This window comes from Macaca nemestrina, chromosome 14 (genome assembly GCF_043159975.1).
Source record: "Macaca nemestrina isolate mMacNem1 chromosome 14, mMacNem.hap1, whole genome shotgun sequence".
NCBI lineage: Eukaryota > Metazoa > Chordata > Mammalia > Primates > Cercopithecidae > Macaca > Macaca nemestrina.
Window position 1 is genome coordinate 75,130,093 of NC_092138.1, and position 72,089 is coordinate 75,202,181.

At 35.9% G+C, this 72,089-nt stretch overlaps 4 protein-coding genes across 4 annotated transcripts; 2 read left to right on the top strand and 2 right to left on the bottom strand.

The window, feature by feature from the left end:
* Positions 1 to 164: 164 nt before the first annotated feature.
* LOC105481008 (olfactory receptor 13C3) lies at positions 165 to 1,272 on the bottom strand. Its single transcript, XM_011740252.2, has one exon. The coding sequence runs from the start codon at positions 1,137 to 1,139 to the stop codon at positions 186 to 188; it is 954 nt and encodes a 317-aa protein (XP_011738554.2). The 5' UTR covers positions 1,140 to 1,272; the 3' UTR covers positions 165 to 185.
* Positions 1,273 to 36,550: 35,278 nt separating this feature from the next.
* Positions 36,551 to 37,513, top strand: LOC105481009 (olfactory receptor 13C8). Its single transcript, XM_011740253.3, has one exon. The coding sequence runs from the start codon at positions 36,551 to 36,553 to the stop codon at positions 37,511 to 37,513; it is 963 nt and encodes a 320-aa protein (XP_011738555.1).
* Positions 37,514 to 57,998: 20,485 nt separating this feature from the next.
* LOC105481101 (olfactory receptor 13C9-like) lies at positions 57,999 to 60,495 on the top strand. Its single transcript, XM_011740398.2, has 2 exons — positions 57,999 to 58,880; positions 60,367 to 60,495. Exons 1-2 carry the CDS (start codon positions 57,999 to 58,001, stop codon positions 60,493 to 60,495), a joined length of 1,011 nt encoding a protein of 336 aa, XP_011738700.2.
* Positions 60,496 to 70,404: 9,909 nt separating this feature from the next.
* On the bottom strand, positions 70,405 to 71,360 carry LOC105481010 (olfactory receptor 13C2-like). Its single transcript, XM_011740254.2, is given in 2 exon segments — positions 70,405 to 71,321; positions 71,324 to 71,360. Coding segments are annotated over 2 exon segments (954 nt in total).
* Between the last annotated feature and the right edge of the window lie 729 nt (positions 71,361 to 72,089).

The window sequence follows — 72,089 nt, forward strand, 5'->3', positions numbered from 1 at the left end:
ATCAGGGCATGTTGGAGTTTGTAGCAAACTGTAGCTCTCGGTGATTCTAGCTGAGCAGGGCTAGGAAAGGCAAAGGATAAAAATCTCTCTCTCTCACCATGGTTTCTCCAAAAAAGGTTGACGCTGATTTACCTATGAGTCCATCTTTGTGACTGTTAAACAAAGACCTACATGTCCCGGTTTCCTTAGTGAACTGGTTTTTTGTTCAGCAGATATTTTACAGCAGCTTTTACATCCTTATTTCTCAAGCTATAGATTATAGGATTCAGCATGGGGGTCACTACCCCATAAAACAGAGAAATGAGCTTGTCTGATGCTTGCAATTTTTCTTCCCCAGTCAGGTCCTGAGACTTCGGTTTTGCATACAGAAATAAGATGGTACCATAAAATATGATCACCACAGTCAGGTGAGCTGAGCACGTAGAAAATGCCTTGCGTCTTCCTATGGCTGAATTCATTTGCAAGATGGTGTACAGGATGAACATATAGGAGAAAAAAATGACCATCAGTGGAAGAACCAGGAAGGCCATATTTGATATCACCATGGTGATAATATTGAGGGATATATCAGCACAAGCTAGCTTGAGGATAGCTAATATTTCACATGTGAAATGATTGATAATATTATTCCCACAGAAAGGCAGCCTTATGGCAAGTAATGTTTGTACAACTGAATTGATTCCACCGGAGAGCCAGGACACAGAAGCCATCAGGACATATGCCACCTTGCTCATGATGATGGGGTATCTCAGCGGGTTACAGATGGCCACGTAACGATCAAATGCCATCATGCCAAGAAGTAAACATTCTGTTGACCCCATCGCAAACCCAAAGAACATCTGCACTGCACATCCAGAGAAAGAAATGTTTCTTTTCTTTGAGATTAAGCTCACCAATGTTGAGGGAACAGAGGAGGATGTATAGCAGATATCCAGGAAAGAGAGGTTGCCCAGGAAGAAGTACATGGGTGTATGAAGACGAGAATCCAAGATGCTTGCTATGATTAGAACACCATTGCCAATTAGAATCACTAGGTACATAACTAGAATGAGAGCAAAGTAAATGATCTCAATCTTTGGGTATCCAGAAAGACCCAGAAAAAGAAATTCTGACACAAGTGTCTGGTTAATCTCACCCATGTCATCTGCTTTCAGGAAATCAAAAGAAGATCTAACATAAAATGTATTTACTGCCAAGAAACAAACAGTACAAATTACCTGAACAATTATTCTTTTGGCACATATTAGAAGGAGTGCTTGCTTGAAGTTCTGACATCCAGTTATCTTCAGTAATGTGTGTGACTAGAACACAATGAATCTGGGAATGATGGAAGTACCTATACCTCATTGCCAATATGTGAAGATCTACCTACGATCAGACACACATGCAGACAGAACCTTTCCTGCTCTTGAGGACGTGTTCCTGAGTTGAGGACACTCTCCCGAGCTGAGGTTTCTGAAACCCCTGGCCAATCAACAACTCTAAGCCTAACATCTTCATTTCATCAACCCCAGCAAACAAGCAGTAAAGAGGGCAAAAGACTACTCAACAAGACTGGAATTTTAATTCAGCAATTTACAAAGTGGTTAAAATTTCACAGAAATTTTTGTGTGTTTATATTTTTTATAGGTCTGATGCTAACACCTTATAGTTAGTTTAATTGTGTATTGTATAGACATTTAATAACAATACATTGAATCACATACCCTGAAATTTGACAACTGTTTAAAGGCATACTTAGTTGTTGATCTCATAGTATCTTGTATGACTGTTCCTATGACAAGACCATTGCACAGAACAGCTCCACATAAACATGATAGTCTTTGGAGAACGTTACGTGGTCTCTTTACATATTTTACTCTGTAGTTTAAGAGTCTGTCTTGATAATTTACTTATTTAAGTCAACTGATAAAAATAGTAATAGTGTCTTAATATTTCATATAAATGTGTATATATGTGTATGTATACCACTTTACAATTTACAAATTATAATATTCTTTATATTAACCCCATTTTTCAACTATAAAATATGGAACTTGGCCAAGGTTAACTAGGCAGTAAATAATAAAATGGAATGTAAAGCTAATATTTTTGACACCAAGTCTAGTTCTGGCTTCACTAATTTTCATATACATGTAAAGCATCTAGAAATTTTATTTATTTATTTATTTATTTTTTGAGACAGAGTCTCACTCCATCACCAGGCTGGAGTGCAGTGGCGCAACCTGGGCTGACTGCAACCTCCACCTACAGGTGTGTGCCCACCATGCCCAGCTAACTTTTGTATTTTTAGTAGAGACAGGGTTTCACTGTGTTGGCCAGGATGGTCTCCATCTCTTGACCTTGTGATCTGCCCACCTCAGCCTCCCAAAGTGCTGGGATTACAGGCATGAGCCACTGCACCTGGTGAGCATCTGGGAAACCTAAAAACCTTCAGATTGTCTTTTAGTGTTCAGGGCAGGTCCTGAGATTCTGCATTTCTTGCAGGTGCCCAGGTGACGCTTACACCACTGGTCCCAAAAGCACTTGAGTAGCAAGGCTTAGTCTATACTGAGTTGGCCAATTATCTAGATGTTTCTAATTCAAGCCAATTTTCTTCTGCCTTATTATATAGATTGGCAATAAGAACATGGAAAATTTCAAGAGCATAATTCTTTGATGTATTACAGAAACTCCAGATTGACACCATATTTTTAAATACTCTTTTAAAATATTATTGAAACACATATTTTTAAAAAGCAGCATTTTTAAAGTGCCTGTCATTACAATGTTCGCAATTTAGGTAGGGATATAAGAAAAGAACATATCGAAATAATTTATAGTCACTTTCTATAGCTTATGTGAAAATTACAGTTTTTCCCAGAAGGAAGAATTTTATGAGAACTAAATTAGGCAAAGGAGAAGTCCGGAGTTTCAGTCTTCAGCTGACCCTGGGAGTATGGAAAAGAATGAGACAGGGTTAAAAGAGAAAAGGGATATCTCAAAAGTGAGAATTTAGACCCAAGTTAGGAGTAAGCCAACTGGCAGAACAAGGGAGTTTCTGGGAAAGAGTGGTGGGAAACACATCTGAGAAAGAAAGTCTGACAGGTGCATATAGAAAGTCTCTAAAATTGGGCAGAAAAATTGGCATTTCTTTCAGTGGAAAAGAGGTCCCTCACTAGAAAGCACAGAGCGTGGGGTAAGCACCTACCCCATTAGACTTCAGCAGTTCTCTAAATTTGATCTCATAGAAGATGGTGTTACAAGATTTTTTAGTAGAAATGTAATTCAGAGAATTAAAGCACTTAGGTTAGTGGAGTTGTCACTAATTACAGACTAGGCCTGAAAATTGATCTTTACATAATCACTACTAGATGTAATTTTGGTGAAAATCACAAGTGTAGGTTTTGCATGGGCTAACAGTTTTGAGAATGGTAGCACACCCACTCTTCCCCACACTGTGACTGTTGGTCACATGATAGTCACTGGGAAGTTTTGTGTAGAGCAGATATTATCGGGAGTCAGAAATCCAACTCACAGAATCTTTACTACAGGAAAAACTTAGTTAAGGATACACAATAGAAATATTTAAACTTTGAAGAGAAAGACAAGGAAGAGAATATACAATCTCAATCTTTAAGCCAAAAAAACTGAGCCCACAATAGATTGTTGATTTTTATTATTCAGCTTTAAGGAGAGAGAGAAGGAGGGAAAGGAGGCAGGGAGGAAAGAAAGCAGGGAAGATGGGAGGAAGAGAGGAAGGGTGGAAGGGAAGGGATGGAGGGAGGAAGGGAGATAAGAAAAGGAAGAAAGGGTAAAGGAGGGAGGGAGGGAGGAAGAGAGGGAGGGAGGGAGGGAGGAAGAGAGGGAGGGAGGGAGGGAGGGAGGGAGGGAGGAAGGAAGGAAGGAAGGAAGGAAAGAAGGAAAGAAGGAAAGAAGGAAAGAAGGAAAGAAGGAAAGAAGGAAGGAAGGAAGGAAGGAAGGAAAGAAGGAAGGAAGGAAGGAAAATCTCTGCATTTATTCAGACAACTTTTATTGTAGCTTCCTATGTGCCATGTTTTGTGCCAAGGTCACATGTCTAATAACAGGCAGAGATCCAAAGTCTACTGTCTTCATATTACTATGCTGCCTGAAAAGTGGCATTAAAATCTGTATAGAAATCAAATGTCAAAAGCAGTAAATGGTCAGTGAGAACTACAGAAAAATTGAGGTCACAAAAACAAATTGAATATACTTTCAACAGTACCCAGAGAAAGGGGCAATTATTTATATTACTTCAGACGCCTCAAGCGGGGTACAGAAATAGCCATAGGAAACACTGGGTAAAGGACAGTCACAAATACAAAAGGAAATGAACAGCAAAACATTAATTCAAATCCACTGTCTTCTGCTCCTGACAATTTAAATTAGTTATCTTGTATATTGTGAGATAAAGGAGACTTAGGGAAAGAGCTTGTCTGTTTTGCTCATTCTTCCACACCTAAGTCTAACACAGGGACTGCACATAATACATGGGTTTTGAAACAGGTGAAAGGTTACTTTCTGGACTCATGCAATTTCCCTCCCTGTGCAGTATTTGTGGATTCACGAGCAGGACAACATTGGTATGCCACATTTATTTTTTCATAGCAGGCTTTAATTATAAAATATATACCTTTCATTCAGTACTGATAATCTGCTCTCTTATACAAATAACGAGCAGTTTATGTACTGTAAGCATAGAGGGATCACCTAATACTTATTTCAATATATATGACATTGGCGGCATAGTGGAAAAGTGCCTAACACTAGAATCAAAGCCTTTGGGTTGAAGTTCTTTGCCTGCAATTTACAGCCTCAGTTTTCTTATTTGCATACCTGCATTACTTTACTTGTAGAATATTCTAAAAAATATATAGAGTATCAAAATTGCTTTAAGGATTAATTAACATAATACAAGTAATAATTAAATAATACTAATAATTCATGGCTGTATTTTGGTGATAATGAATTGGTACCTATATTGCTTCATATTATTCAAATTAAAATGCATATTGAATAGCACTTTTACTTATAGAGTTTAATTATAAGTTTCATATGATTCAGGACTTACTTTATAGTGATAAATTATGTCCACCTCCTAGAAGAACCAAGTACTTTTTCTTAGTGTTTATGTCAGCATTCTGAATTAAGGTCAGGCTCAGCAAGAGAGGTCGCATTCTACAGATGTAGAAGAGTAAATATTTGTTATGCAGCAGTTATTGGAATTGTTCCCCAATTCCCAGAGCAATTAAAAGTTGGAGTGAGAGATCTGCGGAATGGGGAAACTTCTGATGCATTAGGGACAGTGTCCCACAGACCCAATTAAGAGGGGTGCTGGGAACAGATTGTGGGTGAACTAAAGCTCACAACTGGAGTAGCACTCTCCTGCCCACATACCTTTTAGAAACAGGGGCCGAGGTTCATGAAACACACTTTATGAAATGTGGGAGCTCCGTGGTTTAAAATATATCTACCAGAGCCAAGTTCGTTCAAAGTAAGAGATTAGTAATTCAAATCATGATTACTAAAATGTAACGCTAGAAGTAAAAAAGATGTAGATATTATGAATGAAATAAAATGGATATTAGCTATGAATTAAGTGCATTATGATTCAACTTTTTTGCTTATTTTACCTTAATTCTTTTTGATAAGTTAAATTCATATAGGATGTCTTCACTAAATTTTTTTGAAATGAAAAGTAATACAGATAAGCAATAAGTAAATCCATAGGACAAAAGCAAATTCATAAGTTTTAAGCCACAAAAGTAAAAAGTCCGAAATGAATAGTTTGGGGTATGAATTCAGATAGACGTATTATTGAATTAACATGCTTTAGCAAAGCCTATTAAGCTACATTGTAGATATTAACACTGAGGTTCACTGTAAAATATTTGGGTTCTGAAAAATAACAGTTGGCTTAATAAAGCAGGCGAATAATTTATTCATGCACATACACACCCCACAAAACATCGTATAAGGTGCATTAAAATACAAATGGAAACATGTGAGGGATGTATATTTAAAATCATAAAATCTTAGAGCTTAAAACTTCTGCAGAAGTCACACAGTAAGATTTACCTTTTTATAGATTAGTAAACTGAGGTATGAAGTAAATAAATAATGTTTCAAAGTCACACAGTAGTATTTACAAAAGTCACAATTACAAGTCTAATAATCAAGAAAATAAGCACAGGAACTCTCTGTACTATGTTTGCAATTTGTCTATAAATCTAAAATTATTCCAAAATAACATTTAAATAAATAGAAGTTAAAATATACCCAGGATTCTTATGTTTTTTCATTACAGTATCATAGAAGTTTTGAGATCATAGAAGTCATAGAAGTCAGCTAAGATTCCACTTTCTATAAGTGAGTAAGTTGAAATATAGTGATAAAATAATGTTCAAAGTCAGAAAATCACTATTAATATTTCAATTAGTAACAACTACAAAGTCTAACATTCTAGGTGACAAATTTCCAAAATAAAGAAATGATAAATGTTTGAGATAAGTAATATGCTAAATACCCTGATCTGGTCACTATACATTCTGTGTAATGAAACATCATTATTACCCTACAAATACATACAATTATTATTCGTCAATTTAATTTTTTTGTTTGTTTGAGATGAAGTCTCACTCTGTCGCCCAAGCTGAAGTATAGTGGCGAGATCTCAGCCCACTGCAACCTCTGCTTCCCAGGTTCAAGCAATTCTCTTGCCTCAGCTTCCATACTAGCTGGGAATACAGGTGCCTACCACCATGTCTGGCTAATATTTGTATTTTTAGTAAAGATGGGGGTCTCGCCATGTTGGCCAGGCTGGTCTCAAACTCTCGACCTCAAGCCACCATGCCCAGCCAAAAAATAAAAAAATAAAAAAATTATTTTTAAAAAAGAAAACAAACTTTATTGCCATGACACTCTGCTATTTTACCACATCTGATTACACACTAAAAAGAGGCTTGGCCTGGCACGGTGGTTCACGCCTGTAATCCCAGTACTTTGGGAGACCGAGGCAGGTGGATCACCTGAGGTCAGGAGTTCAAGACCAGCCTGGCCCATACGGTGAAACCACATCTCTACTAAAAATACAAAAATAGCCATGCGTGGTGGCGGGCACCTGTAATCACAGCTATTCAGGAAGCTGAGGTGGGAGAATCACTTGAACCTAAGAGGTGGAGGTTGTAGTGAGCCGAGATCAGCTGTTGCACTCCAGCCTGGGCAACAAGAGCAAAACTCCCTCTCAAAAAATAAAATAAAATAAAATAAAATAGGGTGACAATCACAAAAAGATACCCTTCAAAGATACCCTTCAAAAAAATTTACTTTCATGTTTAATAATTATGAAAATTTGAAATATATTTATAATGCTTTCATAGATTATATACAACTAGTAATTAAAACAATCCTTTAGCAGGAATTTTCTAACACTTAACCATATGGTCATGGTAAATACATTTTTCTTTAAGCTAATTTATCTCAATTTTTTGTTGTCAAGAAATATGATGATAAATAAAAGACTTTTAATATTTTAAAAAGTATTTTAAAACTTTTTTGTATTTAAAAACCTGTGTTTATTTATTATATTTGAAATTTTAAGAAGTTTTTTCTAGTGTCCTACTTTTTATATTAGTTTTGTCAAAAAATACGTACTGGAAACTAATATGTGCCAGGCGTTTTTTAAGTACTAGAGATCCAGTGTCTGATTTAGCATTTTGTAAAGAACTGAGGGCTAGAAAAAGAGCTGTATTAAGTACACATGACATATAATGGTCACATTATCTATATGAGAAAATAACCAATACTTCTTACAAAACTATTAAAGTAACAACTTTTTTTCCAATAAAAATATTTGGGTTCTGAAAAATAACAGCTGGCTTAATAAATTAAGAAAATTTTTTACTTTAGATAATTTATTAATTAAGTTAGAAAATTCCATTACTTTAATGAGGAATAATATATTTACATCAACATTTTGGAGTAAAAACTGACACATGAAATATAAACCTAAACATCTCTATCAATAAAATAATAAAAATAAAATAAAAGTGGGTTGTATAGTTTTTCTTTTTCCTCCCCAGAGAATAGAGTGCTTTCTTTTTAGAAATATCCATGCTATTTTATTGAGTTATATTTTGACAAATTTATATAAGCCCCAAGAGATAATTTTAGTGAAACATTACTTTTATCTTCATTTCTTATGCTTCGCTTCTTAATAGTAATACCTAGCAGCATCTTGAAGTTCATAAAATATGTTCATATCCATTATGGCATATAAGAAACATTTTTGAGTATCTATTATCTTCAAGAGAATGAAATTGCTACAGTCGCTCTCAAGGAAATCTGAACATAGTAAGATAAACAGATCTATAAAGTAGTGAATATAATATAATTTGATGACTAGTAGAAAATGATGTATAAGTACAATGTTTTTATGTTTCTATAGTAATTTCCTCTCCCCTATTTTAATGTGCCTAGTAATTCTAAAAGGTCACAAAAAAGTTAATTAGAATGTAATGCTTTATAAGCCACACCAATAAACAGCTTAAGAGCAAAACTGCATATACTTATACCAGAGTATGGTAGCTGAAGACCCACTGTATTGCTATCTATATCTCTTCAGTTCATCTCCTGATTAATTTCCTAAAACATTACTAGCTTAATTTCCTCCAGAATGCTCCACTATCTCAATTCAGACACTGGAATAATTTTGGTGTTCTCATCTCAATTTGAGTCTTTTTCTGCCTTATTTCTTAGTCAAAGATAGATTAACTGGAGGGGAGGTTAAAAAGCTATCTGACTGATGTTTTAATTTGAAGTAAATAATCTAGGCAATGTGTTTCTCTGATGGTACCAGCTAAATTGAGTATTATTAAGGAGCTAGATTATTCCTTTCACATCTTGATCACCAACTCAAACACTACCAGTAGTGGTGAGTTATTTTTAAAAAGAGGAAGATATAGCATGGCTGGGCGTGGTGGCTCAGGCCTATAATCCCAGCACTTTGGCAGGCCGAGGTAAGTAGATCGTCTGAGCTCAGGAATTCAAGACAAGCAACAAGGTGAAACCCCATCTCTACCAAAAATACAAAAAAAAATTAACCAGGTGTGGTGGCAGGCACCTATAGTCCCAGCTACTCGGGAGGCTGAGGCACAAGAATCGCTTGAGCCTGGGAGATGGAAGTTGCAGTGAGCTGAGACGGTGCTACTGCACTCCAGCCTGGGTGACAGAGCGAGACCCTGTGTCAAAAAATAAATAAAAAATTTTAAACGGAGGAAGATATAGAATAAAACATGCGGTGTGTGGGCAGGGAGTGGGTAAAGAGAGGAGTAGAGAATACAAAAAGAAAGAAAGTAAAAGTAGTACTCAAAAATCATTTAAATGGTTTCAAAGACAAAGTTGTACTACTACATGGAAGTTCACCAAACCAATTTGTTGTTATTTCTACTCTCCATTGGTAAAATAATCAATCAAGCATGGCAAAAAAATTTGAACTTCCAGCCTAGTTCAATTTATCATATAGAAAACTAATGAAAATATGCAGTTGCTTAGATTATATTATCTTAGTTGTAGAGTAGCTATTGGAGCCTGGTAAAGAAATCCAACTTTGACTGTATAAAGATGAACTAAATAAGTGTGCTAGCTGTACATTTATCTCCATGATCGCCTGGAAATTGAGGACTGGCACTTGGTCAAGGGAAGGATGAAATGTCCTGGCTTGTCATTAATAATGTGCTATTTGAAGTCCAAAACTCCCCTAGAGGCATCCTGTACTAATTTGTTTACAACAATGCTTTGTATGTGGCTTAATTTTTTACATGCTAGATTTTAGTTTCTGGTCAGTGGGGTATAAAAGACCTCTAAAAAAAAAGACCTCTATAAAAAGACCTCAAACTTGAGCATTGGCTCTACTGAGACCAAAGTATTTTGATACATATATCTCGGTGTTTCATAATTGAAAGATAAAGTATGGCTTCACAAAATCAGTTTTCTCTTCAATTTTTTGGAAAATTTCCAAAATGATTGGCAATAATTTGTCTTTAAATATTTGATAGAATTGACCAGGGAAGCCATCAAGACATGGGTTTTCTTTAGGGTGAGATTTTTATTACTGATTCATTCTCCTTACTTGGTATTGGTCTATTCTGATTTTTTATTTCTTCATAATTGTCTTTTTTTAATTATTATTATTATACTTTAAGTTCTAGGGTACATGTGCATAATGTGCAGGTTTGTTACATATATATACTTGTGCCATGTTGCTGTGCTACACCCATCAACTCGTCAGCACCCATCAACTCATCATTTACATCAGGTATAACTCCCAGTGCAATCCCTCCCCCCTCCCCCCTCCCCATGATAGGCCCCGGTGTATGATGTTCCCCTTCCCGAGTCCAAGTGATCTCATTGTTCAGTTCCCACCTATGAGTGAGAACATGCGGTGTTTGGTTTTCTGTTCTTGTGATAGTTTGCTGAGAATAATGGTTTCCAGCTGCATCCATGTCCCTACAAAGGACACAAACTCATCCTTTTTTATGGCTGCATAGTATTCCATGGTGTATATGTGCCACATTTTCTTAATCCAGTCTGTCACTGATGGACATTTGGGTTGATTCCAAGTCTTTGCTATTGTGAATAGTGCCGCAATAAACATAAAAGTGCATGTGTCTTTATAGCAGCATGATTTATAATCCTTTGGGTATATACCCAGTAATGGGATGGCTGGGTCATATGGTACTTCTAGTTCTAGATCCTTGAGGAATCGCCATACTGTTTTCCATAATGGTTGAACTAGTTTACAGTCCCACCAACAGTGTAAAAGTGTTCCTATTTCTCCACATCCTCTCCAGCACCTGTTGTTTCCTGACTTTTTAATGATTGCCATTCTAACTGGTGTGAGATAGTATCTCATTGTGGTTTTGATTTGCACTTCATAATTGTCTTAATAGGTTGAATGTTTCCAGAAACTTATCCACTTCTTTTAGGTTATTCAATTTGTGGTATATCATTGTTCACAGTAGCCTCATATAATCCTTTGTATTTCTGTGGTATCAGTTGTACTTTCTTCTTTTTAATTCATAATTTTATTTATTTACTCTCTCCCTTTTTTTAATCTAGTGAAAGGTTAATTTCTAGTTTTATTAATTCATTCTATTATTTTATAATTTCTATTTCATATATTTCTGCTCTGATTTTTATTGTTACAAGAAAACTACAAACCAATATCACTGATGAACACAGATACAAAAGTCCTCAATAAAATACTATCAAACTAAGTTTAACAATAAATTAAAAGAATCATACATCATGACCAAGTGCATTTATCCTTGGGATGCAAGTATGGTTCAACATATGCAAATCAATAAATAGGATGCATCATATTAACAGGATAAGCAATACAAATAATAAGAAGCATCTCAACAAGTACAAAAAGGCATTTAACAAAATTCAATATATGATTTAAAAATAACTCAACAAATTAGGTGTAGAAGGAATGTACTTCAACATAATAAAGATCATATATGACAAGCCTCTAGCTAATATTATACTCAATGGTATAAAGTGGAAAGCTTTTTCTCTAAAATGAGGAACAAGACAAGTATGCTTACTCTCATCACTTCTTTCTAATATCATCCTGGAAGTCCTAGCCAGGGCATTTAGGCAAAAAAGGAGAGAGAGAAACAAAAGGTATAGGCATCCAAATGAGGAAGAAAAAAGTAAAATAATCTTTGCTTGCAGATGACATATTCTTATATACAGAAAACTCTGAAGGCTCTACCAAATTATTGTTAGGACTAATAAACGAATTTAGTAAAGTGGCAAGATACAAAATAACATGTAAAATTTATTTGTGTTGTTATACACTAATAATAAACTATGAGAAAAAGAAATTAAGAAAACAATCCCATTTACAATAACATAAAAAATACATAGGATATATTTAGCCAAGAAGGTGAAAGATCTATACACTGAAACTATTGGTGCACAAGTAATTGCAGTTGTTGCCATTAAAAGTAATAGCAAAACACACAATTACGTTTGCATCAACCTAATATACAACACTGAAGAAAGATTTTTGGAGAAGACACAAATAAATGAAAAGATTCAAAGAAATTCACAGAAATCAAAAAACAATTCTAAATTCTTATGGAATCACAAATGGTCTCAAAAATAACCAAAGCAATCTACAGCAAGAAGAAGAAAACTGGGTATATTACACAATCTGATTTCAAAATATGCTACAAAGCAATAGTAATCAAAAGAGCATGGTACTGGCATAAAAAAATCTGAAATATATATCAGTGGAATACAATAGAGAGCCCAGAAATAAATCTATGCACTTATAGTCAATTGATCTTTGACAAAAGTGCCAAGAACACACAATAGGGAAAGGACCATCTCTTAAATAAATTGTGCTGGGAAGGCTTTATAGCTACAAGCAGAAGAATAAAATTGGAGCCTTATCTCAAACAATATACAAAAATTAATTCAAAATGCATTAAAGATTTAAATGTAAGACTTGAAACTATAAAACTACTGGAAGAAAACATAAGGGAAAAGCTTCTTGACATTGGTTTGGGCAACGATTTTTTTTAATGAACCCAAAAGCACATGGAACAAAAGCAAAAATAGACTAATGGGATTGCAACAAACGTAAAAGCTCTGTATAGAGAAGGAAACAATCAACAGTGAACAGACAATTTATGGAATGGGAGAAACTTCACAAACCACAGGTCTTAATTCAGTTTTTAGAATACTTGAAACTGATAAATTTCTAAAGGAAAGAAATTTATGTTTTACTGTTATGGAGACTGAGAAGTCCAGCAACAATGTGCCACAACTGGTGAAAACCTTCTTACTAGTGGGGACACTGCGGAGTCCCAAGATGGTATAGGGCATTACATGGTGAGGGGACTGAGCACGCCAGCTCAGTTCTCTCTTCCTCTTCTTATAAAGCCACCAGTGTCATCCCATGATAAGTCCATTAATTCATTAACCCATTAATCTATTAATTCATTAATCCATGAATGGATTACTTTAATGCCCAAGCATCTCTTAAAGGCCCCACTTCTCATTACTGCCACATTGAAGTTTAAGTTTCAATGTAAGTTACAGAGGGAACAAATATTCAAACCAAAGCACCATACATCAGATAAGGGGTTGATATTTTAAATATATTAGGAACTCAAACAATCCAAAACAAATAAGAATAATAACCCTCACTTTAAAAATTTGCAAAGGACCAGAATACATACTTCCAAAATAAGTCATACAAATGGCTAATAGGTACATACAAAATGCTCGTCATCACTAATCATCAGAAGAATACAAATTAAAACAACAATAAAATATCACCTCACACCTGTTATAATGTCTATTATAAAGATAAAATAGACAAAAGATAATAAGCATTGGTGAGAATGTGGAGAAAAAGAAGCTCTTGTATACTGTTGGTGAGAATGTAAATTGGTACACCCATTATGGTATGAAGTTTTCTCAAAAATTGAAAATAGAACTACTATATGATCCAGCAATCCCACTTCTGAGTAATATCCAAAGGAAATGAAATCAGTATCTCAAAGAGCTATCAGCATTCTCATGTTCACTGCAGCATTGTTTACAATAGCCAAGATATAAAATCAATGTAAATTTTCACTGAAAGATGAATGTAAGAGCATTAATATTGATATTGATACACATATATATAAAATAAAATTTTATTAAGCTTTATAAAAAAGAAAATCTTTTCATTTGCAACAACATGGATAATTCTGGAGAACATTATGCTAAGTGAAATAAGCCAGGTGAAAAAAAGACAAATACTGCATGATCTCACTTATACATAAAATCCTAAAAAGTTGAACTCACAGAAACAGAGTAGAATGGTGGTGACCAGGGGTTGTGGGGAGGGGAAAATGAGGTGTTTGTCAATGTGTAAAAAGTTTCAATTATGCAGGATGAATAGGTTCCAAAGATCTAATCTACATCATAGTAACTATAGTTTGTAATGCTGTATTGTATGCTTAAAATTTGCTGAGATTTTGTCTAAATGTTGACACACAAAAAAAGACAACTTTGCGAGGTTATAAATATGTTAATTATCTTGATTGTTTTAATCATTTGATAATCTATCTATATATATGTATATCAAAAAGTTGCATTGTTTGGCTCTGTGTCCCCACCCAAATCTCATCTCGAATTTAATTCCCACATATCAAAGGAGGGGACTAGTGGGAGGTGACTGGATTATGGGGGCTGACATCGCCCTTGTTGTTCTCATGATAGTGAGTGAGTTCTCATGAGATCTGATGGTATAAAACTGTGTGGCACTACCCCTCGCTCTCTCTTTCTCTCATTCTCTCTCTCTCTTTCTCTCTCTCCTGCCACCATATAAGACATGCCTTGTTTCCCCTTCACCTTCTGCCATGATTGTAAGTTTCCTGAGGCCTCCCCCCAGCCATGTGAAACTGTGAGTTAATTAAATAACTCACAGTTTAATTAACTCTTTTCTCTATAAATTACGCAGTTTCAGGTAGTTCTTTACAGCAGTGTGAAAACAGGCTAATACACACTGTATACATTTAACATATATAATTTTTACTTGTCAATTATACCTCAATAAAGCTGTGAAAATGCAATAAAAATGAGCAGATAGATGGTACTCTGGTTTGAATATGTCTTCCAAAACTCATGCTGAAATTTGATTGCCAGTGAGATGATATTCGGAAGTGGAGCCTTTGAAATGTGATTACGTCATGAGGTCACTGCCCTCATGAATGGCTTAATGTTATTATTATTTCAGGAGTGAGTTGATTAATGCAGAAACAGGTTTCTGATAAAATGGATGAGCTTAGCCCTATTCTCTGTCTGTCTTGCAAGCTCACTTGCCCTTCTGCTCTTCCGCCTTTCTGCCCTTCTTCCCCTCCGCCATGGAGTGACCCTCATCAGATGCCAGCACCATGTTGTTGGACTTCTCAGCCTCCAGAATGCTCAGCCAAATAGAGTTCTGTCCTTTATAAATTACTTAGTCTGTGAGTCTGTGATACTCTGTGAGAGCAGTAGAAATTGAATTAAAACAGAGAGTAAATCTACTAAAATTTTAATAGGTCAATATGAGAGAAACAGATGATCCAGCTGCCACATCATCTCCTCAGTCTGTAATGACTGCAAAAGATTGCCTCATTTTATTTCAGGCCTGATGAATTTAAAACATATGATAATGATTCATAGAAAAATCTAAATTCCTCCAGAACCAGTGCCAATTAAAATGGTATGAGGTAAAGCATGAAATTATTATTCTGAGTCAGGGTATGGCCAGGTTTATTTGTTGCAACCCCATCAAGGGACCTAAAGCATTTTGAATTGGCGCATAAAATTGCCTGGAGGTAGTGTGCAAACTTTAATGGAATTCTTGGACACTAGTGCACAATGTGCTAAAATGAAACATGCTGACAAAGTGTAATATAATTAGGGGGATAAAGTGGTGCAATTGTAGAAAGATTAAAATTTTAAATTATGCTTAAGGTAAACATTTTAGAATGAAAGTTACATATGTTTGTTGTATCACCTCTACCAGAAAGTATTTCTGAAATGTATCTTATGTCTGAATGGAAGATATTTCACTTATGCAAATAATCAGATTATGCAAATCTTCATTCTGTTTTAATAGCATATACTACATGGGAGCCTTTAGAATTATCTGAACATACTCAAGTGGCTAATGTATGATACTAGGGTTCATCAAGAAATTTTGGCTTTAATTAAGCATATGTGTATTAGTACAATTGTCTCATATAATCATCCAGAATGGCCTGCAGTCAATGGATCCTGGAGGTTAACTGTTAACTATTGGGACTAAATAAGGTGATCATTACAATAACCTCAGCCATACCTAAAGTTGTGTTAACAATTCAAAATGTGCATCAAGCTAGGGAGATCGGTATGTTGTGATCTATTTAACTAATATATTATCTTCTTCTATTTCTATTTCAGAACAAATTCAAAGCCAGTAAAGATGGATACCAATGCATAATTACTATGTTCCCAGAGGACTTTTAAATTGTCTTGTTTATTGCCACATTATAGTGAGGAGACATTATATTCAATTGAAAATTACTGTTATTAATTATTTTGATGATGTAATTCTGTTTCAATCTGAATGTCAAGCTGAATTACAAATGATGGTAAATAATATAACCACCAGAGAATGATTGATTAAACTTTCTAAAATATAGGGTCCAACACATGCAGTATTTTTTCTGAGGAGTTTTAGAAATTATTTGGGCTGAAATCACTAGGAAACATTCCTCAAACAATCAAAAATAACATTATTCTGTGAGCTCTAAAATCAAAACAAGAGACTAAAAAAATTGATTGAGTGATTGATTTATGAATAAATCATATATCATATCTGGAAATGGGGTTATTATTCTCCATTCACAAAACTGGCAGGGGATAAGGAAATGCTGAATTTGAATGGAGCTCTGAACTGTTAACAGCAGGGACTCTGAACAACAGCAGATGCTCTTGGAGCTTCTAAGAGCCATTGACCTGTCAAAACCTTTGGAATCCTAAAACCACAATTCTCATATATTACTAGAAGTGTCAACATGCAATCATAATGATGGGAGCTTTTGGCCAAATTCCATTACTACTACTATGCTGTGGCAACCATGGGGATTTTAGCATAGACAATTACTGTAGGAGGCCTCCAGTTTCATGCCTTTTGAAAGTCAATCATTGGCATGTCAAGCATTAATTTAGGCTTCTTCTGTTAGGAAAGTATGTAAAATTATTTTGACAACTGAAATATGCATAATATTAAGGGTCATATGGGAAGAGCATTCCAACAGAAAGATAAATGCACATAAGTGTCCCCAGTTAAATGGAAATGGGATATTTAAGAATATGAGAAAGGGGGACTGGAGGTATCCATCGCATACATGAAAAGGCCTGCTATGTCTTTGGCCACATATTAATCCCCTTGAGGAGTTTTTTACCCCATTGACAAATGGACCCCTCCCTGTTACCAGTTATCAGAGGATGCCAAACAAGCAGCACCATGTCTACTCTCCACCATGTCAAGCACAGAAAACTGACACTCAACTTCAAAGGTAGCAACATTGTGACTGGTCTATAACTGCACTTTAAAAAAGAAAAAGATAAATCTGCCCAGTGGCAGAATTAACACTGTATCTCATCATCAGAGAAACTATAGAATAAAAACAATAATACAGTATATACAATTCTTAGGCAGCTAAGAGTATGAATTGGCAATTTGGTCTGCAAAATGAGCCTTATAAAAACTGAAAGATAACAAGGGAATCCATGTATGAGATGGTAAGTTACAGAACATTTTATGGACCTGAAGAGGGATAATTAAAGTGGGATAGGTCTATGCCTGTCATAAAATTTCATTCTGAATTCAGAAAAGGATTAGAATAAACAAATGGAAGCCTTCATTAGCTCTTTGAAAGTGGTCTCTTGGGGACATGAAACGAAAAGGCATGGAGGCATTCAAGCAATGCAACAATGTGTGTAAAAAATATGCATCCCACTGTCTCGAAGCTGAAGATGTACCAATAATTGTTATGCTTATCAACATAAAGAAATTAGAAACAAAAAATCAGTTATGGACTATGCATTAATTTCCTAGGGCTGCCATGACAAAGTACCACAAACTCGATTGCTTAAAACACCAGCAATGTATTATCTACAGTTCTGGAAGCTCAAGTCTGAACTCAAGGTGTCAGCAGGGTCAAGCTTCCCTGAAATTGGTAGGGGGAAATCTTCCCTTGCCTCTTCTTAACTTTGGGTGATTTGTCAGGAATCCTTGGCATTCCTCAGCTTGCAACGTGCTTCAGTCTCTGCCTCCATTGTCACATGGCATTTTCCCCTCAGGTGTCTTGTGTCTCTTTGTCTCTGCTGTTCTTACAAGGACTCTAGTCATCTTGAATCAAGAATTCACCATGCTCCAGTATGATCTCATCTTAACCAATTACAACTGCAATGACCCTATTTCCAAATAAGGTCACCTTCTGAGGATTCTGAGGTTAGGACTTCAACATATCTTTTGGAAGCACACAGTTCAACCCAAAATACAATATTTACTGAAAGAATCCAGGAAGACTTAAAGCTAGCAAGTGGATTATGTTGGCCATTACCCTTAGTTCCAGGTGGATAAAAACGACTCTTGAATAAGAGAGACACTCATTTGGGATTTGGATTTGCATCCTTAGAAAACAAAGCAAATACCACTACCACTATTAAAGGCTTATAACAAGCTTAGTACACTAATTTGAATGTTCATTATCTCATTAAGGAATCCATTTTACTCCAAGTGAAATATAACAAGTTATGAAGCATCATATACAATAGATTTATCATATACATGGATGTACAAAGTGGACTGAAGTCTGCTTATTAAATGTGGGGAGGGTGACAGGAGACTAGTAGGATAACTTTCACAACTGAATGCATTTGTGTCAAAATATATGTATGCTAAAGAAAAGAGGGATTGATGAATACATTATTGAGATATTTTTGCAAAGATATGGAAAAGTGACAGGAAAGATATAAGCACTTATAGAAACTCCCCTGTTTCCAATTTTGTTATTTGCTTGATAATATTGGTGAAACACAGACTGCATTTTTGAGTTTTGGAGGAAGGATCAGTTGCTGAATATGATGCTGTGACAGTATCTCTAAATATAACTGTCTACCATTCCTTCAGAATAAGTCATTCCTTCTTGTCATTTTTTAAAATGTGGGATTCATGGGCTTTGTCTCTTCCCTCCTCAGTGGATGAGGCAGGCCTATCTGTTTGTGTTTGTCTAACCCTACTCCATATAATAATGAACTGATGAAGGGGAAAATCATTGGCTAGACTTTTGCTGCTGCCAGTTTTTTGGATCAGTCATCTTAATGCACTTAACAATCTAACCTCAAGGAGGATAATCTGGGTAAAAATTATAAAAATAAAAGAAGGGTAAGTATTTACTGATATAGAGGAAAGCAACAACAACAACAAAAAAAAAACAATTACACAAAAAGGCTAATATGAACTGGTTATCTCAGGAGATGTTGATAGCAAGAGACTATTACCTCTTGGATGTATTTTAAAATGCCATCCACAAAGACAAAGCTATTTTCCTGCAGAAACCTTCTTTCTTTAAAACCTTTGTTTAAAACATATTCAAAGTATCATGTGCTCTAATGGTGGAGGACAGTAAGCAAAGTAACAAATATTTGACAAATTGAAACCATTGTTAGGTCAGGGTAACTTGTTGGGCTTACACACCCACCACTGACAAGCCCAATGTTTGCTGAGGAAGCCTATGGGAATCTCTTTAGCTTCCTCAAACTAAGGTGTATTTGTAGGTTACTAACAAGGTTATGATACTGTCCTTGGCAAATCAACATTTGGGGTTCAAAATGTGTACTCAGACTATTAGCAAATTGAAACCATTGTTAGATCAGGGTAACAAGCAATAAGTCATTAATGCAAATAACATGTTTGATGTAATTACAAAAAGATAAATTTAGCAAGAGAATAGAATAATTATTAATATATATATATCCCAAACTGGGAGTACCCAATACAAATAAAATTAGGTTGGTGCAAAAGTCATTGTGGTTTTGATAAAATTCAACATCCCTTCATGATAAAAACTCTCAACAAACTAGGCATAGAAGGAACATATCTCAGCATAACAAAGGCCACATATGACAAACCCACAGAAAACATAATACAGAACGGGGAAAATCTGAAAGCCTTTCCTCTAAGAATTGGAACTAGATAAGAATACGTACTTTCACCACTCCTATTCAACATAGTACTGGATGTCCAACCCAGAGCAATTAGGCAAATATATAAATAAATGAGAAAATAAGTAAATTAGAAAAGAGGAAGTCAAATTGTCCTTATTTGCAGATGACATGTTCTTTTATTTAGAAAAATCAAAAGACTCCACCAAAAACTCTTAGATCCAACAAACAAATTCAGTAAAGTTATAGGATACAAAATCATTATACAAAAATCAATAACACTTCTAGAAACCGTAAACAAAGTAGCTGAAAAGGAAATCAGTAAGTAAATCCCATTTATAATAGCTAAAAGAAAATACTTAGAAATAAATGTAACCAAGGAGGTAAAAGATTTCCATAAGGAAAACCTCAAAACAGTGGTGAAAGAAATTGAGGAGGACAGAAATGGAAAGACTTTATCCACACTCATGAATTAAAAGAATTAATACCGTTAAAATGACCACACAACCCACAGCACCTACAGATTCAATGCAATCCCTATTGAAATGCCAAAGTCATTTTTCACAGAAACAGAAAAAGAAATTCCAAAATTCATATGGAACCAAAAAAGGGCCCAAATAGCCAAAGTAATCCTGAATGGAAAGAACAAAACTGGAGACATCACACTATCTGACTTCAAAATATATTCCAAGGCTATAGCCAACAAAATATCAGGGTGCTGGTATTAAAATAGACACATAGACTGACAGAATAGAGAATCAGAAATAAATCCATGTTATTTACAGCCAACTGATTTTTAACAAAGGTATCAAAAATATATTGGGAAAGAGAAAATATATATTGGGAAAGAGACCCTCTTTAATAAATAGTGCTGGTAAAACTGAATATCCATATCCCGAAAAATAAAACTAGATCCCTAAGTCTCACCGCATAAAAAAAAAATCAACTCAAAGTGGATTAAATACTTAAATGTAAAACCCAAAACTATAAAATTATTAGAACTAAACATAGGGGAAACACTCTATGACATTGATCTAAGCAATGCCTTCATGGTTAAATCCCAAAAGCACAAATAACAAAAGTAAGAAATAGACAAATGGGGCTGTGTTAAAGTAAAAAGTTTCTGCACAGCAAAGGAAACAATCAAGAGTGAAGAGACAGGCCACAGAATGAGAGAAAATATTTGCAAACTATTTATCCAACAAAGGACTAACATCCAGAATACACGAGGAACTCAATAGCAAAAGTAAACAGTCCCATTAAAAAGTAGGCAAAGAATCTGAATAGATGTTTTTCAAAAGAAGACGTACAAATGGCCAACAGGTATGTAAAATATGCTCAACATCACTAATCATCAGGGAATGCAAATCAAAACCACAATGAGATATTAGCTTACCCAGCTAGAATGGTTGAATGGTTGTTGTCAAAAAGACCCTCTGCCAAAAAAAAAAAAAAAAAAAAGCAGATGCTGATGAGGATGCAGAGAAAAGAGAACTCTTACATACTTTTGGTGGGAATGTAAATTAGTATAGCCATTATGGAAAACAGTATAAAGTTTTCTCAGTAAAACTAAAAATAGAACTACCATGTGATCCAGCAATCTTACAACTAGGTATTTATCCAAAGGAAAGGAAATCAGTATATTAAAAGAATACATGTACCCCCGTGTTATTGCAGCACTATTTGCAATAGCAATGATATGAAATCAACCTAAGTGTCCATCAATGGATGAATGAACAAAAAAGATTTGCTAAATATACACAATGCCATACTACTTGGCCATAGGGAAAAAAATAAAATTAAGTCACTTGCAGCAACATGATAGAACTGAAAGTCATTATGTTAAGTAAATTAAGCCAGACACAGAGAGACAACTGTTGCATGTTCTTACTCATATATGGGAGTCAAAATAAAAAGTTTTACTTACAGATAAAGAGAATAGAATGATGGATGGGGTGGGGGAAAATGGCAGATTGGAGGCAGGACAAACTTGCAGCTCCCACTCCAGTGGACAGGGCAGTGTGTGGAGACTCACATTGTGAACGTGTGCTCCAGGAACTATCACAGGAACATACCAGGAAAGCCGAGAGAATCCACACACCCTTTGAAGGAAGCAGATTGCTGCTGTAGGCCCCTGGAAATAGCCGAAAAAAACTGAGTGTCCAAAGTGTGAAAGTGTCAAAGGGGGATCATCCACCCCCAAACACACACCCTCACTAGGGAACCTGAAGGTCCATATCACAGAAGGATTTGGCCTTACCTGGAGCTGAGACAAATTTAGAGAGCTGAGCAAAATACAAGGGTAAAAGAAACAGTGGGAAGAGCCTTGTGGGCACTCTTGGTCCCCTGGAAAGCCATTTCTGACTTTGTCTCACAGAGGTTCTTGAGGAGGGCTGCAGAGGAACTAGGAAAATAACAGAGGGAGAAGGAAACTTCCAGCTGATCTTTGTAACAATTTCAACAAGACGCTAAGTTTCCTGGTCAGAACTTGAGGGAGGAGGTGAATTGAAGTGCAGACATAGCACAGAAGCTGCAGCAGGCAGGGAGGTGCAAAATCTGAAAGCCTTTCTTACTTTCTCCCCCGGGAGGCTGGTAGCCTGGGGCAAGTTCTCAGTCCTTCTCACCCACTGCCTGGAAATTAATTCAGTGCTGTTGGTGGGGGCACTGTGGAAGTGAGAGCAGACTTATGGGCTGCAAGGGGGCTAGGTGAGGCCTGTAAACTGCTGGCTTTCCCCTACATCCCTGGTAACCTGCATGATACAGCAGAAGCAGCCATAATCCACTGGGAACATAACTCCATTAGCCTGGTAACTGCACCCCTAACACCTACAGCAGCCACAGCAAACCCCGCCCAATGAGAGTTTGAGCTCAAAAATGCCTAACCCTGCCTCTACCTGATGGTCTTTCTCTACCTGCTCTGGTAGCTGAAGCCAAAGGACAAAATCTCTTGGGAGCTCTAGGGTCCCGCCCACCACCTGATCCTCTCTATACTACTGCAGCAGATGCTCTCTTAAAGTGCCACCTCCTGGCTGGAGGCCAACTAACAAAAAACTAGTGCAATAAACAAAACCACAACCAAGGACTCTCCCAGAGCCCACTTCACTCCCCTGCCATCTCCACCGGAGCAGGTGCTGGTGTGGCAGGCCAAGTTTCACTAACACAGGCCTCCACAATGGTTTCAGTACCGACTGAGTGGTTAAGTTCAATATTAAAAGCTAAAAAAGCCAATCCAAAGGCTGGAGTGTAATTAAAGCCCATCAAGAGTTTTGCCTAGGCTTTCCTGGGCCTTAAGGCATGACAAAATCATAAAGGAGTTCTTATCAGGACCCGTTTAGGAATAAACAAGTTTTATTGGAGATTTGAAGAAACTCCCAGGACTCCACAAACAAGTTTATTAGAGGTCTGAAGGAACTCCCCAAACCTCCATGATCTAGCAGGAGACAAGATAAGGTAATCATCTCAGCACCTGGACCTATTTAGATTAAGTAAACTTACTAAGGCTCCAAAAGAAGGTCTTCAGGACTCATACCTTAGTTATAAATTAAAAGAAGTTAATCACTCATGTCTTTAGATGAATGCACACATACACATAGACATACACCTTAAAAGATATATAAGCTCTGGAAAACTCTGTAATTTTGAATTGGTCAGGCAATAATTTCCAGGCCTTCTCCCTGTAGCTGGTTACAGAAATAAAAACTCTCTTTCTCCCCAGTTCATCTTCATCTTGTTATTGGGCAAAAAGAAACAGCAGTCTGGCCCCAGTTTGGTTCGAAAACGCTGGCATCCTTGGCTGAGAGACCTGAAGACGGTTCACATCACAGGACTCTGTGCAGACACCCCTCAGTACCAGCCCAGAGCCCAGTGGCTCCACTGGGTGGCTAGATTCAGAAAAAAAATAACAATCACTGCGGTTTGGCTCTCAGGAAGCAACATCCCTAGAAGAAGGCGGAGAGCACTACATCAAAGGGGCACCTCATGGGACAAAAGAATCTGAACTACAGCCCTCGAGCAACAAATTTCCCCCTGATTTAGTCTACCCAAATGAGAAAGAACCAGAAGAACAATTCTGGTAATATGACAAAACAAAGCTCTTTAACACCCCCAAAAGATCACACTAGTTCACCAGCAATGGATCCAAACAAGATGAAATCTCTGAATTGCCAGAAAAAGAATTCAGAAGGTCGATTATTAAGCCAATAAATGAGGCACCAGAGAAAGATGAAATCCAACTTAATGAAATTAAATAATAATAATAATAATAAGATATGAAGGGAATTATCTTCACCAAAACAGCATAAATAAAAAACAACCACAACTTCTGGCCATGAGGAATAGACTTAGAGAAATGCAAAATATACTGGAAAGTCTCAGCAATAAAATTGAACAAGTAGAAGAAAGAACTTCAAAGCTCAAAGACAAGGCTTTCAAATTAACTCAATCCAACAAAGACAAACTAAAAAGAATTTTTAAAAATGAAAAAAGACTCCAAGAAGTTTGGGATTATGTTAAATGACCAAACCTAAGAATAATTGGTGCTCCTGAGGAAGAAGAGAAATCTAAAAGTTTGGAAAACAGGCCAGGCACCGTGGCTCACACCTGTAATGCCAGCACTTCAGGAGGCTGAGGTGGGCGGATCACGAGGTGAGGAGTTCGAGACCAGCCTGACCAACATGGTGAAACCCCATCTCTACTAAAAATACAAAAATTAGCTGGGCATGGTGGTACATGCTTGTAATCCCAGCTACTCAGGAGACTGAGGCAGGAGAATCGCTTGAACCCACGAGGCAGAGGTTACAGTGAGCCAAGATCATGCCACTGCACTCCAGCCTGGGTGACAGAGTAAGACTCTGTCTCAAAAAAAAAAAAAAAATGGAAAACATATTTGAGGGAATAATCAAGGAAAATTTCCATGGCCTTGCTAGAGATCTAGACATCTAAATACAACAAGCTCAAAGAACACCTGGGAAATTTGTCACAAAAAGATCATCACCTAGGCACATAATCATCAGGTTATCCAAAGTCAAGATGAAGACAAAAATCTTAAGTACTGTGAAGCAAAAGCATCAGCTAACCTATAAAGAAAAACCTATCAGATCAATGGCAGATTTTTCATCAGAAACCCTACAAGTTAGAAGGGATCGGGGCCGTATGTTTAGCCTCCTTAAACAAAATAATTATCAGCCAAGAATTTTGCATCTAGTGAAAATAAACTTCATAAATGAAGGAAAGATACATGCTTTTTCAGATGAACAAATGCTGAGAGAATTTACCACTACCAAGCCAGCACCACAAGAACTGCTAAAGGAGCTCTAATTCTTGGAATTCTTGAAATACACCAAAGGAGAACCTCATTAAAGCATGAATCTCACAGGACCTATATAGCAAGAACAAAATGAAAAAAGACAAGGTATTCAGGCAACAAATAGCACAATGAATAAATAGTACCTCACATCTCAATATTAATGTTGAATGTAAATGACCTAATTGCTCTACTTAAAGGATACAGAAAAACAGAGTTCACTAACCAAGTATCTGCTGTCTTCAAGAGACTCGCCTAACACATAAACCTTTTTGGAGTACACATTTAAGGCTATGAACTTTCCTCTTAGCACTGCCTTTGCTGTATCACAGGGATGCAGGGAAGGTTTAATACATGCAAGTCAACAAATGTGATACACCACATAAAAAGAATTAAAAACAAAAATTACATGATCACCTCAAAAAAGCATTTGACAAAGTTTGACAAAGCATTTGACAAAGTCCAGCATCCCTTTATGATTAAAATCCTCAGCAAAATCAAGGACATACCTTAAGATAATAAAAGCCATCTGTGACAAACTCACAGCCAACATAATACTAAACGGGGAAAAGTTGAAAGCATTCCCGCTGAGAACTGGAGCAAGACAAGGATGACCATTCTCACTACTTCTATTCAAAATAGTACTGGAAATCCTGGCTAGAGTGATCAGGCAAGAGAAAGAAATAAAGGGCATCCCATCAATGAGAGATTGGATAAAGAAAATGTGGCACATATACACCATGGAATACAATGCACCCATAAAAAGGAATGAGTTCGTGTCCTTTACAGGGACATGAATGAAGCTGGAAACCATCATTCTCAGCAAACTAACACAGGAACAGAAAACCAAACACCACATGTTCTCACTTATAAATGGGAATTAAACAATGAGAACACATGGACACAGGAAGGGGAACATCCCACACTGGTGCCTGTTGGTGGGTGGGGTCAAGGGGAGGGAGAGCATTAGGACAAATACCTAATATATGCAGGGTTTAAAACCTAGATGATGGGTTGATAGGTGCAGCAAACTACTGTGGCACATGTATGCCTATGTAGCAAACCTATGCATTCTGCACAAATATCGCAGAACTTAAAGTAAAATTTTAAAAAAAGAAACAAAGAAAGAAAGGGCATCCAAATCGGTAAAGAGGAAGTGACAGTCAGGCACAGTGGTTCATGCCTGTAATCCCAGTATTGTGGGAGGCCGAGGTGGGTGGATCACCTGAGGTCAGGAGTTCAAGACCAGCCTGGCCAACATGGTGAAACCCCACCTCTACCAAAAATACAAAAAATTAGCCAGTCGTGGTGGTGGGCACCCATAATCCCAGCTACTGGGAAGGCTGAGTCAGAAGAATCACTTGAACCCGGGAGGAGGAGATTGCAGTGAGGCGATATTGCACCATTGCACTCCAGCCTAGGTGACAAGAGTGAGACTCCATCTCAAAAAAAAAAAAAAGAAAGAAAAAGAGGAAGTCACACTGTCACTCTTTGCTGATGATATGACTGTACGCCTAGAAAACCCTAAAGATTCTTCCAAAAAGCTCCTAGATCTAATGAATGAATTCAGCAAAGTTTCAGGATACAAATTAATGTATATAAATCAGTAGCTCTCCTACACACCAACAGTGGCCAAGCTAAGAATCATATCAAGAACTCAACCCTTTTGACAATAGCTGCAAAAAAATTAAAATACTTAGGAATATACCTAACCAAGGAGGTGAAAGACCTCTACAAGGAAAACACTGTTGAAAGAAGTCATAGACAACATAAACAAAAGGAAACACATCCCATGTTCATGCATGAGTAGAATCAATGTTGTGAAAATTGCCATACTGCCAAAAGCAATCTACAAAATTCAATCTACAAATCCCATGAAAATACTACCATCATTCTTAAAAGGATGAGAAAAGACAATTCTAAAATTCATGTGGAACGACAAAAGAGCCCGTACAGTCAAAGCAAGACTAAGCAAAAAGAACAAATCTGGAGTCACCATATTACCTGACCTCAAACTATACTCTAAGGCCATAGTCACCAAAACAGCATGATACTGGTATAAAAATAGGTACTTAAATCAATGGAACGGAACAGAGAACCAAGAAATAAAGCCAAACACTTATAGCCAACTGATCTTTAACAAAGCAAACAAAAACATAAAGTGGGGAAAAGGCAACCTATTCAACAAATGATGCTGGGATAATTAATTGGCAAGCCACTTGTAGAAGAATGAAACTTGATCTTCATCTCTCAACTTACATAAAAATCAACTCAAGATGGATCAATGATTTAAATCTAGACATTGACTTAGGCAAAAACTTCATGAATAAGAACCCAAAAGCAAATGCAACAAAAACAAAGATAAATAGATAGGACTTAATTAAACTAAAATGCTTCTTCACAGCAAAAGAAACAATCAGCAGAGTAAACAGAAAACCCACAGAGTGGGAGAAAATCTTCACAATCTATACCTCTGACAAACAACTAATATCCAGAATCTACAAGGAATTCAGATGAATTAGCAAGAAAAAAACAAGCAATCCCATCAAAAATTGGGCAAAGGACATGACTAGACAATTCTCAAAAAAATATAAGAAAATGAACTGGTTGTAGTGGCTCACGCATGTAATCTCAGCACTTTGGGAGGCCTAGGCGGGCAGATCACTTGAGGTCAGGAGTTTGACACCAGCCTGATGAACATAGTGGAACCCTGTCTCTACTAAAAATACAAAAATTAGCTGGGCATACTGGTGCACGTCTGTAATCCCAGCCACTCAGAGGCTGAGGCAAGAAATTCACTTGAACCTGGAAGGCGGAGATTGCAGTGAGCTGAGATCATGCCACTGCATGCCAGCCTGGAAGACACAGCAAGACTCCATCTCAAAAAATAATAATAATAAAAATAAAAGTAAAAGAATATATACAAATGGCAAAAAAAAACATGAAAAAGTGCTCAACATCCCTAATGATCAGGAAAATGCAAAACACAATCACAATGAGATAACACCTCACTCCTGCAAGAATGGCCATAATTTTAAAATAAAAAAATAATAAATGTTGGCATGGATGTAGTGAAAAGGGAACACTTCTACATTGCTGATGGGAATGTAAACTAGTACAACCACTATGGAAAACAGTGTAGAGATTTCTTAAAGAACTAAAAGTAGAACTACCATTTGATCCAGCAGTCCCACTACTGGGTATCTACTCAGAGGAAAAGAAGTCATTATACGAAAAACATACCTGCACCCGCATGTTTACAGCAGCACAATTCGCAATTGCAAAAATATGGAACCAGCCTAAATGCCCTTCAATCAACAAGTAGATAAAGAAACTGTGGTGTATATATACATCATAGAATACTACTCAACCATAAAAAGGAATGAAATAATGGCATTCACAGCGACCTGGATAGAATTAGAGAGCAATATTCACATTATATTCTGTGAAGTAACTCAGGAATGGAAAATCAAACGTACATTCTCACTTATAAGTGGGAGCTAAGCTGTGAGGATGCAAAGGCATAAAAATGATACAATGGACTTTAAGGATTTGGGAACAGTTTGGGAGGGGGTGAGAGATAAAAGACTACACATTGGGTATAGTGTAAACTACTCAGGTGACAAGTGAACTAAAACTTCAGAAATCCCCACTAAAGAACTTACTCATGTAGCCAAACACTTCCTGTTCCCCAAAAATCTATTGAAATTAAAAAAAAATTACAGGAAATACATCACAGAGAATTTGGGGGTAAAAAGAATAGAATGATAGTTATCAGAGGTTGAGAAGGGTATTTGGGGGTGGGAGGGCAATGTTAAAGAGAGGTTGGCTAGGCCGGGCACAGTGGCTCACACCTGTAATCCCAGCACTTTGAGAGGCCAAAGCAGGTGGATCACAAGGTCAGAAGTTCAAGACCAGCCTGGCCAAGATGATGAAATCCTGTCTTTACTAAAAATACAAAAATTAGCTAGGCATGGTGGCGGGCACCTGTAATCCCAGCTACTCGGGAGGCTGAGGCAGACAACTGCTTGAACCCAGGAAGCGGAAGTTTCAGTGAGCCGAGATCGCACCAGTGTACTCCAGCCTGGGCAACAGAGTGAGACTTTGTCTCAAAAAAAAAAAAAAAAAAAAAGGACAGGTTGGTTAATGAGTAATGAGTACAGATGCACAGTTAGATAGAAGGAATAAGTTCTAATGTTCAATAGCAGAGAGTACAATGATTATAGTTAACAACAATAGTATATATTTCAAAATAGCTAGAAGAGAGGATTTGAAATGTTCCCGATACATAGAAGTAATAAATGTTCAAGGTGATGGATATCTTAACTTAAATACTCTGACTTCATTGTTGCACATTCTACGCAAATAATAAAATATTACATATACCCCATAAATATATGCAAATATTATATATCACTAAAAAGTGAAATAAAATTTAAAAATTAATAAAATCAAAGAGGAATTGTTTTTAATCAGAGGTTATATTCTGTTCCACATGCTTCAATTCTGACATGGGTCTAGAGAAAAAGTAAAGCTCATTTAAACAATTTTGATGATATCTGTCAGCTTAAATTGTTTACCTATTTCTAGCCTAGCTTTTCTGTACTCATTGCAGAATGTAGATGCAATATTCTAAAAGCTCATTCTGGGTTCTTATGAGTGAGAGACAGGGCAGTGTCACAGATTGATTACAGGAGCTAGAGTCACAAATGGTAGATTTAAGATATTTTTTATTCTCTTATATGCTGGCTGGACAACCTTCAGCAAAACAGGTGAACTTCTTATCTCAGGCTTAGATCTGTCTAATAGGAATAATTATATTAACTCATGGTAGTATTCTAAGAACTCCATCAGACATTTGAAAGCATTAGGCAAATGAGAGTGATTTATTCATTCGATTATGGAAAGTTTTCAGATAATTCTTAAAAATAAAAAACAATACTTATTAAAGACTTTTTCTGTTTATTGGGGTCTCAAAATCTTCACATACTGTGATAATGCAGACAGCAATATATTTACTATTTGAATTGCATTAGAACAAGAATATACCAATTATATGATATAATTGGGTCTGATGACATTATCCCTGGAGTTTTAGAAAGTTTTTAATGCTCCATGTTTACCTTCTTACCTCTAATTTGTTGTAAATATTGGACCCCTCCCTGAGTCACCCCGAAAAGAATTTAAATTGCCTTGTTGTTGTAATGGCTGGTCCTTTGGAGGATGTTTCTGATGCTCAAAACGTAGCAAAACACGTAAGTCACCATAAAAGCCCCTAGAACCCATGGACCTGTATCTTTTTTCTCCAAGATTAAACTGGAAACTCTACACCTGAGTTTCAGAATTTTATATAGCTTCATCTATGAGTTTTACCTGAGAAATAAACTACAGGTAAGTGGAAACTTAAAGAAAATAATTACAGCATGCTGCTTGCCATCTAATTCTCACTTATATCCCCTCACTTTATCATGAAAATTATTACATAAAATGGAGAATATTTTTTGAGGTGGTCAAGTAAGACAGCTGTTGAGAAGACTGATCTCAAACCAAGGAAAGGAAACCATTCCTCAGGCTCAGAGGTACATAAATGATGGCATATTCCATCTTCTTGTTTTGTAAATATTGTTTTTCAATTATAGATTTTAATTTTATATGCGTTAACTGGACATATCTAATTTTTCATCTGTCATGTTTTCATCATTGAGCATCCCAGAGATTTGCATGTTATCCTTGCAATATGTTATCCTTGTCTGGGTAACATTCACAACAGAACTCTTAGGTAGGAATCGGCCCCATTTAAAGAAGAGAAATAAAGGAGTTTCCAAGTCTTTGAGTGTCAAATCTAGACACTCTAAAATGAAGTTCAGTGTTCTTTTCCAGTGTCACCTGCCTCTTCAAAAACATTTATTCTGCCTATTCTCTGCTTTCCCCCCAGAAGACAGAATGAGAACATTAGATTCTGCTGTCTGGTGCTCTAACCTAGAAACATCATTGCAAGACAGATGTATTCTCTCCCATTTTCTTCAAGAGCCAAGCAATTTGAACACTATTATTGGACCTATAATCTGCTAAAAAATTTAATTCTCTGTTCCAAATGTGTAGAACTGCAATACTATAATTGGACCATTTTCAGCAGCTGCTGTGCCCACTATGTTTGAAAGTATTTTTAAAATAGCTGAGACATCATATCACCTGTGTGGTTATATTCAAAAGCATTGTTGGGTTCAAATTATGTAAGACAAAAAATACATTTTCTATAACTGAATATGAATGCAATTCAAATTGCATATAATTTTCTGTAAATATGAAGGAATGTAAATTACCTCTTCCACTAACCTTTTCTGGAAGCTCTTTGGACCAGAATTACCAGTGACCAGTGTCTGTTTATTCTTTGCCTTAGAATGTAGCTTTTGTTCACATACACTTTTAATTGTAACTAATTATGACCCAAAAAAGAATCTAATGTGTTTTAAGTTCCTACTCTCTACCATAAACTTATATAGTGGGGCTAACAGAGGCTCGTTAGCTTGACCTGAGTTTAACTGTTATCATATATGCTAAGTTTATTGTACTGAGCTGAGAGAAGCTAGAAATGCAGCACGATGCTACAAAGCTCATAAGAGGTGCAGCCAAGATTCTTTACAGCTCATGTGCATTTGACTACTATTGCTAATAATGTTCAATACACCCTAGGGCCTCTATGCGAAAACTGAAGAAAAAAGGAATGTGTGGTTTTTCACATAATGAACAATGCCTTAATGTACTTACTACTTCTAGAAGAAAAACTGGGGGGGAGATGGAAGAGACAAAAGCTTTCTTTAAAAAGGGGGGCTGGGGGCATGAATAGAAGAAGGGTTTGGTTCCTATAACCTCCAGGGCGTAAGTCCTTTATCTTATTAACTGAGATGTTTTTCTTTTTCTCTGGGTTTCAATGAAGTCACTTTCACAGAAGTGAAACAAACTGGAAAACCAAGGCAGAATGGGGCAGTTAGCCTGATGAGTTTCATTAGTTTAATAGCTAAAGCAATCAGTTAAGATCTAGCTGTGAAGGACCCAACAAAACTTTGGCCTTTCCTTCAAACTGAAACTACAAACACTTTAGTTTCCACTGATTATTCTAAAACTTGGCTAAAAGCTCAGAGGAAACAGGATTATCTCTTTTTAGAAAATAAAATAAATTAGGTAAATGACAAGTTAATGGGTACAGCACACCATCATGGCACATGTATACATATGTAACAAACCTGCACATTGTGCACATGTACCCTAGAACTTAAAGTATAATTTAAAAAAATAAAATAAAATAAAATAACAGAAAAGAATGTTAAAAAAAGAATTCTTAAAGCATGTAAAATAAAAAAGCCAAAAAATTAAAAAATAAAATAAATTATTAAAGTAAAATGTTTTATTATCGATTTAACCTAAAAAGAACTACTATGTATCCATTTCCAAAGAAGATGAATTTTGAGTCAGCTTCTCTACAAGCCAAAGAAGGTGTCAACAATTGTCGTGAAAAACACTTACAGAACTACAAAGCATAGGTCACAGTCAAATACTGGGGAGAAAAGTACATGACCCTGAAGAATATTCCCATAACAATCTTGCGTGTTTGTGTGTGTTTCAGCTTTAATATCCCCTGATCAAAACTCCAGTGGCTCCCAAATTGCCTAGATAATAAATTATAATTCCTTAACTCTACATTTGATATTCATCACAAACTGGCAAAGCAGCTCTCCTCTTTTTTTTTTTTTTTTCTTTTCCTGCTATCCTCCTGTAATTGTTTTTTTCTTCAGAATTCCCACTGATGCCTTTTAGCCTCAGTCTATTACCTGAGCCTTTTCCCCCTCAGCTCATGAGGACCAAATTCAATTAATGTGATGAAATCTTGTGCTACCCCTCTCTCAGAAGATTTCTCCTTCTTTGAAGTGCATCTGTACTTAATCTGGGTGTTTGAATAAAACGTGTAGTGATTCAGAGGCCTCCCTGGGGAAAAGTGACTGATTTCCTATAAATAACACCTCACTACATAGCAATGCTGTGGTGATTTTACCAAGGTCCACATTCTGTCCCTTAGTCCCACAGACTTAAAATTGATTTGGTAAGTAAGAAGAGGCTGGATCTCATTCACAGGTGTAGATTCACATGAGCTCACAGATATGACTAGAAAGTACAGTGCCAAGCTTTCCAATGAGAAACAAAGGCCTAGGGGGAGCAGCCACCAAATTTCTCTGCTCATTCGTTCATTATATGCAAGTTACCTGAATGCAGGCTTGTCATTGGAAGGGAACACAAGTCAGATCAAGAGGATTACTTATGTGAATGGCATAGTTCATGGCATCAGGCTAATACAAATGCCAGATTCATTTTCCTCCACACTAAGGATAACCTTTCCAGTGGGACCACAAGACTGAAATTCCTTGGGTGAACCCTGCCTTCACCAGAACTTGGAAACTTCCTTTTGTTCTCCATTGCTGACCATCTACTCTATAACTGACTTTTTTCTTTACCTAGATGAAAAACTTTATTTTTAAAAATGTTTGGTCTAACTACACTCATAAAATTTTGTAAGTACCTCAATTTTTTATTCACTTAATCCATATTATGTTGTTTTTATGGCATCAGAAGCCAATTGCTCTTTTTCTTTTATCTTTTTTTTTGTTTTTAATCTATGATAGTCTCTTCTATTAAAACTACATTTCTTTTTCTGGCTGGGACAGAATGCTCCCTCATATTTTTCTTTTATAAAACTGACTATGCAAGTTGTATACTTTTATTCTTTCGCATGAATTTAGGATAAGTACTCATATCCCTAAAAAAAAACCCAGCTAAATCTTTAATGCATTCAATTGAATGTATAGACTAATTTGAGAGGGAAGTGACAGCATTCTTATATTTTTATCCTACCTATTAACATGTCATACCTTTTCAATTACTCATATTCTACTATGCCCTTCATTATAATTTTTGAAGAATTTTTGTAAAGGTCTTATGTAGGCCTTGTTGAGATAAACATAGATCTTTAATTTTTGTTATATTTATTTCTATTATTTTATCATTTGTTGTTAATATACAGAAAGCTATTGATTTTTCTGTTAAGCTCACTTCCAGAAGTCTTACTAATTTTTCTTATCTGGTCTTATAAATTTTTGTCTTTTTTAATCTATACTTCAGTCATTTCCTCGTCTTATGATTTTAACCAAGACTACCAATTTTATATTAAAGAATAACTATAAAAGTGGGCATCCTTATCTTATTCCAGATCTGAATAAGAATGCATAAAATGGCCGGGTGCGGAGGCTCACACTTGTAATCCCAGCACTTTGGGAGGCTGAGGCAGGCAGATTATCTGAGGTCAAGAGTTCAAGACCAGACTGACCAACATGGTGAAATCCTGTCTCTAATAAAAATACAAAAATTAGCTGGGCGTGGTGGTGCACGCCTGTAATCCCAGCTACTCAGAAGGCTGAGGCAGGAGAATCACTTGAACCCAGGAGGCGAAGGTTGCAGTTAGCTGAGATTGTGCCACTGCACTCCAGCCTGGGTGACAGTGCAAGACTCCATCTCAAAAAAAACAAAACAAAACAAAAAAACTTTAAGAATGTATAAACTGTCTCCATTAAGTATTAGTGAATAGTAACTTAACATAGTTTTTTTGGTAGTTTTCTTTGAAGTTCAGAACATTACCTTCTGCTTGAGGATTTCAGATAGTTTCTATAAAAATTATAAATTGAACTTTACTAAATGTGTTTTCTGCATCTTTCGAAATAATTACTATTTTTTCCTTAAGTCTATTCATCCATAATTTACTGATGATGTTTACCAAATGTTTAAGAAAGGATAATTCTTATCTCCTACAATATTAGTCCCATTTCCTTGGGTTGTTACGAATAAAAAAAATTAGAAATGTATCTGGCATAATCAATACATAAATTACTATTTTATTATTATTGTTTTTGATTAAAGGATTAAAATGCAGATTATTAATGTTTTACGAAGTGCATTGACGATTTTAAAACTATGCTCCCTGGAATCCTCTTAAACTTAACTGAGGGAGTAAGAGTGAATAAACAAGCAAAGAATGGTGTTTTCTTCTCCCCTGTGCACTAGTGTAACTTCAACTGGAGAAATTTTTCTTTTTATTTGTTTTATATATATTAGTTATAAATTTTATTTTTCAATAATTAATGGTTAGACATCATTGGTTTAGTTCAATGTATATGTTTTGAATAAAAGCACTATTATCACAATTGATTCTTTAGTTGTTGCATGTGTGAAAATAAATTAGGTAGAGGCTACGATAAACACCATTACATATTTTAATCAAAGCCCGTGATAAAATTGGCGTTGTAAATATTTTTAATGTATTCAGTTTTTTTAAAATCATTTCTTTGAATGCATACTTCCTCATTATACTGAAAAAAGATATTGGAGGAATATGAAGGTATGTTCCTTTTCTCAACGAGGTTACTCTCCTCAAAGAGGTTATATGCAGATACATAACCACTACTATACCACCAGTAGTCCAGACTGAGTTTTCAAAAGATGCTCACCTACACAGGGCCACATGATGATTTTGATGGGCCCTAGGCACTTTTTTTTTTTTTTTTTGCCTTTGTGGGGCCTTATTTCCATAAAGATTTAAAAGTTATATTTTATTTCTGCATCATTATACAAACAAATATAGTATTTATTAAAATTTAAAGTTCACTTTTTTCTTCATATTTTAAAAGATATCAAAACATTTTCCTAGGTTTCTCACAATATGGTGGGTGTACTGTGCCTGATAGATAAGTTGGCCCTGCAGCCATGAGTCAAGATTCCAAATCCATATAAGATCCTGCCAGGTAATATAAACAATTGAAACCAACAATTGAGAATAACATGTTAATTAATAACTTATATCCACCTCCAGTGACGAGAGAGAGTGAGGAGAGTAGTCTAGTAGAATGGAGAGACATGCATTGGATCCAATGGGTCAGTTATTAATATAACTAAGCTCCATGACAGAGACAGGTATGTTTTCAAATATTCTAATTTATTCAAAGACAAGCTGAAGGCACAGATTTTTATACCATATCTGTTGATGAGAATGTTGATCTCTATTTCAAATTTAAACACAGTACAGACAATCACTGCCAAACAAAGCATACCTGTCTGCTGAATCCAGGCTGTAGGACACTGATTTGCAGCCAATGGGTTAAGAGGCAGAACTTGTGGAAATAGCAATAAAGTGGATTGGGATCCAAAGATCCTATAATCATAGGTGTTCTCTCTTAACTCTGAGACAGTTAGGTTAGGATTCCTGCTCTAGTGGCCTGGGTTTTACAGGAAGAAATTTTCCCCAAACTTATATTGTTGCATCCAAATACAGAACTGCAATAATACAGAATATGATTCTTAAAAGTAGCTCTCACAGACACTGTATTAACATATTCCTGTTCTATCATTCACAGAGTTCTGTTGGAGAACAGTGTATGTAATATGGAAAGGACCAATGACTCCACGTTGACAGAATTTGTCCTGGTGGGGCTTTCTGCCCACCCAAAGCTCCAGACAGTTTTCTTCGTTCTAATTTTGTGGATGTACCTGATGATTCTGCTTGGAAATGGAGTCCTTATCTCAGTTATCATCTGTGATTCTCACCTGCACACTCCCATGTATTTCTTCCTCTGTAACCTTTCCTTCCTCGATGTTTGCTACACAAGTTCCTCTGTCCCACTAATTCTTGCCAGCTTTCTGGCAGTAAAGAAAAGGGTTTCCTTCTCTGGCTGTATGGTGCAAATGTTTATTTCTTTTGCCATGGGGGCCACGGAGTGCATGCTCTTAGGCATAATGGCACTTGACCGCTATGTGGCCATCTGCTACCCACTGAGATACCCTGTCATCATGAGCAAGGGTGCCTATGTGGCCATGACAGCTGTGTCCTGGGTCACTGGGCTTGTGGACTCAGTAGTGCAGACAGCTCTTGCAATGCAGTTACCATTCGGTGCTAATAATGTCATTAACCATTTTGTCTGTGAAATTCTGGCTATCTTGAAACTGGCCTGTGATGATATTTCAATCAATGTAATTAGTATGACAGGGTCAAATCTGATTGTTTTGGTTATTCCACTGTTAGTAATTTCCATCTCTTACATATTTATTGTTGCCACTATTCTGAGGATTCCTTCGACTGAAGGAAAACATAAGGCCTTCTCCACCTGCTCAGCCCACCTGACAGTGGTGATTATATTCTATGGAACCATCTTCTTCATGTACGCAAAGCCTGAGTCTAAAGTCTCTGCTGATTCCAGTAGTGAAGACATAATTGAGGCCCTCATCTCCCTCTTCTATGGAGTGATGACTCCCATGCTCAATCCTCTCATCTATAGTCTGCGAAACAAGGATGTAAAGGCTGCTGTCAAAAACATACTGTGTAGGAAACATTTTTCTGATGGAAAATGAATACTTTATTTATACTACATGACTTAATATTCAATGTTACTGCAGACATAAAATTCAGAAAGATAAAATTACCACGTGAAAACAAATTTCCCATGTGGCATTCAAAACCATATGGTACAAATAGTTTTGGGCCAAACACAGTGGCTCACGCTTGTAATCCAAGCACTTTGGGAGGCTGAGGCAGGTGGGTTACCTAGGTCAGGAGTTCGAGACCAGCCTGGCCAATATGGCAAAACCCTGTCTCTACTAAAAATACAAAAATTAGACGGGTATGGTGGCATGGGCCTGTAGTCCCAGCTATTTGGGAGGATGAGGCAGGAGAATTGCTTAAATGAGAAAAGTGGAGGCTGCAGCGAGCCGAGATCGTGCCACTGAACTCCAGCCTGGGTGACAGAGCGAGACTTCATCTCGAAAAAGAAATATTTTCCTTTTACTATTAGATTTTTGTTTAAAAACATATAACTATAGAAATAAAACATGTTCCTGGTGTTAAAACATACTATCATGGATAAATATTGAAAATCTCTTTGGAAGCCTGAGCAAAAAATAATCACTCTCCAATCTTCAGAAAATAATCAAGGCAAAAGGCATTTGAAAAAGCAATTTATGACCTATATTACGTTCATTATTTATTAGTATGCAAAGTAAATATTAACCAGCACATGATGTATTATATATTCATTTTTAATTGTTCATTTATTTACGGTACAATGTCCACCACACATATAAGCTCCCTGAGGATAGGATCTTACCCTACAACATCTAAAAAATCCTGTAATACAGACTGACATATAATGGGTGCTCAACAAATATTTTTGAACAAATAGGTGAGCCACCTCATACATAAAATGAGAAATGTATATTTGTCATATCTGAGGTAGCAAAGGTTATTCAAACCAGAAATTGATGAAATACTTCTAAATAAACTGTATTGGCATTAGTCATATACATTCCTTAATAGCGAAGGCATCACCTTTTATTTTCCATAACTTTTCTTGAATTTGATTCATAATGAGACTAAGATAAATGAAAGAGTTCCCTGGTAATGCATCCTAAGTTTTAATTTAATAAAATATAGGTAGTCTGGTAGCATAGTGCTACTCTTGGACTTTGAAAAGAGATAAGGCTGAAACAAGGACTTTTGATCTACTCTGCATTAGATCACACAGAATCTAAATAGTAGAAAAACTAGGCAGAATGAGTGACTGACAAAAATTGTGATATAAGAATAGGAAGTGGCAGAAGAAATTAAGTCAAGTCATCCAGTGTACCGAGGAGCACAGGGTTTTGGGCACTGAGGGGTAAGACAGAAATGGCTCAAAATTGAGATCATCTCTATTTATGCTCCCTGTGGGGCAGCACCCATGTGAGGAAGTCCTACTTCCATTGAGGGAACTGAGTCAGTTATGGTCAGTAGAAGAAAGCATTCCCTTTACCTCCAGATCTTTGAGGAGTCTATGGTAGTTGAAATATAAAACAGAAATCCAAAGTAAAAGACTAGAGCTACTTCTAAGTTGTGAGAGTAAGACCACAATACTTTCCTGTCTTTTTAAAAGATAATTATTGTAATTTCATAATATAATCAGTTAATTCATGCACAGCATTTAACAGTGCCCGGAATATCCTAAATGCCCAATAAACATCAGCTATTTTATTATTTTTAGTGTTAGGTATTCTTTAGTAAGTCAGAAACCTTTGAATTGGCACAAGATTTTTATCCTTTTTTTTTTTTAGGGAATAACTGGTGCTATTAACTCTCTCATCTCTCAGCTTCAAATCTACTTTTCTATGTTCTGGCTTGTTAGTTAGGGTTGGCACACTGAAAATCACATTTCTCCTTTGTTAACGAGCTTCTGTTAGACTCCACCAGAAGAAGTGCTAGAGGGTGAATGAAAGCTTGGATGAAAATAAGGGATTTGCCTCTCCCTATTTTCTTCCTATTCCTGTCAGCATCACTCCAGCTTTGGTTCTTCACTATGACAATTAGCTGCTTCCAATATTGGTTTTAGTTCCATCTATTTTTCTCCATAATCCAGAACTAATAATCTACCAGCACCATATCCTCAAAGTCTTGAGTCTGTCACTCGGCTCTTACTTCTGGTAAATTAATAAGGCCTGTCAAGTTTTCAGTCTCTCATGAGGTATCTTTAAAAGCAACGAAATATGCAATTATCTGCTTGAGAAATGTAGCAAATCAGATGGATAATAAGCAATAGACTGGGTCAAGCTACCATTTCCATACAGAACTATGTAACAAAATGTATGTGTAAGACATCTGCTTTTACTTCTGCAGTTGCTTTGTTGTTTCTAAACTGTAGACTATTAAGTCTCTTTAGTATACTCTCAAATGGCATAATCATAATAATTATATAATCATTATATAATAATCAGAGCCTCATGGAAATGTGAGATAATACGAAGTGTACCAACATACACATAATGGAAATAACAGAAGGAAGAGGGCAGAAAAAATTACTTATTTAAGTAATTGCTAAAAACATCACAAATTTGATGAAACACTAGTCTATACATCCAAGAAGATCAATGAACTTTAAGTAAGGTAAACTAAAAAGAGATCTACACTCAGATACACCATAGTCAAAATATTGTAAGATAAAGAAGGAAAAAAAAACACCTCATAAACTTCAAGAGAAAACTGGTTCATCATGTGTAAGGGAGCCACTATAAGATTAACAGCAAACTTCCCATCAGAAACAATTGAGGCTATATGGCAATTGGATAACATATTCAAACGCCTGGAAGAAGAAATAAAACACAAAAATAAATGTCAACCAAGAAGCCGATGTTCAGCAAAACCGTATTTCAAAAATAAAGGTGAAATAAACGTGTTACCTGATAAACAAACTGAGATGATTCTTTGCAAGCAGACTTAGACTTGCTTTATGAAAATACTAAAAGAAGTTATTCAGGATTAAAAAAAAAAAGTAATACCAAACAGCAATTCAATACACACACATACACGGAAAGTAACTCAAAAATACAGTTTAAAAATTAAGTAAATGAATTAAAATGCTATGTTAGCTTGTCTGGTTTGGTTGCCTGATTTTCTTGTGAGCATGCACATTCCTGTTGGTTTATTTTGGAAGGAGAAGAAAGGACATTTATTCACTTGTTTTAAAGGAACTTCTTTACAAAACTATTCCACTCAACTCGTTACAATACTGTCAACATCTGGCCCTTGGGAAAGGCACAGACTTTTTTGTTCCACTAAACTCTGAAAATACAGTTCCTTTCCCTACATTGTTATTTCTCCATGCTCTGCTGCTAAGCATGGGCAGCTTCGGCCAAAGTCAATATTCTTCAGTAGGAAATGTCAGTCCCTTGAATTTTAAGGTGCTTTATAAATGGCTCTCTTGAAAGATCACCTTCCCTTGTAGGTGGTTGTAGGGTTTGGGGTAGAGAAAGAAGAGATTATGGTGATGGTAGAATGTACATCATAACCATCTTTTCCCCTAAAAAATTCACACAACTGATGTTTGCCCCTACAAAATTCACACAACTACATTCTTCACTTTCTCTCACAGATACTGCGAGTGTGTCACAAAGTAATGCGTGAAGAGAACTGGTTTCACAATTTTTTAGCATGTTCTAAACAGTAGTCCATAAACTCACTTTAGTACATACAAGTTTAAAGTACCTATTTTTATTATTATTATTATTATACTTTAAGTTCTAGGATACATGTGCATAAGGTGCAGGTTTGTTACATATGTATACATGTGCCATGTTGGTGTGCTGCACCCATCAACTCGTCCTTTACATCAGGTATAACTCCCAGTGCAATCCCTCCCCCCACCTCCCTTCCCATAATAGGCCCTGGTGTGTGATGTTCCCCTTCCCGAGTCCAGGTGATCTCATTGTTCAGTTCCCACCTATGAGTGAGAACATGCGGTGTTTGGTTTTCTGTTCTTGTGATAGTTTGCTGAGAATAATGGTTTCCAGCTGCATCCATGTCCCTACAAAGGACACAAACTCATCCTTTTTTATGGCTGCACACTGTTGGTGGGATTGTAAACTAGTTCAACCATTATGGAAAACAGTATGGCGATTCCTCAACGATCTAGAACTAGAAGTACCATATGACCCAGCCATCCCATTACTGGGTATATACCCAAAGGATTATAAATCATGCTGCTATAAAGACACATGCACACGTATGTTCATTGCGGCACTACTCACAATAGCAAAGACTTGGAATCAACCCAAATGTCCATCAGTGACAGACTGGATTAAGAAAATGTGGCACATAGAGTACCTATTATATTGTTCTGTGTTGTTGGAGCATCTGACACAACATGATATAATGCTAAATGAAATACCAAATATAAAAGTATATCTATATCATAACCACAACTGTTCAAGTCAGCCCTACAGAAAAAAAGAATTCCCTAACCAAGCCTGAATATGACACTGCCCATTGTCCTTGCCCATTTTTCCACACGCCATTAATTTTATGACTGGTTACATGGCGATATGGTTTGGATTTGTGTCCCCACCCAAATCTCATGTCAAATTGGAGGAGGTGCCTAATGGGAAATGGTTGGATCACGGGGGCAAGTTTCCCCCTTGCTGTTCTTGTGATAGTGAGTGAGTTCTCACGAGACCTGATGGTTTTAAAGTGTGTGGCACTTCCCCCATTGCGCTCTCTTTCTCTCCACCATGGGAAGATGTGTTTGCTTCCCCTTTGCCTTCTGCCATGATTGTAAGTTTCCTGAGGCCTTCCAACCACGCTTCCTATTAAGCCTCTGGAACCTCAGTTAAACCTCTTTCCTTCATAAATTACCCAGTATCAGGTGGTTCTTTATAGCAGTGTGAAAACAAACTAGTACACATGGCCATTTTTTAGTTTTCTAAAAAATGTTTAAAATTTTTAGCTAATTACAGAAGATCTCATAAAGATGGATCAAAAGATGACTGAAGCCAAACAACAGACTTAAAGAGGGAGCTCTAGCACTTTACTGATATATTTAATCCTTTTGATTTTCTTCAAGTGCCTGCCTCGAATTCTCCTTTGTCTCCATCCCAAATGAAATAAAGCAGAATGTTCAAAAGAATAAGAACTCACACTCATGAAATAAAATTTTAAAAATTGTTCTTCATTTCTGCTATTCCTATAGGATAGTAAATTAAATAGGTCTTTCTAATTAATAGTACCAAAATGAAATCTGGACTACATTCAATCTCCAGCTTAAGGCATAGTCTTTGCTTATTGCATCTGTTGCTATGAAACAATACATTTTTTTCCTAAAAAATCCCTCTAACTCTAATACAACTGGATATCAAATAAAACTGACATTGATATACACTTGGCATTACAAAAAGTGGATATTTTCCCTAAGGAACCTCTTATTTCATGCCCTATGGTAGTCATTAGCGCTATTCACTGAACATTCTGGTTTTCCTTTTAGGAATACAGAAAAATTGCTATTCCCTTGAAACTGGGCCCAAATTTTCTTTGCTGTGATCAATGAAGTTCTAGTGGAAGTGGCATTTATTGTTTCCAGATAGAAATATTTACTTGCCAATGAGAGACCCTGCTGCTCCCTCTTCCCCTTGCCACGTGGAAAAGTACATTTCAAAATAAAGCCTCCATTAGTCTAAGTCCCTGAGTGACTTTGTCAGAACCTTCCTGTCATTCATGACACATTATACATGCAGCAGCATCAATAAGTAAACAATTATTGCAATAAGCCACAAAGGTTGAAAGGCAATTTGTTAATACATCCTAACCATCCTACAGCCATTCCTGACACACAAACCCAAACATACAAATAAAGGAAAAAGCTATGAGATGAAACAAAGTGAGAAGACCTGCAAAAAAAGCAGCAATAAGATTAGATTGTTGGTAAATGCCAGTATCAACTGTGCAGATGGATTTTAAGTAAAAATTTGGAGATTTGAATCTGGGACTCCTCCATTAGACCTGAACCCTCAAATAGGGCAAAAGGGGCTTTTCAGGGTCACTGTGGATGATTTTACCAGATGTACTTACACAATTTCACAACACTCAATAATAAGCTATTCAAAACCTAGAAAGCATAGACTTGAAAATTTATCATAGCAATTTTCAGGGAGATAGAAGTAAAGTACTTTGTTTTAACAGTACCAACAGCATAATTTCTTAAAAGCTGGAGATCAAACGTCCTAAGATGAGTCGTATTTTCTAGTGCTCACACATGTAACATATAAGCTAGCAGCAGCACTTAATGGTTTCACGTTAGTACCACTTCGTTATTCCCAGCAAAAGCAGATCAAACGCTCTCTGGAGGAAATAATCTTCAATTTAGTTCTGCAGGATATCCAAAGAAAAATTGAATTTACACTCACAAATCACTAAACACAACAGAAGCAAACCGCCATTAGTGAGAGTCCACACTCACAATAACCACAGTCATTGTAAATGAACTAAACTCATAATTTTTAAAGTAGTATTAGTATAATAGAGATAGAATTTTTTATTTTAAGGGAATACATAACTTTCGTATTATTTTAATGTGTATATTTTCTACTACATAGGAAAAATAGGGGTTGAAGTAAAAAGAAGGAAAAAGTATACTAGGCAAGTAATAACCAAAAGCTGATGTTACTATATTAATGTGACAAAATTGATTGAAGATCAAAAAGCATTACTAGAAGTAAAAGAGGAAGTTGCGTTACGATAAATGTTTATTTAATCAGTAAAATGTGTAGTCTAAGCTTTATTCTCCTAATAAAACAGCCTTAATATATAAAAGAAAACTTAATATAACTCTATATCATCTTAAGCACTGAAAGAATAAACAGACAAATATAAGGATCAACAGATTTGAACAAAAACATTAACAAGCTTATCAGCCCAACTATTATGGAATATAGATTCTTCTAAAACACATTTGAGACATTTGCAAAAATTGACATTATGTTAGGCTGAAAGCAAGAATCAGTAGATTTTAAAGAAGCAATATTAAACAGTCATATTCTCTTTCCTACATACAATTAAGTTAAAGGTAATTAATTAATTTAAAAGCTCCATAACCTGGAGACAATTAAAACACACTTCTAAATGATTAAGTAGCAGTGATGATCAAAGTATTTCACTTTTATGGCAAGTGTTCTAGTAAATTAGAATGAATATTTGTCATAAACAACCAGTATGGCTGTAGTAATTAATGTGTGCCAACAAAATGTCAGCCCTTGCTTACAGGTAAGAGAAAAAAATTAAAAACAAAAAAATTTAAATTACAACCCCCAAATTAAAATCTCATAAAACCATGCTTAAGACTGCAACCAGTAGTACAGCTGTATCAGCTGTTTATAGCTAGTGTCCATTCTGATTGGGTGGCAGCTATGCCATAATCTTTGTTAAATACATTCACTATTAATCCCACTAAGAAATAAAGTATAATTGAACAATGTACATTAAAGTTTACTAGACACAGAAAAAGTGACTTTTTCTAGAAAATGTTTATACTTAAATTCTTGTAGAAAACTTGACTTCATAAGAAAGAAAAAAGAATGAAATGAAAGCAAAGAAAGATAATGAAATAATCTAAGTAATTCGAATGCAGAGTGGATACGCCAAGCATTTTGCTGTTTATTCATATTATACTATTTCTAATTAAATCTTCATAATAATAGTGAAAAGTATATTTTCTTGTTCTTAATTTACAGCCAAAGACACTAAGACTCCTAGAGGTTCTAAGTGGAAAAGCTATGTTTCTTTTCTCTACATGCCTACTAATCAGGAGGGAAACATCTGAAAGTCCAGTTGCTTCTGAGTCATGAAAAATAAGCCAAAGGTATTAGAAGGCAAAAGAGTTAATAGATGTTACTGGATTTTACCTTGGCATTTCTCTAACACTGTTAAGCTGGATAATTAGATTAATTTGGGGGACAATGATGACCAAGTCCTGCAATGATTGTGGCTATGATTTAGAGTGGATAATAGTTTGACCTTTTCTTGATCCCAGTATTGCATCATCCTCTTGAGAAACTTATGGATATCCCTGTACTCACAGATAAAGGTCAGTACATGCTAAGACCAAGGGCTTTAACCAGAAAGCTGCTGAATAAACCTAGGGTCATGGGTTTTCAGAGCGATGTACTTTAGGGAAGATGAGAGGGTGCAATAATTTTTTGTTAATTAAGAGAGACAGAAAAGCTTAGTGGTAAAGAGGCTAAATATGCTGTCAAACTGTTTAGATTGGAATCTCACCTCCACATCTATCTTGCTAGCCTACGCAAGTGATTTCATGTCTTTGAAGCTCAGTTTTCTGATGTACTGTGAAGGTTAAATGTACCAGCTCACTCATCCACATGTACAGCACTTCTCTCACTCTAGAGAAAAGATGCTTAGTTCAACAAACCAAGGAGATGGAGAAATACAGGAGTTTAATTATAAACAGGTTTACCTGAGGTGATAGTGAATCACCAGGTAGATGGAATTCAGCCGGTATATGGAGATGCAAATTAAAACACTAATAATGGACATTCCATTTGATGCTATAGATGGTATAATTCTTGATGCACATATTGTAGGTAATACAGAATATGAGAAAAGTAGAGCAATCATTACTAACTTCAACCCACTTTCTAAAGAAGAAAGAAATACACTATAAGAGAGGCAAGCAGGCTGTCCAATGGCTGGGAAAAGAGGCATGGCTATGTAGTCTCAGAGATCACAAAATGAAGAGCCTCCAAAGCCAAAGGGACTATCCTAACTCCAAGAATGGGAATTGGAGATACTAACATCAAAAACATCAGAGATACTCATGTAGAAAATGAGTTCAGAAATGGTTCCTCTTGGGCATATTGGAGAGGAAACTCTACGCCAGTGAAAAGTCCAAAGTTGTCAGGATCACTAGGACTCTAAACAAAGATGATAGAGCAATTATTTTGCTGAGCCCAGAAAGGAAGTTATTTTGACTGTCTCTGGACCAACATCCATGAGGTTTCTAGAGAAATGGGAAAACGAAGAAAGCAACTTTTCCTCGTTGCAAATTAATTAAAAATGAAACAACCACTTCAGTGACTTATGTTTTCTGTAGCTCAGGTAAGGGAACACAGTAAACATCATTTATGTCACAAATACATTTAATCCGCATAAAAACCTGAAGACATGCATCATTTACACAATGAAGAACATGTAGTCCAAAAAAGTTATACGAATTGCCCTAGGTCACACAGCTAGGAAGCCACACCATGGAGGGTGGAGTGCAACTAAAGAGATTCCAAAATTCATACACTTCTTATTACCATACTGTAGAGCTCCATTTTTTCTGATTGCTAAAAGACCTGCCAAGACCTCTCTATCCACCTCTGCAGCAAATAGATAATGACAATGTACAGCTCTATATGACCTTTAACTGTGTAACCTTTAACCTTAAACAGAGTGCTTCCAAACAGGCCAACCAACTCAGGAAGACCATTTCTTTTCTGTTATCTCTAGCCTGGTAACTTTCTCCCACAGGAATATAAAACACAGTCTAATATTTACACCTGAGCAGGCAACTGCATCTCAGAGGACATCATTAAAAGTTGACTGACCTACTTCTCTCTGGTACAAATAGGTTACATAGGGATGATATCCCACGTGCCTGCTAACAGTCTAAAGTCAAGCTTGTTAAAGTGAACCTGTTACTTTTTAACAACACTCTTCCCTCCACAAGTTTCCAGAAGGGAATCTGGGGCTGTTCCTAGGAGATTGATTTTTCCTCTTTAGTTGTAACTAAACAGTAAAAAAAGGAGCGTATGAGACCCTCGTGTGGAAAATTTGAAATGAATAATCACCTTATTCTTGGTAAAGAGAGCAGTCCTCTATGAACTGCCATCACCAAGCCATTTAGAAAATGTAATTAGGCTAAAGAAGACTTATTCCAATAAAGACATAGAGTCACAGAGATAAACTGGTGAGAAAGGGAATGTGATAACACATGCATTTTGTTTGGTCACATGGAATTAATGAGATTTGCCACAGTCCTCACCCTTCTATATTGCTTCACATCCAGTCTGTTTCATTCAAATACATCAATTGCATCGCAGTGAAGATATTTGAGTTTGTGACCCCAGAATACATTAAATTATTCAGGTATTTCAATTTTATCCTAGGAAATTAATTTGGGGCCTACATAATTAATGTTGTGATTAAAAAAAAAAAAGAATTGGAGTTGTAAGGAAATAGAATGGATCCAACTTTTGGAGCGGAGAGGTTTTTCTCCTGTACTGTTCACATATCCAGGACAGCCATGGGATGGGACAATATAAAGGACAATCCTGCAGCACCAAGGACAGGATTCATTAAGACTTTTTCCCAACTCTGATTTACATAATCTACAAAGACACTTAAAGACGGCACAAAGTAAGAGCACAAGGCCACTAAGATGACTGGCAAATAAAGAATGGGAAGTAAATGACCATACTAATCTGCATGCCTTTGTAATCTGACTATCCATCCTGTTGATTCAGAATCACTGTGGAAGCTATGACCACACCCAAACAACAAACTGTTTGTTCATCTGAATCTATATAGGTGATATTCTGTTAAGTGACGATACTCAAGCTTTCTAGTAGAGGCTGTATTATAAGTATCCACGAGATGCTTCATTGAGAGTATATTATATTGAATATAACACAAACGTGAGCAAGTGTTCAAAGGTCGATCACGTTGCTTAACTTTTTGTCATGATTCCTCAAATTTGTGATGAAATTTGAGAACTTAAATTTGAATGTCTCAAATAATTATACCATTATTAACATTATTTAGCACCAATTTCAACTAAAAATGTATCCATATCTGTCCCTTTGACATCTGGTAGCATTTGACACAGGCACCCGCAGTGAGAAGGGAATTGGACCATGCTGACCTGCCACCTCCAGTGTTTCTGCCATACTACGGTCTTCACCCACCCTGACTTCACATAGAGCTCCAGGAGAAGCATGATGCTCTAGCTCAGCCCTGGCTACTGATGAAACATCCAAAGATGAATATTGGGTTGGTTTGAAAGAGCTCATGTCTTTTAGGGAGCTGAAGTTCTAGGACATACTAGTGAATGTTGCTGGAATGACAGTACTGACCTTTGGAAGTACGAGCCATGCTTCTCTCATTTTCTGCTTTATTTTATAGGCACCTGTGCTGCACATGAAAATGAAGAATATGTAGTCAAACTGTAGCATTTTCTCTCACTTTGAGACAAATTTCACAGTCCAGAAGACAATTCTTACAAGACACCAAGTTGTGACCATTTCCCAGTTTGCTATGATTGTGAAACTAGGCCCTCACAAGGATTTTTTTTAATTAAGAAGTAAAACATAGGCAACAATCAATCATTTAACAAATCTTAGCTGGTATGATATGCTGATAAGCAGAGTAGTGGTTTGAAATGTATCACATTTTAAGAATATCTCCCATGCAACTACCTGGAAAATATACTGAAGGAAGGGAACAGTGGAAGTTGAGAGACCAGTTAGGAAGCAGTTGCAAAATGCCATTTTATCTTATTTATAGTTGTCAAAGATTGAATATATCCAAGGTATATATGTATACATTGGGTAATGATTATAAAAATCAAATTAATTAACACATCCATCACCATCTATGCTGTACATCAGATATCTTGTTCATCTTTTTATTTTATTTTATCCGAGACAGGGTCTCACTCTGTCACCCAGCCACGGGTCACTGCAACATTGATCTCCTGGGCTCAAGTGATCCTCCCACCACAGCATCCCCATAGCTGGGACTACAGTCATGCACCCCCCTGCCCAGCTAATTTTTTGTAGAGACGGGATTTCACCATGTTGCCCAGGCTGGATCTTGTTCACCTAGTTACTGAAAGTTTGTACCATTTGACCAATACCTCCCCGTTTTCCCCACTCCCAACCCCTAGCAACCACCATTCTACTCTCTGCTCCTATGAGTTTGACAGTAATGCCATGATAAGCAGGAACTCAGGACTTGGGAGAGCTGCGCCCTACTCATCTTTGTGCCTACTAATGTGCTTACTGACTCAAATACACTTATCAAAAAAAGAGCCTCTTCTAATTTAGATGAAATTATCTTAGACAACTTGCTAATACTTTGTTTAATCAAATTCAATATGTTTATAATTTTGTCTATTAGAAGCAATACATATTTTTCTCAACTCATCAGGAATAGATTTCATTCTTTGGAAACAGTGATTCATTTTGATATTCTTTCCATTGATTTACATAGCTTCATACTGAAACAAAATGATTTCATGTCTGTTTTATTTACCAAAATCAATTCAAAGTGATTATTTTTGGCATCAACATTAGGCAAACTATACTCAGATTCACTGATTTATAATCAAATATAACAATGTTAACTGTCTTTTATGGAATTCCTATTAAATGCCAAGAATCAAGATAATCACCCTTTAAACTTGACCACGTAACAGTCCTGCAAGATAATTATAACACTAATTTTATAGCTTATTCAAAGTCATTAAGCTACAAATCAGGAAACTGAGGTCCCAACCCATGTATTTCCAACTCCAAAGTCATTCTCTTGCTATAAAAGCAAGGTGCATATTTACAATCATCAATACTCTTCTAATCAATATAATTAGAAGAGTAGCAAGAACTTTTGCTGAGTATCTACTATGCCTCCATAACAATGTTAAATTCTTCATATGCATAACCTCATTAATTCTCAGAATAACAACATCAGGTAGGCATTTTTAAGTTTCTAATTTACATATAAGGAAATTGAGACTTATGGAGGTGCAGTAACCTCCCTAAGATCATAGAGGTGGAGTTTGACAAAGCAGAGCTGATTCCAGAATTTATGCTCTTAATGAGTTCATTCTTAATTCTTACATGACAGAGAGTGCTTTGCCCCACAGAGTCTTGCAAAACCAGTAACCAGAAGCAGTATGCATAGGAGGGGTCCTTATTTATCACAGGGAACCTCACATTCCTAAGTAGTTTCTTAAGTAATACATGTTCTTAATTATATTTTTAAAAATACATGGAGAATGGCTGAAGGAACATAGAACCATAGACCAGAGCAAGGAAAGAGACAGCCACCTGTAAATACTTTTTTAAAAAAAACTGTCCTCACTCCTGTAATCCTAGCACTTTGGAAGGTCAAGGTGGGTGGATCACAAGGTCAGAAGCTCAAAACCAGCCTGGCCAACATGGTGAAATCTCGTCTTTACTAAAAATACAAAAAAAATTAGCTGGGCATGGTCGTGGGCATCTGTAATCCCAGCTACTTGGGAGGCTGAGGCAGGAGAACTGCTTGAACCCGGGAGACGGAGGTTGCAGTGAGCTGAGATCACAACACTGCACTCCAGCTTGGGCAACAGAGCGGGACTCTGTCTCAAAAAAAAAGAAAAAATAGCTGTCATGAGAAAAGTCTGCATGTTTTTTGTTGTTGTTCTACAGAGAAAAAGAGTTGCATACAGAGAGTTATATATCAATATATCTATATATCTTTATCTATTGATATATAATATATATAGTTGACTGTAAATAACTGATAATTAGAATTGTACAAAAATAACTTGTGTGGCCTCATAAAGTGTTCTAATCATCACTGGGTCTACAGGCAGAAGTAAAGTAGTTATCAGTCATACTGTAGATGTGTTTCTGTCATCTCATAAGGTTTAGGACTAGGTTTAAGATAATTTCCACCTCTAAGATCCAATCATGTAGAACTTGACAATTTCACTGGTATGATAGTATTTCAGTATGTATGTAATTATCTTTACCTCTACTTTCATAATTCATTATTGAGGTGAGTAAGGCTATGCAAAAAAATAGAAGTACCCCCTTAAAGAATGTTATAATTATTACAGAATTATTCATAATAGTAAAGAAATGAAAGGAAGATAAATCCCCATTAATTGAAAATAGATCAAATAAAACTTGAGATATAAATAGAACGAATGCTATGTGGCCTTTATAAGTCGTGTGTTCCCTGAGTATTTGATAATATATAAAAAATTACTTGTGATATAGTGTTAAGTATAAAAGGATGCAAATTAAAAGTAAAGGTAGAAGAAATATTATAACCTGTAATATAATGTTAACTCATGTTTATCTTTAAAATTTATGACCCTATATTTTTCTACCATATCCAAGTTTATATCAAGGCTAATCACAGAATCTAGCCCATAACAGGTATTAAATAAATATTTTGTGAATGAATAAGAGGGAACTGTGAGACATAGATTTAATAATCCATTTTGGAAAAATCCGTTAATATTTTTACAATGTAAATCTGGTCTATGTCTGAGACATAAACCAACATAGTTATCATATGATGGGACAAAAAAATAAGTCATAGAAAAATATTTCATTGAGGCTTTTTCGGGATCACATTAAAATCTTACCTAAATTTTTTAAAAAGCATGTTAAAAATAAGAAGAAAAGACACAGTTTGAAAGATATTTGCAGAAAATTTGAAGAGCAAAGTGTTAATCATATAATCTAATTAATAGTTCATACAAATGAAGAGGAGAGAAAATATAAGTAATAAACACAAAGAAAATATTCGATCTAACTACCAATCATAGAAATAAAATGTAAAACAAAGTAACATTTTATACAAATAGAAGAGAATAAATATATTTTCTGGTTCTAGAAAATGTACAAAGAATGTTCTGTGCAAATATTTCAGGAAAAATATGAAGTGTAAGTGGGGGAAACAGTTCTGCCTGTGTACTAAGAATTCTCTCATAATTCATATCTTTGTATTCTGTAGTTCTATCTCTAGAAATTTATCTTATCTCTAGTTGAAGCAACAGCAGATTAGATAGTCAAGTTCATAGATATCAATGGTAATTACATAAAAATCTCAAAAAATTAAAAATAAATATGTCCAATAATATGAAAATTATAGGCTATAGTAATTCCATTTAATAACATATCTTTAAATATTAAAAAAGAATGTTACATATACTATAAAAAATCAAAAATCAGAAAATTATTGATGTAAAGTGGCAAATGCTAATTAAAATTTATTTATTCTACAATTCTACTGGTATAAAGAAAAATGTTCGCATGTTGCCTGGAATTAACAAAAATATGAAAAACAGAAAGAATTTAAACAGTTGAAATGTAGGATTCTATAGAGTTAACTTAGAATTATTTACGCAGTACGAAAAAAAAAACAAATTTGTGAGAAAAGTTTAACTTTTCTGATAACTTTTGGACATTCTAACTGGATCCCCAACTTATTATAATGCCATCAAATACAGACATATTCAATGAATACTCCAAGAAATGTATGGCTGGGGAAGGTTTTCTTTAGATCAGAATAACTGGGTCTTTGGAATATGCAGAAATCAAGGACTGTATCCCTAGAGAATCCTATGATTTTTGACTTACAACCTTAGGGACTGAAGAAGTTTGTAAAAGTAAGTGCTGAACTCCCCTCCAAAAGAGTTGAGTCTCCCTTGAGTAAGCGTCAACTTAAGAACAAATTATGGGAAAACTAGAGTTACATCATTGATCATTATGCTTAATACATTTTATTTCCTCGATATCCTCTTAAGAATATTCACGTACAGCCAAATTGCCTGATTATGCCTACCCTTCCTCACATTTCTTTTTAGAAAGAGGAGGTACTGTATCCAAGTTGAGAATCTTCTTGTATCATCTGAAAAATATAAGTGAAATTCAAATTCCTGGGAATTTTTTCCATTACTTAATAGCATGGAATGGTATGGATGATTTTCAAACCCAGTCAGGAGGTAAGATAAACAGAGAAGATTTTATTGCGATTATTTCAAAAGAAAAACATCTTATCAACAAATATAAAGATTTTTGAGTTGACATGGTCGTTGCTTATGGTATTTCAAGAATACAAATACTTAATATATATGTCAAGGAAGAATATGCAAAAACCCAGTCATCACCTACCAGACCAGGAGATTTTATTTAAATTTTTCTCTTTAACTCCAAAATAATCCAGTGGTGTGCAGTCTCTTTTGAGATCATAGAATTAATTCATGTGAGGAAAAGGAAGTTGACTACAATGCAACAGACTCTCAAATAATAGGCTAATGGTTATTGTATTTAAATATCTGGTCCACTAAAGTCTTAAGTAACAGTAACAAGGAGAAAGAACACATGGCGATTTATATATTATTCATATATAAACTATGGCCAATAAGGGTTTGAGATAGCATATAATTAAAGGTACTTGCAGTAAAAATAGAATTAACAACAAGTAATATGAAAGAGAGGTGAGAAATAATTACAACTGAGTGTTAGTTCGAACCCCAGGCAGCCAGGGTAAAAGAAAAAATATTAAATTTTTTTGAGTTCTTATTTACATAGTAAGTCAAATTCCACTATACTAGGCCTAAATTTCCCACAATAGACCTGAAAGGAATTTGGGGTAGGCTTTCATTTGAAGTCATTGTTGTGGATAATGTCTTTATAAGTGGTTTTCAAAAGGGCTAAATTTATTCTCTATGTGCATAATTATCATATAGACCCTTTTTCAAAGTTCAGTTCATCTAATTAAATTGTGGTTTTATAAAATTTTTGTACCATAAAAATAAGTGAACACTGCAGAACAGAACAGTGGTAATCTTTACTACTATCAGATACTGAACATTTTCTGCATTGATCTCACTGGGAGCTGCAGACCGGAGCTGTTCCTATTCGGCCATCCTTTGAAATTTCAAATTAATTTCTTTGTTAAAAAAAAAAAAAAGTCATAGTAGTATTTGGGTTATTTTGACAATTAGGTAATAAAAATTATATGAAATGTCAAATACATACTAATACTTCACATGTTATAAATTGCCCTTCCCTTTGTGAGCTAAAATAATATGTCTTTCCTCATGGTGTATTAATTGAGGGTTAGAGTATACCTATAAATTGATGGTTGACATGTCCATTAAACTTTGTGTAATATCAATGATCTTAACTGCTCTCTTTAGAAAAGCTGGAGATTACACAATTGTTTCTTCTAGGGAGTATTTAGGGTACAGATGTTACATGGTTTTGTGGGAAAAAAATTAGTACTTTAAATGTTAGACCTTCAAGTAGCTAAGTTAATAAAGCAAAGCAAAACAAGGTTAGATGTTTTTCTAGAAAGTTAGAGAGTTTGACTTCTGGCTTAAATTGAAAAGTCATAAACTTTGCTTAGGTCTATCGCAACACTAAAGCAGCCCCAGAGCATTGAATCATAGACTGGTTATTTCTTACAGGGGCTGGAAGAGGGGTATTTGAGGGTGGCAGGATTCCAGCTAGTTTAGAGCCTGTTGCAAATACAAACTTCATCTTCTAGTAACAATTCTGTTCTAGGCATTAATGGTCTGCAATCTCCTTTGAGATCATTTGATTAAGTATCAAGTTCTTTATCTTGGTTACCTTCAGAAAACAATAAAGACTGTTACCTAGAAGATTTTAAGTGTAGGGATATAAATGCTCTAGATGCAATACAAAAACTAGTGAGTTCCTGTGGATAACTGGAAAGGACACACCAGCACAATTCAGTCACATTGTGCAATCTCTAGACAAAATTGCTGTACTATTTCAATTGTTTTAACATTGATTACTCTGAGTTAGTCTTCCTAATATAATTATAGACAACTGTTTCAGCGTTTTTCACTTTTGTTTACATTTTACTTTTATATATATATTTATTTAGAAATGTAGATACTAAGAAAAGTAGAAAAAAGTTACCTAAAATAACCGTTCACATTTTGGATATTTCTTTCCAGCCTTTATTTTCTATCTGGGTTATCTTGGTTTAGGCTTTCGTTTTGCACACAGTGTTATAATATATACTTTTGTTTCTGTTTTAACTTAATCATCTTAAAATAATTTAAATATGACTTTTGTGTTCATACAAATTCCCCACAAACATCATATTAATAGGTGCATAATGGCCCATTACATGAGTGTACTATGATTATTTGACAATTCCACTAACATTAGACAAGAGTAAGACTCTTTTAAAAGATAATATCCAATAAGAGCAAAGATCTGGAAAGAATAAAATTATTCGATACTAGAAGTCCCATGGAAAGTGATTTATTAGAAACTATTCAGCATCTTAACAATCTTCATTTCCTGTTCCCAAGAAGATTCTGGGAATCCATGTTAGGAAATTAAACCTAAGTGCAAAAAAATGAAGGCATAATGCCTACAGAGTGTTTGTGACTCGCTTCTTAAATTACACCAACATTGCAAGAGTAATTCAAATAATTTATTCTATATTGTTCATTATTCCTTTTTTCCCATTTGAAAGCATCAAAGCAGATTGGTGGTTTCTCTCATAAATATTTGCAAGTGAAATTATGATTGCAGCAACCATCTTAGGGCTGTTCAGATACTATTTATACCATAATTATTTTCCAAAATTAATTTTCAAATAGGAATCAATGTTTACATGTTCCAAGAAAAGAAAAGAGAGGGCAGTCTACCTGATTCATATCTTGCCTGAAAAAATTTCAATGCAGATTTTCAAGGCCTCTATGTAAATTTCATTGGCAGATTCAGAGTAGGTTAATATATGCAGCTACAGTCATTCAAATTCCTATCTTACTACCAAAAAAAGTGTATGCTGGCCTACCTAACACTTTCTACCTTCTTTGTAATTCATGCCTAGAAAGTAGGATGTAGCTTGAATTAGTTGAAAGCCCTCATTTCCATAGCCAACAGAAGTATAAGCATCCAGCCAGGGGTGGTGGTTCATGCCTGTAATCCCAGCACTTTGGGGGGCCAAGGTGAGCGGATCACTTGAGGTCAGGTGTTCCAGACCAGGCTGGCCAACATGGTGAAACCCCGTCTCTGCTAAAAATACAAAAATTAGCCGGGAGTGGTGGCATGCACCTATAATCCCGGCTACTCAGGAAGCTGAGGCAGGAGAATTGCTTCAACTCGGAAGGCGGAGGTTGCAGTGAACCGAGATCACGCCACTGCACTCCAGACTGGGCAGCAGAGTGAGACTCTGTCTCAAAAAAAAAAAAGGAAAAGAAATATAAGCATCCTTTTATGCCGATTATCTTGCCTGACCATTGTAAACCGGAGTTTTCATAGAAAGCAGCACAACCTGTGGGCAAATGATTAGCACAGAAATGGCAAATCCTGTACCAGAAACACAGTCATTTGTTTAAAATATTAAGTCAAAATTCATTCATTGCATCAATTTTTTTCCACTAGGGATATATTTTAAAGCTAGATAGAATACCATGAGGATGTTGAGATGTTTTCAAAATGATATTCTGTGACTTATTTGCTATAAAGAAGAAGGTAATCTGCTAATATCTACCCTTTAAGTTTTTTCAGATTAAAGTCATTTGTTCCATGTTCTTTGGTGCACTACTCAGGTGCCTGAACCGGACCAATATTCCTTCTTTAGGAAAACACTGGCCCTAACTGCAAATTCAACAAGAAGAGGAATGAATTTCATATGGACAGAGGTAAAAGGCAGGTTCTTCTCTGTGCAATTTGGTTGCTTGCATATATAACCAGAATTGATTGCAATAAACTACACAGAGGTACCTTCATGCTTCACCGGTGTTCAGTTTAGCGTTGTCTATTGTCCAGTTGCTATTTTATACACAATTGAAGTAGCAATAGCACTGCAGTGGTATTGGAGTCAGATGATCTGAAAGGCCTTGCTACTCAGGTATGTTCTGTAGACAAGCAATATCAGCATCACCTGGGAACATGTTAATAAATGCAGCGCTCGTAACCCACCACACATTTCTTGAATCAGAATATTTTACAAAATCCCTCACGTGACTTGTATGAAGACTAAAGTTTGAAAGCACTCCACAAGATAGCTGGATCTCTTCCTCAGTTCTACATTAAAATCACCTGAAGAGTATTATAAAAAAAAGAAAAGATGCCTGATTCCCACCCCTTCGATAGAACTTACATCATTTTGGGAGGGTTATAAGGTATAGTTTTAACAAATGGGATTTAAAGACAAAAAAGTGAAGCTTTGCATAACAACTCCTTCACTTACTATAATTGTATGTAAGTTTCTCACTAGCCTTCATTTTCTTCGGGGAATTACAGTGTAATAAGATGAATAATATGTGAACATATTTGTAAACTACAAAAAACTAAGCCAATGGCATTAATTATTTTCATGGCATAAAATCAAACTATAAATCTTTGTCGAACAGATTAAAGCATGCTCTCTTCAAAATACTGATTTTCAAAGTGGGATCTGTGGATCAACCGCATGAGAAGTAACAGATGCTTGTTAAAAATGCAAATGGTTCCTCCCTGCCTCACACCTCTTGCATCAAGATCTCAAGAAATGGAATACGGAGGCCTGCACTTTTTAACAAACTACCAATATAATTAACATGTGTCTTCAATTCACTGTTTTATGATCTAGAAGAGGAATCCCAGAAGCTAACCTCAAAGCTGTTACCACCACTTTAGCCAGCAGAGATACACTTGCCCCTCCCACATCAATTACCTCTCACTTCATATGTTAATGCTATACAGACTTGTTAAATTCTAGGTATAAAACAATAACATGGGAAGGATCAATTGGACAGAGATTGAGTTCATTCTGCAGGGACTTTCAGAGTACCCGAGAGCTGAAAAATTCCTTTTCGTGATGTGCTTGGTGATGTACCTGGTGATTCTCCTGGGGAACGGCACCTTGATCATTCTGACACTCCTGGATCCTCGTCTCCACACACCCATGTACTTCTTCCTTGGGAATCTTTCCTTCTTAGACATTTGGTACACATCCTCCTTCATCCCCTCAATGCTGATACACTTCCTATCAGAGAAGAAAACCATCTCCTTCACTAGATATGTGGTTCAAATGTCTGTCTCTTACACTATGGGATCCACCGAGTGTGTGCTTCTAGCAGTGATGGCATATGACCGTTATGTGGCCATCTGCAACCCTCTGAGATACCCCATCATCATGGGCAAGGCCCTTTGTATTCAGATGGCAGCTCTCTCTTGGGGACTAGGCTTTCTCAACTCATTGACAGAAACTGTTCTTGCAATGCGGTTGCCCTTCTGTGGAAAAAATGTCATTAATCATTTTGTTTGTGAAATATTGGCCTTTGTCAAGCTGGCGTGCACAGATATTTCCTTGAATGAGATTATTATAATGTTGGGCAATGTAATATTTTTGTTTTCTCCATTACTGCTGATTTGTATCTCTTACATCTGTATCCTTTCTACTATACTAAGAATCAATTCAGCTGAAGGAAGGAAAAAGGCCTTTTCCACCTGTTCAGCCCACATGACAGTGGTGATTGTGTTTTATGGGACAATCCTCTTCATGTATATGAAGCCGAAGTCCAAAGACTCTGCTTTTGACAAGCTGATTGCCCTGTTCTATGGCATAGTCACCCCCATGCTCAATCCTGTCATCTATAGCCTGAGGAACACAGAGGTGCATGGAGCCATGAGGAAATTAATGAGTGGACACTGGTTCTGGAGGAAATGATGACACACTGACACCTTTGAGTTTATGCACAAAATACACTCACAAGTTTGAGAGAAGACTTTTAAAGATAGAGGGAAAGCAATTAAGGTCATGTTGAGTCAGAATTTCAGAGTTACAAAAAATCTGAAGATTAAGAGTTTAACTGTATTGCTTTATGAAAATGACTGATTGCATTAAAATATAGAAACAAGTGCTCTGTGAGAGCAAACTTTTGGAAACAAGAAAAATATTTTAAGTAAGTCTTTCTAAGAAAATCTAGCTCATTAATTTTAACAATTAAAACACATTTGTCAGCCCTCTTTAAAAAAAAAAAAAAAACTATTTTGTGTTTTTGTTCTTTTATTCTTGCTCTTTATTTTATCCAGGGACTGGATCTGGTCCCAACTTTCCTTTCCAGCTACATATTTCAACCTCTTTCCCTGTCCTTTCCCTCCCACTACCCCTTTGCACAAGCTATGTTCTATTTACTATGTAATTACCAAATTATATCATTTTGTTTCACACCTAGTGACAATAGCACATGCTATTCCATCTGCATTTTCACATTTCTCCTTCTCAGGTGAAATCCTAACAATCTTATAAAGGACAGGTCAAGTGTCATAGTCTCTGCAACACAATCCAAAGCTTTCCCAGACTTAGCTATTCCCTCCTCCGTGCTGCCCTGGACTTTATCTCCACTAAGCGATTTTTCTTTTATACTCTAATCATTTATTACCTTCCGAAATTCTTCCCAATAGCAGAACAATGGCTCACTGTTCTCTGCATAAAATCTAATGTCAAGTTAATTAAAAACAGTTGGCAATAATTAACTGTTGAATTAATTAAAAATTTTAAAGGATGGTAAAATACGGTCTAAGTACCTGATTTAATACAGGGAGATAACTGAAATTTATACATTATTTCCTTTACCAAACTACAATTCTAAAAGATTTTGGTAAAATAACAGCTGATTTTTAAACGTAGAGAAAAATTAGAGAAGATAAAGTCTGAATAAAATATTCTGAAGAGATCATTTTGGCCAGGTAAGACAAAAAATCCTAATGTATATTATTATCAAATAAGCAATTGCTGAGAAAAATATATCAATTGTATAAATTCTTATAGAACACTGACAATTTCAATTTCTTTCAAAAGCAATTGATAGTCTCATTTAAAATATTTTCCTTTCATTATAGTCTCATTTAAAATATTTTCCTTTCATTAGAAAAAACCTTGGACTGGCTAGTAAATAATACACAGTTGTATTTTTTGTAAAATATATATTTGCATAATATATAGTTGAGCTGCCTGGTACACTGTCATAGCCTGAGCTGGGTGAGGAACTCAGCTCAGGCTATGAGCTGAGGCTATGAACTTACTTGTTCAGTAAAACCAGTAAAGATTTTTATAACCCAATGGCATTGAGAAAGGCATCCTTGCTTGTTCTGCCCAGCATGATGTTTTGGAGCCTGTCCAGAATAAGGGAGATGTCAACATGGAAGAGAGGCTCAGTTCAGGGCGTCAAAGTCCAAGCAGCATGAAAGGGGCATATACACGAGAGGAAGGTGTAGCACCTGACTGAGGACCACACCTGCAAAGAAAAGCTGACTGACAGAAGATATTAGAACACAAATGGGATAAGGGAAACACCTGCACACCACAGGTGGTCAGGAGAGAGTTGTCAGAGTCCTCATGGGGTGAGAAAAGCATCCATAGTGGGATGGGGAGGTTCAGAATATGGGTATCCAAGTCTGAAAGGGGTGAAGAGAGAATCCCTGAAGAAAGACCTAAATGGAGTGAAAAGAGCTCACCTGAGGAGGGGAGAAGAGTCAAGGTGTGTGAGAAACCGATTAGGGTGAAGTGGGCATTTTTGAAGGAAACGGCCTTGTCTGAAGTGTTGGAACCCAAGCCAGTTGAGAAGAATGTCAGCAGTCACAGCTCACTGCAGCCTCGACCTTCACTGGCTCAGGTGATATTCCCACCTCAGCCTCCTGAGTAGCTGGGGCTACAGGCACATGCCACCACACCCAGCTAATTTTTGTAATTTTTTGTAGAAATGGGATTTTGCCATGTTGCCCAGGCTGGTCTCAAACTCCTGGGCTCAAGTGATCAGCCTGCCTTGGCCTCTCAAAGTGCTAGGATTACAGTCATGAGCCACCATGCCAAGTCAGGATTTCTTTCAAGGTAAGACTACTAAAGAAGAATTATTTGTGTAGATGGAGGGAAGTTAAGGGGAAGAGTCTGGAAATGTTTTCATTTTGTTCTCAATTTAAAGGATACTTTCACTGAGTATACACTTGTTGGTTGGCAATTTTTTTTTCAACATTTAAAAAATGCTGTTCTTTATATTTGGTATCCACTGTTTCTGCTGAGAAGTTGCCTCTGTTTTGTTGCTGCTTCTTTGAAAAAATGTGTCTTCTTTTTTCTTTTGGTTGTTTTTATATTTTTTCTTTAGAGTTGGTCTCTGAAATTGTATAACAAGGTTCTTATAGTTGGCTTTTTTTAACTCATCCTCCTTGATGTTGTAGATCTCTTTAAATCTGTGGCTTGATGTCTTTTATAAGTTTACCAATTTCATTTGACATTTGCCATTTTTTCTTCTATTCCATTTCTCTTTCTCCTGTCCCTCTGGAACAGGAGGGACATCTAGTTAGATATATGTTAGATTTATGTCAGATATATGTTAGATATATGTTAGATTTTTCTAGCATCTAGTAAGACATATGTTAGATTTTTCCATTATATTCCATGTAGCTCTCACAGTCCTTTCTGCATTTTACTTCCTTTGTCTTCTCCATGTGTCCAGTCTGGTTATTTTCTACTGATCTACCTTCCAGTTTGTTAAGCCCTTCTTCAACCTTGTCTATTCTGCTATTAAATCTATGTATTTAGTTCTTAATACCAGTTACTGTGGTTTGGAAGTCCATAATTTCAATTTTTAAAATATAACATTAAGTTGTCGGTTGAAATCCTCATCTTGTTATCTATGCTCATGGCAGGTTAACATTAGTTATTTTAAAGTCTGTGTCTGACTGCTTCTATACTTAGATCACCTGAGGGTCTTTCAATTGTCTGTTTTTGTCTCTTGGTCCTGTTTTCTTATTCTTTGTAATTTTTTTATTAAATGCCAGATACTGCAGATGAAAAAAATGTAGAATCTCTGGGTGATGTTTTATTTATCCAAAGAGGATTTACTTTATCCTTCAGTAGAAACCCAGAGTAAGGGAGATTGTCTTAGGTCAAAGACGGGTTGAAATAACTTAGAGTTGGATTTCAGACTTTGTAAATATAAGCCAAAATCTAATTCACCTCCTTTTCTTAGATTCTCTTCTCCAGAGTCTCCAGAGTCCCAACTGAGATTCTAGAGATTTCATTAAAAAAACTTTTTTTCCCTTAGGTCCTAGACTCCAATTTTGATCTCATAACCACATGAGGCAGCCACAATCTCACCTAACATTCTTAGTTATTTTTTGTACAATCCTGGCTTCTTGTTCTGACTAGCCTAGAGTCAGCAAATGCCTCATGTGGAAAACCAATGACAACAGTGGAGAGCACTCATCTGTACATCCCTTCAGTTTGGGACCTTGGCCTCTCAAGAACAGGGTGTCTTAGCTGGTCTAAAGTTCATGTTTTGTCTTTCTAGACCCATGACAATGCCAAAATCTATTTTCACTTTTTCTGTCTCTTAATAGCAGCCCTATGCCCAGTTTCTCAGCCTATCAAGCAACAATTAAGAATCAGCAAATGTCCCAAGAGAATAAAAGAGGAGTACAGAAGGTTTGGCTTATTTAAATAAACTTCTCTTTTCTTCAGAATCTTAGCTCTTTATATCCTGACTTCTACAGAAATAATAAAGTCCATTTACTTTAAAAAACATTGCTGGCTGGGAAGAGACTGCCCTCCATGGGCTAGTGAATTCTTAGAGATAGAAAAAAGCTCAGCCAGGAGCATACCTCTGACATGGAAACTAACTAATCCAGAGCCATACCTTCTTTATCTGGCCCTTAAACCCCAGTTCCCAGTGACAACTGCCAGACAACCAGAGATCACTCCTTTAGCCCAAACCCTGCAGAAATTATTCAAACCTTCCAATCCTAAACTGTTCACTGTGCCTTGACTTGCCTTTCCTGTGGAAACTCCAATAAAGGCAGTGGCCTAAACCTTCCCCGCACACCTGTTTTTTACCTTCTGACCATCCTGGTGGCTTCCCCATGTGGCCCTGTGTGATGTATCATGCCCCTTATCTCTAAGACTTGTGAGTACAATAAACTTTGCTTTCCTGACCCTCTTCTGTGTCTCCTCATGTGGCTGCACCTGACTAACAATTTCGTAAAAGACTACAAAACAACTGTGTTTTGGGGACCTGATATTGGATCTGTGGTGGAAGGAGGATTGCTTCTGGTTATTGCCATGCATATGTTTAGCATGTTTAGCACTTTAGAGTGTATCAGTGCTGGCTGCCTTGTGCTAGCCTATTCTTCTTATAATAGATATTCTGGATCAAAAAACATTTTAACCCTGGATATAGCCGTCACAAACACAAGCAATATTTATTATCACAGTGGAGTATTTAAGAGCTGAGAAAAATAAGGTAGAATGAGAAAATTTTATTTGAAAAACTTACTGTTGCCTGACATTGGCTATGGGCTATTTAAAACTAGGTTTTGAGTTCTGTAAAAATTAAGATTCTCTTTTCAGCAAATTGCAGAAAACATAAAATATTTTAGCACCAAAATATTATAGCAAATGTAAAGTCAATTTCATACTATGAGGTATAAATGAGCTCCCAGGAATCCTATAAAACATTTTTCTAATGATATGAGTAAGGCAGCACAGAAGAGATGGAAATAAGTAAAAAAAAACAAAAAAACAAACAAAAAAAAAAAACCTGGCCACTATCTGGTGTATAATAAATATAAAGGAAATTACAAATTTCAAAGTAAATTGTGGAAAACATCATTATAATAGAGTCTCTTGGTAAATTTTGATGTGGCCAATGTAACTGCACTATAAGTAGATTCTGAGACAGGATTTCTTGTGCCTTGGAGACAAGGAGACGGAGGCCCAAACCTCAGTGGAAAGCTTCACCTATTTTATCACAGACCAAGGTCAATTGTCCTGAATATTTTATGTTCCAACTTACATTCTGCCTGGAAACCAGTAATTGGAACTCATATCACTGAGGATTTGAAAATTTAAGGTGAAAAAATATACTTGAGGATAAAGCTTTTTTTTTTTTTTTTTGAGAAGATGAAAAGGTTATCTACACTAATTGAGTCAGTGTTATTAACAATAAGCTGACATCCCTTCTAACTGGATCCAAATATTAAAAACGGAGCATATCTCTTTTTTTCAATAAGTATGGATCTATTTATTAAATATTCTGCCAAAATGTAACAGCAGTTAAATACTTTAAAAATTGTGTGTTTCTGACCAACATTTTCCATGGGGTCTGGGGAAACTAGACACAAATCTACACGTCTGCAAATTTAAAAAGTATTACAGAGAGTAATGTTCTTTAGACTCATGGAGATTTCAGCATGAAAAAATATTACAGTCATAAAAATAGGGGTACGGTCTGAGAAATGCATAATTGGCAAATGTAATTATGTTGTAAACATCATAGGGAATATTTACACAAACCTAGATGGTATAGCCTACTATACACTTAAGCTACATAGCACAGTCTATTGCTCCTAGGTTGCAAAGCTGTACAGCATGCTACTGTACTGAACACTATAGGCAATTGTGTCACAATGGTATTTGTGTATCTAAAATAACTAAACACAGAAAAGTTACAGTAAAAATATATAATCTCATGAGACCACTATCATATGTTATCTGTCATTGATCAAAACGTTGTTAAATGGCACATGACTTTAGTTCCTTATAGCTTTAGTTAACCTTACATCAGTATTCATTCTGTGTGCAGGGCATGGCCTCCAGAATTTCCCCAGAACCTCCAAATTTCCTTGACATTGGTCTGAGCAACAAAGAAGTGTCTTCACATAAAGAAGACACTTAATGAACTATATATGAAAACCCTGGGACTTGATTTTTAGAACTCAAGGTAATTCATGGCTATGATAACTCAAGATAATATTAAATAATATATTTCCCCCAGGTTTTTATAGATAACAGAACATCAGTTTCCCCAGGCCAGTGGAGAATGAAAACTATGGCTTTTAATGTTAGTCTTTTCAGAGTCATGGCAGACAACACATCCCGACATCCTCAAACTACCTCAGAATTTAGGGACCAAGAATAACATCTCATTTTTAAAGATTTCATTTTACATAGCTTTTAGTATAATAGAAGCTGTCTATAAGAGCCTGAAAAGGCTAATTGCAAGAAGAATATCAAGGATATCTTATAAAGCAATGGAATATAAAAATCAATAGAACAAAAAGAAGTATATGTGCAAATGTATAGCTATGAAGCAATTTTAAGGGAACTGCTGAATCCCTAGCAATGCTGGGGAACAAGGGAGTATTTGAAATTTTCTATTTGGCTATAGATATTATCCCATTACATTTTGATGTTAAGGATAAGTTATAGACCAAGGTGTAGAAGCTCAAAATAGACTCATCATTATATACTCCTCATCTCATAAAATACAAGCCAATAAGCATAATTTTCTAATAGGAGAGCTAACATGTTCCAGTAAAAAATGTAGAGTTGTTTTGTTTTGAACCCTCATTCTTTTACTTGTTATTTAATGATCACATATCATTTTAGATGAGTTGGTTGCCAATCTCTCCAAAATAAAAAAGAAAAGACAACCAAAGACGTAAAAGAACTGTACGCTGAAAACTATAAAACATTGATTTAAAAAATTGAAGAAGACATAAGTAAACTGAAAGATATTACATGTTCGTGGATTGGAAGAATTAATATTGTGAAATGTCTATATTACCTAAAGCAATCTACGGATTCAATGCAATCCCTATCAAAATTCCAATGTCATTTTTCATAAAAATTGAAACAACAATCCTAAAGTGTACATGGAACTAGAAAAGACCCTGCCTGGGAAAGCAATCTGGAGCAAAAACAAAGCTGACAGCATCATATGCTGCAATTTTAAAATATGTTATAAAGTTACTGTAATCAAAAGAGCATGGTACTCAGATAAAAATACACATATCAACCAATGGAATAGAATAGAAACTTATTTCCAAACACTGAAATTTATTTAATTCTTTTCATTAGGTATTGCAATCAGAGAAGTGTATTTTGGCACTTTAGAACTTTGAGAGATGAATGTGAAACAGCAACAAGAACCCATCTGTTGAACCCTGGTTTTTCTCATTGATTTCCACATTGTGATTATAAAATTACTCATACCTTTCTCATTTACTTGTTAAATGTTACTGTCTTCATAAATTTCTTGTTTATTCAGATCTATTTTTCTAATTTTCTGATTCCTAATTTCTATTTCTAATTCTATTTTTCTAATTTATTGAAATAAGAAGAAAACTTTCTTCTTGAAATAAGAAGAAAATTCTTATTTCCTTCTTCTTACTCCTCTATTTCCTTCTCTAGTGAAGGCACTTAGAGCATTTTTTGTTTTATTATAGACTTTGTATTTTGTGGGAATTTTTTTACTGGTTTCTAGATAATTTTTTTGTTTTTCTGTTAAGTTCCTCTTGAATCCAAGCATCTTTCTTCATTATTTAGAGATTAGGCATTTTCATTCTATTTTTACTATTTATTTCCCATTTTATTTTATGTATGTATGTATGTATGTATGTATTTACTTATTTATTTATTTTTCTGAGACGGAGTCTGCCTCTGTCATTCAGGCTGGAGTGCAGTGGTGCGATCTCAGCTCACTGCAGCCTCCACCTCCCTAGTTTAAGTGATTCTCCTGTCTCAGCCTTCTGACTAGCTGAGACTACAGGCATGCACCACCACGCCTGGCTAATTTTTGTATTTTTGGTAGAGACAGGGTTTCACCATGTTGGCCAGGCTGGTCTTGAACATCTGACTTCAAGTGATCCACCCACCTCAGCCTCCCAAAGTGCTGGAGTTACAGGCATGAACCACCGCCCCCAGCCCCATTTTATTGTAATATGAAAACATGACCTATAATTCTATAGTTTGCACATTTTGTAGTATTTGACTATTTTACAATAAGCACATATTTCCTTTGGAATTTCAGATCTAGAAATAAAATAAAGGTAGTTGTCATCCAAAAACAGCATAAAAAACATTTCATAATTTCAAAGATAAAATATTACTTACACACCATAAATTAGGAGCCCCCGTTTTTGTAAAGTGCATGTTATCTTTACTAAAACAAAACAAGCTATTTTTATAGTCTTTTCTGAAATATTAGTGCTAATATTAAATTCCTCCCCTTCTCATAGCTCAATTAATGTCAGATCTTCCCCTAATTTAAGATTTAATTCCTATCAATTGTGATTAAGCATCATTTTTGGACACAGCATGTGATGGTGTCAAGGTTCTTTCATAAATAATTAAATTAATTTTCTTTTGTAAGTTATTTTCCAGAAATGTAATATACTTGCTATGAAAGTTGAGAAGCAGGTAATAGTTTCTTTGATCATTTCAGATATGCTGCCAAGAAATACTGGTGTTTGATGTCATGACAAGTAACCTGGAAAAGTAAACATGCTGTAGTATGAAGAATAACTGACTCAAGAAAGAATAGCCAGGTGTGTATGCTTGTCTTTAACTTGCATACTTTGAGGTTTGGGCAAGATGTATTAACTTCCATAAGCTTTGTGGCCTCATCTATGAGATAGTGACACTATAGCCCAGATCACAGGATTTTAGAGAGATGATGTATGTGAATTAGCTGATAGCCAACATATTACTACTTTTTTTTTTTTTTTTTTTTTGAGATGGAGTCTCGCTCTGTTGCCCAGGTTGGAGTGCAGTGGCGCGATCTCGGCTCACTGCAAGCTCTGCTTCCCAGGTTCACACCATTCTCCTGCCTCAGCCTCCCGAGTAGCTGGGACTACAGGCGCCTACCACCACGGCTGGCTAATTTTTTGTATTTTTAGTAGAGATGGGGTTTCACCATGTTAGCCAGGATGGTCTCGATCTCCTGACCTCGTGATCTGCCTGCCTCGGCCTCCCAAGCTACATTTTTAAGTGTCCATTTTAGAAGTCCCCAGGACCTTAAAAAGTTGACATAATCTCAAGCTTAGAATATTTGGAAATTGGGCAGGCATAAAACTGTACGAAAATGATGAAATAATTTGTTGGATTAAGAGCAATGAAATTTTGCCATTTTTGCTGTGTCTCTACTCTTAAATCCCAATCATGAACCTGTCTTGGGACTTCAGTGGGATATAAAAGCATGTCCTTCGCTCCTGTTGCACCTCCTTCCATATAATTTTCCTATTCATGGATATAAATATATATTGAATCATATTATAAATGTCATGTTCTAAATTGAGTGCAATGGGAGTAAAGAGGGTAGGAATACAGAGAAATACTTACCTTTGTAGATTTTGCTATCTGGTAGAATTTTCACCAGGAACATGCACACACTGCACATATGCAAACTAAACACACACACACACACACACACACACACACACACACAGATACATACTTGGTATATCACATAAGTTTATCTTACTTTGTCTCCAAATTAGAGAAAACAAGTTGCTAACAACAAAATCATCCTCCTTAAGCTTTTAAAATAAATTTTCTGAATGAAAACTCCTCCAGAGGCCCAAGTATTAAAATAAAGCATTATGTCAGTGTTATAATGATAGTGTATTTTGCCCAGCAAATTTGAACACATAAATATATCAAGACAGGTAACATGTCTTTATTTTCTTCAGACCTTGATTCTACAACCCTGTGAGAGGAAAACTCTCCTAATACTCTCCTGCGAGGAGAAACGTGTGTTTTAAAATTTCTTCTTGCTTTAACAAATTTTCTATCAAAAATTTATAAATCTGATATAAGACTATGGAGCTACCTCAGTCACCCCAGAGAATTTATGAAACTGGCTGGATTTAAGCTGTGAAGGAAAACAAAATTAGAACTTGAGCATTCAAGACAGCCTACCTGTGGGTCAAACATAAAATGCCTGACTTCCAGGGCTTTCTACCTACCTGTAATTCCTAGTGGGTGCAAAAAGTCCAATGAACTGGTGTATGGGAACTAATAGATTCTCATAGCCTATTTTGTCAGGATGTATATTTAATTATCAATGATCTCAACTCTTGCCATCAGATTTAATCTGTAAACAGCTATGATGGATATATTTAAATATAGTTTGTGACTGCTTAATATTCCATCCACTAAAATTAACAAGTGAACTTGGGAAGATTAAATGAGTGACTAAACCTAAAAGATTCCACAAGCAGGTAATTCTTATTTGTCTGTGTAAAATATGTTTATGCCCAATATACTCTAAATTCGCTGGTCCATTAATAAAAATTGATTCAGCCAAACTGATTACCTAGAATGTGGTTCACTCCTGAGCACACTCTGTCATTCATCTTGGGCTGTAAATTTAAAATGTTCTTCACATAGTGTAAAAAGTTGACATAAAAACCGAGGAAAAGCAATATAATGTCTGACATTCCCAAATCCTCTTCTTCCTCAAATCAACCTGGTTAGTAACAGAGACAAGACTGGAATAGTATTCATACTAAAAATCAAGAGCTTGGACATTCTTCTAAGACTTGGAAAAATATTGGAATTCCCTCGGGATAGCAAAGAAATCTGGCATCTTCTAAATGGGCATTGATAGGACACTCCATTCAACCCAGAACTAGTCCACATTATTATCTGGACCAGTAGACTGATTTTCAAACCAATTTTTAATTTTACAAAATGTTCTTTATGCAAAAGCCAACATATAAGTTAAAGCAAAGAAAGACCATAAAGCAGGATATCCTGAGTGATTGCATAGGCCCTGCTTTTAAACTCTATCTGCTCCCTTGATAGTCCCAAATTCTCAGCTTCACACATGAAAAAAATGTAATAGAGAAAAAGAAAATAGTATTTAATGACTTAACAGGATCTGGAGATTAATGTGAAACTAGAACACAAGGCTTGTCACTGGAAAATGTGAGTGCAGTATGTTGGGGTTTTTTCCATTTTGCTTTTTCTCAACAGATGGCCTTATTTATTTTGAAAGATTCAATTAAATGTTGCCTATGAAATAATTTTATGCAAAAAAGTGAACATAAAAAGGCACATCGCAACCAATTCCAATGCATTAAAAAAAACCATAATAGGAAAGATACTGTTCAAAATGTTGAAAAGTGGCCATTTCCCACTATTAGAGTAACAGGTAACCCCTCTTTCTTCTTCATCCTACTGCCCTGTATCTTGCAAATTCTCTAGAGTGAACATGCAATAACTTTGAAATGCTGTATCTCATTATTTTAACATAACATATGAAAATGCAGAAAAACAGTAAAAGTATCCAAAATTCTAACATAGTTCTGAAGTTTCAACAATATCAAGTGTGTTCACACTCCAGTACATTTTGCACTCACTTGCTAAAGAACCTTCTGTTCAGTAGGTGTTTCACTGCCTCCTTCACATCCTTGTTTCTAAGACTGTAGATTAAAGGATTCAACATGGGAGTCATCACCCCATAGAATATGGATATAATTTTGTCGGTAGCTTCCAAGTAGTCTGAATTAAGTGTCTTTTTAGACTTGGGCTTCAGGTACATGAAGAGGATGGTCCCATAGAATATTATGACCACAGTCAGATGGGCTGAGCAGGTAGAGAAAGCTTTGCTTCTCCTCTCAGAAGAGCTAATTTTGAAGATGCTCACAATGATTAATGTGTAAGAGACAATGATTAATAACAATGGTGTCAGTATGAACAATGTTGTGGCCATAAGCATGATGAACTCATTGCCTGAGACGTCAGCACAGGCCAATTTCATGACAACCAGAATTTCATAGGTGAAATGATTGATGATGTTATTCCTGCAGAAAGGCAATTGTACCACAAACACTGTTTGTACTGCAGAATTGATGGCTCCTATGATCCAGGACCCAGCTGCCATGGACACTTAGGCATCCTTGCTCATGATGATGGGATATCTCAGAGGGTTGCAGATAGCCACATAGCAATCAAAGGCCATCATGCCCAGAAGTACACACTCTGTTGTCCCCATGGCCAAGCCAAGGAACATCTGCACTGCACAGCCAAAAAGGGAAATGGTCTTTCTTTTTGAAAGGAAGCTCACCAAGGTGGAGGGAATAGAGGTGGTGGTGTAGCAGATGTCCAAGAAGGAGAGGTTCCCCAGAAAGAAGTACGTAGGGGTGTGAAGGTGAGGGTCCAAGATGCTGATTAAAATGAGAGTACCATTTCCCAGAAGGATGACCACACACATTATGAAGATTAGCTCAAACAAGAGTAACTCAAGCCTTGGGTGTCCAGAAAGTCCCTTCAGAAAAATTCCACCAGAATGGTGTGGTTTTCCCATTCCATTTTACTCTCTCTTTAACCCGTAAGACAGAGCATGTTAAGACAAATATTTATCTTACTCTGATTACCTTCAAGCATGTATTAATGAATATGTACCATAATTCCCAAGGAAAAAGAAAAATAAAAAAGTAAAAGACCAAACAAAGAAGAGAGAGCATAAAGAAAAGTGACAGAAAAGAAGGAATTATGAATTGAAAGAAGGAAGGGAATGAACGAATGAGTGAATGGAGAGAGGGAAGGAAAGATAAAACTAACGTGTTTCATGCTACAGCCATTTAATTCATTTAATCTCATCACAGTTCTAGGAGAGGGGTATTAGTATCTATATTTTACAGAAGAATAAATCAAAGTGGGTATGTTAAGTAAACTTGATCAAAGGTAAATAGCATATAGCAGAGCTGAGATTCAAACCTAAACCTTCTTATTGAAGCCTGAACTTTTTGTCATATCTGTCATCACATATGTAAGCTGAAGGTTATAATAGAAATGAGCATTGTATTATGTATAACTGAACACTAAACTATTTTTATTGGCTATAAATCACCACACAATAGATCAATGGTCTTATCACTCCTTGAAATTATACTATGTCACGTATATTGTCTCTCTTTCCCAGTAAAATGTAAACTTCATTAGGGCTGGTACTTATTCTTGCTTACTTCCACAGCATCTGTAGGTAGAATAGAACAGACACCAACGCAAATGTTCAAAAACATTTGTTGGATGAATGGA

What these genes read in the sequence shown, in the direction of transcription:
- LOC105481101 (XM_011740398.2), top strand. Translation starts at nt 57,999, where the DNA reads ATGGGAAGGATCAATTGGACAGAGATTGAGTTCATTCTGCAGGGACTT. An exon ending in ATAGCCTGAGGAACACAGAG is followed by an intron (nt 58,881 to 60,366) that starts GTGCATGGAGCC and finishes TGTTCTGCCCAG; the next exon opens with CATGATGTTTTGGAGCCTGT.
- LOC105481008 (XM_011740252.2), bottom strand. Translation starts at nt 1,139, where the DNA reads ATGGGTGAGATTAACCAGACACTTGTGTCAGAATTTCTTTTTCTGGGT.
- LOC105481009 (XM_011740253.3), top strand. Translation starts at nt 36,551, where the DNA reads ATGGAAAGGACCAATGACTCCACGTTGACAGAATTTGTCCTGGTGGGG.